Source organism: Bidens hawaiensis, unplaced genomic scaffold, assembly GCF_021521415.1.
Source record: "Bidens hawaiensis isolate Kalapana, Puna unplaced genomic scaffold, B.hawaiensis_p1.1 tig00021613_1, whole genome shotgun sequence".
NCBI lineage: Eukaryota > Viridiplantae > Streptophyta > Magnoliopsida > Asterales > Asteraceae > Bidens > Bidens hawaiensis.
The window spans coordinates 309,006-381,094 of NW_027493361.1; the positions used below are offsets into that span (position 1 = coordinate 309,006).

The window sequence follows — 72,089 nt, forward strand, 5'->3', positions numbered from 1 at the left end:
TTCTCAATCTTCTGCTAATAAGTGAATTTGAATAAATCACACAATAGTAATCTGATTAAAGAAATGGAGGGAATATGTAATATCCCAAAAAATTTCAATCCAAATTTGACAACTTATGAAAGTTGAAGGATCAAAAATATTTTTAAAATAAGTAATGGAGAATTTAGATAAAAGAAATAAAAACATTACATATTAAGAAAATTAAGGAAATAAATTTATAAATAAGGAAGTTCAATCCCGTATAAAGAAAATGGAGAAAAGAATTCATCCCACATGGAAATATGGAAGAAATTGGAAGCATTCGACATGGATATAAATAAGGAATATAAATCCCATCCCACATGGAAGTAAGAAAGAAATGGAAGCTATTTATAAGGAAGAGATTTTCCATAGTAATATTCTTTTATGCCAATAATGCACCTAGTGGTCCTAGAGGAGGGTGCGAAGCACCCGATGTGCACACGCACGCACGCTTTCGGGCTCGGGCGTGGACGATGACGATGGCGATGGCGAAGGGCGTTGGGCTCAATGTGGAGCACTTTTCACTTCGCACGCACGCATCTCCGCGAGCCGCTTGAGAGCCGCCTTAGTATTTTTGGACATTGCGAGTAGGACCCAGACATGACAAGTAATCAAAGTAAAGGGATTAAAAATGAAAATTCGGATATCTTAACCTATCGCGATACGCGATAGGCATAGCCAAGGAGCCATCGCGATGCGCGATGACAAGGATAATAACATGATGACGCATGTCCACCACGTGGCAACACGTGGCAAATGTGTCAGGCCACGTGGCGACACATGGCATTCTCTGATCTACATGCGTCATCGTGATACGCGATGACCAAAAGAAAGGGTCCATCGCGTATCGCGATGGGACCCAATTTCAGCCTATAAATAGAGGGGGCACACACTCTCCATTCTCACACCAAAATATCACACTTTCTCTCTCTACCTTGTTTAGCGGGCCGAGCATCGTTTGGCGTTCCAAACCTCGTAATCCATGCCAAATACCCGATATCTATATCCTCGTAAACCGTTTTGCCTCTAAGTATGTGCGACAACTCCCGGCGACCGGTGCACCTCGTTTTGTGTCCCAACCTCGAAGTTCTGTCGAATTAAACTCTAGTACACGATACAAGAGTAGAAGTGATGCTCGCTCAAGTTAGGTATATGAACTCCGAATACCCGCATAAGGTAGGAGTTCTTCCTAAGTTACTATTTTATTATTATTATGGCTAAGAACCTAGTCGGGGATATAGCCTAGACCTTGATCAAAAATTTATAAATACAAAGGTTAAGATAAAATAATGTTTCTTTGAATTAAATCAATATAATATACATGAGGCTTTGGTTAAAATATTATTTCTTCATGATTAATAAAAGATAAGCTTTAACTACAAACGGTATAGTCAAGAATAGTGTTTCTTCATAAATAAGAAACATAAGATTTTTTTATATAAAGGTTGTAGAAAAATGACGTTTCTTCTTGAAGAAGAAACATAGCACACGATTGGCAAATAAAGAAAAAGATTTCATATCAAAATATTTTATTCAAACAAAAGATCAATCAAGGTTTAAAGCTATCAAAACCATACTAAAGGTCTATAGCCGGATTAAGAGACGATCAGGGTGTTTATATACACCTATTTTATTATAGGTCAATCAATCAATCATTTATAAAGGTTTTCAAACGAGATCACTGCATCATTCAGAACAGACAACCCCAGGTGAATGCGTAAAACCTTTTTCAGTCAAGATAAACGGGTTGTTTATCATAAAAAAAGACAGACAAATTTTTATGAGATTACGTGATCTCTAACAAAAAGATTTAAGGGACTACGTGATCCTTAGTTTACATGATAGAAAATAAAAGCAACTCAGACCGAGTACACATGTGTCTGGATCTAAACATAATTAATCTAGTTTTTCAATCAAGGCTACATGGCCGTAGACTAGAGATCATAATAAAAGTTCTCCAATGGGCATCTGTTCCCGAAGAACCGTAATTGTGTGTGTATGAAAGTGGCACAATCCCAAAAATAAGAAACGTTTCCGCTGAGATTGTTCAAGAAAACTATCTTGTAAGCCAAAGAGAGATTTATTAAATGTTTTTAGAGTCAACGATTCACCAGCATATCGCTGACATATTATCCCCCATATTTCAGGGAAACATATTAGCACGGGTAGCAAGGAATTAGAGCCAGTCAAGAAGATAGATGCTCGCAAGGTAGAGATGGCTCATTTTTTAATTATTAAAATATTGCAACCAATATTTAAACAAGGTTTATAAAGTAAACACTCGGATATATATTACCCGAGAAGCTCTTCAAAATAAATTAATATTTTATTATAAATAAAGATTTCAAAATATATTAATATTTTATTATAAAACAAAGTCTTATGCTAAATAACCCGCAAACTCTTATATAATTACAAAACAGGTACAAACTATTGGTCACACGCCTAGGCCCTAAGTCGGGGTGTGACGGGTTGGTATCATAGCCATCGATCTTAGCGAATTAGGTATTTAAATCATACCTAGGATTTGATCAAAAATAATATTATAATAATCATTAGTATCCAAATGAGGATATCAAAGAAATAATCATTGAATGTTTAAAATTAATACGGAGAAGATATAAAACAAGTACTATTAAGATAGGAACACACTCCTATCATTAATATAACCTCGTACAAATGGCCGATCGTCAATCTAGCCAAGAATCAGTTCAACCTCGATCCGGTAAAGGGAAAGGCTATATAAGAACATCTTTTCTCCCGATTCCTATATCTAGTGATGAAAGTTCATACCAAATGACAATGGAGGAAGATTCAGATTTGTTTGATTCTGACATCCCACTAGCTCAGATTATTCCAAAAAAGAACACGTATGGAGCCGAATCAAGTAGATCCAAGACACCGATGATGTCAAAAGGAAAGGAATTAATGACCTATCTAGAAGAAAATCCTCAAGGACAGGAATATTATTCAACAATGCAAGATCTTTACTTTGCTCACACAGAAGGTGAACATCATAACATGGATTATATAGAAATGTATGACATTGAAGATGATTCAACTCATTATGAAATCAATGAAGCAATGCTCAAGGAAGAAATGGATGCAGAGGAAAGACGTAAAGAAAAGGTGAAAGGAGAAAACACTAATAAGGAAAACAAGATCAAGAAATTGATTATTCGAAAGAAGAAATAAGAATCTAAGTAGTTATAGACAATCTAATTGTAATAAATGTCGCGCAATCTTGTAACAACATAAATAAGAGATACATTTAAATTTACTCGAAATTAGTAATGTATCTTTTAAAGAATTATTTCAAGAAAAGATTTCACAAACTCTCAAGATAATTCTTTCAGTACATCTGGAAGTGAGAGAGTAATAGCTAGAAAATAAAGGAAATGTCCAGGTGAACAAAGTCTAAAAATATGACTAACCTCAAGTCAACGCTAACATGAAATAACTAGCAAGGATTAAATGAAACAGACCTAGAAAAAGAATTATAGAAATTCTCGTGGTCTATTTGTACACAAGGTATGTACTAACTAATTGAAGAATATACAACAAGAAAGTATTTATGCCTCTCAAGAACCTCATCGACTATCATCATTAAGATACTTGGAAAATGATATAAAATAATTATCGTTTCATACAATTATTTCAAAACATCAAATTCTCAAACAAAGAATAAACAAATTAGATTGTGTTATTACAAGACGAATAAAAGATTAGAAAAAAATATCCTCGAAATGCGACATACTTAATTAAACATTCTATAAACAAATCAATCTTTTGTGCTTGTATCAATTGTTCAGTTTCACAAATCTGTTACAAACATTCAGTCATTAGTATATATATAAGAATTTCGTTCATACTAAAATCTTTTCTGTTTACAGAATGTCGAACCCAAACAATCAAGAGAATAATGATGAAGCTTCAATTCAAAGAAGCAACAAGGATATGACAAAACCTGCACAGGAGATTCCAGATCAGCATCTAGTCAAAATCCAAGAAATGATTCATAATGCAATGACTCCTCTCATCGATGCAATGAAAGGGGAAGCACGTAAAAGTATATCTCAACATTCAATAAATACTGTTAGAACACATCCATACCAAAACCCTTCTCATCATGAAGAAAGTGTTCATAGCTCCAACGCTGAGAGCAAATTCAATCATAAATTTAAGAAACAATTAGTAATCTAAGACTGTAGTTTCAAGAACTTCAATGTCTATGGACCAAAAGAATTCTATGGTGTAAGGCCCCAAACCGGTAGCCCTACTTTAGCGTCGGATTTACTCATAAACACAGTTCTTGCAATCAGAGTTAATTAAAACTTTCGCGGAAACGTTTACTTGAGCATTCGTTACAAAACATTCAATCTCTTTTCTGATACTATAAAACAAATCATTATATTTAAAACATCTTTTCTTCCATCTTAAGATGCCAGCCGTTCAATCCATGCCATGTGCCATCCTCATGCTAGTTCTTTGGTCTGATCACCTGCGTGCATACTAAAAGTCAGCTACGCTGAGTGAGTTCTAGTTAATCAAGCAACTTATCATACAACCACTACATGCATCATATACGTATCCGCAGACACGTAGTCCACTATCTAACCTGCTTACCTTACCACTTAGCCTCTTATTTACACCTACCACCTTGCCACTTTGCCACTTTAATAACGTATAACGTTATGCCACTTTGCCACTTTAATAACGTATAACGTTATGCCACTTTGCCACTTTGCCGCTTTAATAACGTAGTCACGTATAGGCTTACCCTACCACGTACTATTGTCGTGCCACTAACACTCTTACTACACTCTTGCCACTTCTAACACGCTCTACCTCTACTTGTCTACAACATGCTTCATATCATTTACATAATAAGCAAGTCACATCATAGCATTCATACACACTAATAACCACTTGGCAATCACTATCCTTGGCGATGCGTGCAATATCCGAAGATCGTTCACGCACCAACAAGTATTATATAATAGATACCTCGTATAACATCTATAGCATACACTTACCACTTAAGGTAAGTGTATTCACACTTCACATCGAGTATGCACACAGCCCCGAAAACATAACAAGGAAATGGGGCTAGAAATTCACCTGAACACGGTTACGTTCACCGTTAATCGTAATCCCTTTCTTCAGTTGTGCACGGCTGACTGTATAACAAGTATACGTATCAATTAACTATCACTACTCATATTGTATTTCTATCTTTATATGACCCACAACGAACGGGGGTCCGGGGGCAGCGCCCCTGGCAGCGGGGTCTAGGGGCGGCAGCCCCTAGCAGGGTCCAAGGGGCAGAGCCCCTGGCTGGGGTCGGTATATTAATGCATTCAGTTTTCTTTATAAACAATGTGGTTGATATCAGAGGCGTCTGTTGCATTCCGTTTACGTTTCCGCTGCGGTTACGGGGTGTTACAGGGGTCGAGCTGCCAGGTCAGCTTGGAAAAATTTTATTTACATTAACTGTCTTAACACATTTTCCATTAGGTTTTTAATTTATTTTCTAATCGAACTTGACTTTTAGGCGAAGTTAAACCATAGGCGAACTTAGCTTTAGGCGAAGTTAAACCTTAGGCGAACTTAGCTTTAGGCGAAGTTAAACCTTAGGCGAACTTAGCTTTAGGCGAAGTTAAACCTTAGGCGAACTTAGCTTTAGGCGAAGTTGTCATCAGGCGAACTTAGCTTTGCAGGCGAAGTTCATCAGGCGAACTTAGCTTGCAGGCGAAGTTGTCGGCTGCAGCTACTGTTCGTCCTTAATCATCTTCGTTTCTTAACCAAATAACTCGATTTAGGTATCCACGGAATCGTCTGACCAGCGCCTACAAACCCCAACCATCAAATCGACCAAACATCGATGTTTAAAGGGTGTGATTTAGGCATATAGGTTACGGGTTCTTTTATCAATCGATTAACCCATCAAATCGTAACCATTTTCAGTAAGTTTAGCTTTGTTGGATTCGTTTTTACCATACAAACACATATCTATCATTTCTATACTAATCCAAACCTAAACGAACAAGTTCTCGATATAAACGTACCGTAAATGAGTCGAACTACGAACACGAGCTGGTCTTGTTGCATTGGTTCGTCACGACGATCTAGCACCAACGAGCTCGGGTCCTCGCCTTTGGATCTTGGTTCGGGTTGTGTGTTTTGGGGTGTGTAGAGATTAGGATGGATAAATGGATGGAATGGAAATGATTGGGGTTTAAGGGGGTATTTATACTCCCTTAAGCCCATGGACCGAAGGCCCATATTTCCTTTTGGTCCCTATCTAATCCCATCTAACTATCCTACTAAGTCTTCATATTTTGCTATTATTATTATCGTTCCACTAACTCGTTTATTTCACCCGACAAAATAATATATTAAATATTACTTTAGAAATTTCGGGATGTTACATATGGCGATAAAGGTGCCATATCAACTTTACGATTGCTTGAAGAAAACGACTCCATTGTTATCATCAATCAATGTACTGAGATTCAAAAGATTCAATGCTCCTCTCAATACTTCAAAGGTGAAGCTTTAGAATGGTGGAACACCCTAATCATGTTAAAGGGTAGAGAAACTATGTACCAATTAAAGTGGGAAGCATTCAAAAAACTTGTGCTACAAAATTTCTGTCCCATGCATGAAACCGATCTTATTCAAACTAAGTTTTTAAACCACAAGGTTGAAGGCACTAATCTCAAGGAATACAATACTAAGTTTCATGAGTATTATAGACTGGTACCACACTTGTTAATACCCGAATTCAATAAAGTAACCCGCTTTTGGGGTTTGCCTCGGGAAATTAAAGACATGGTGAGATCTCATTTACCTCAAACCGTTGATTCAGCCATGGAATTAGCCGGTTATCTTATGAATGGTCTTATCAGAAACCAAGAAGAAGATAAGAATGGCAAAGGCAAGAAAGAAGAAACCGAGGAAAAGAAAATGAAGAAAAAAAAAAGAAAATGAGGAATGGTCTTTTAAATTCACAAGACCAATCTGTCAGAGGTGTGGCAGAATACATCACGGAAAGTGTTTAAGACCAATCAAAAATATTCCATTAGTAACATGCACCTTTTGCAAGATACTTGGTCATTCGGAAGACAATTGCAAGAGGAAAACAGTAGTATGTTTTAGCTGTGGAGAAAACGGACACTTCAATTCGGAATGTACGAATAAGGCAAGCAATGCAAGTGGACGTGATGCTAAGAAAGGAAAATCTAAAATAAATATATTAAACGCACAAGGAGTGTCCGACAATCAAGAATAGAAGTAGACAAGAGTATGCCAAATGAATGTTCAAGATCCAAAGGCATTAGAAATAACTAATAGTTTAGTTAGCTCTTGTGACTTGTTTGTAATCTCGTTTTAAACGAGAAATTTTGTAATAGTATAAGGGTATTTAAATCCCTAATGTATATAAAGAAATATATTAGCATAAAGATCATGTCTTTACATAAAAATGTTGATACCTATGAAAAGATAGAATTAAATTTACACTGTATTATTCAAAATACTTCATCATCTATATAAACATGAGACGAATGAATTAAACTAAGACATAAGAACATGTCTACTCAAAGAAAAATCAATTATATGAATTTTGAAAGTTCAAGGGTATAATTGATGGAAATAAACAGAAAGAAATCCGTCAAAATCATGAAATAAAGAATATCATTAATCGGGTATGGATATCTTGAAAAGAATCAAGATGAGTAAATCAAAAGGATTCTATAAATTGAATCCAAGAAGCAATCTAGTTAACATCAGTAAATGTTAAGAATACAAAAGGTAAGGTAAATAGTTAAACACAACTGGACACTGCGTTTAGCAATTTACAATTACTTATGATATTCTGAACTATTAACTGTCACACCCTCAAAATCCACTAACGGAGTTTTACCGTCAGAGGGTGTGAACTGGCAGGATCGGAATCATCAGTTATAATCAAACCATAAAATAAAGTTTCAAAACCATGAAAAAGTTTACGAGTAATTTAAATGCGGAAGCGTAAAAACCTTTAATCAAAAGTTGCGTCACGCAGGACGACTTAAAACCAAAGATAATCATTAAAAATAAGTTTGCAGGACAAAAGCGTTTTCAATCAATGCATTCATATAACACTCTAGACTCCATAAACACCATCCATGCACATCAATTACCCATTACATACATGATTAGGGTTTTTGTTTGAACTCAAATCATAGACACAACAATCAACATGTAACAACATCAATACTAGTTATCAATCATCATTAATTCAACAACAATCATGTTAACACACACCATACAAGAAATCGGCAGCTTAGGGTTTGTTATTAACCCAACAAACATCAAAATCAAGTAACAAGGATGTATAGGATAATCAATTATACCTTCCTAGCACCTAGTTCTTCAATCAAAGGCTTGATTTCTTGGTGTTATGTGTGTGTGAAGGTGACGGCAGCCAAGAGGGATGGAGGGGGTGGCTGATCGGTTTTGGGAGAAAAAAAATAAGAGTTAGGGTTTATTATAACATAGTATTTATAGAATACTATGTTACACTTTAGCCCCTCCACTTCGAAGTATTACTTATCTAGCTTAACTAACTTGTTTACATCTTGAGTTAACGTTTATAACCATGTTATCACATAACACATAAGTCTAACACATAATTATCACATAATTACTGTTTTGACGTTTTTCGTTTATTCATCAATCGTTTGCGTCAACTCGTTTGCGTTTCGGTGCAATTCCCGAAAGACTACACCTGTAGTAAGTGTTAAGCGTCATTTAAACCCTAGTTTAAATGTAATGAAGTGTGCGTTATAGATTCAATGATCTTAAGTTTGAATTGACGGAGTTGAGTTAACGGAGTTAACCTGAAATTGATGATTGTCACATCATTCCCATGTTAAAGAATTTTCGTCCCGAAAATTTGAGTCAAGTCGTGATGAGTGTCAGAAAAAGTAAGAAAAATTTTCAGTTTGTCATATCATCCCCTAGTAGAAAGAAATTTCGTCCCGAAATTTAATTCATACCTCCGGTGATTTCTGACGGTTTGCCGGGTTTCGCGGTTTTCTGTGTTTGGTTAGCCCTTCAAAAAGGTGAGGATACTTTTTCATCATTTGATCCTCGCGTTCCCACGTGAACTCCGGTCCACGTCTCGAGTTCCAACGAACCTTAACGATTGGAATTTTGCTGTGCTTGAGCGTTTTGGTTTCCCAATCCAAAACCTCGACTGGTTCCTCAATGAAACGTAACTGTTCATCAACTTGTAGTTCCTCCAAAGGGACTACTTGGGTTTCATCAGACAGGCATTTCTTCAAATTTGACACGTGGAATACATTGTGTACGCCACTGAGTTCTGTTGGTAGGTCCAGTCGGTACGCCACCGGACCAATGCGCTCAGTTATCCGGTACGGACCAACATACCGTGGGTTGAGTTTGTTTCGCTTCCCAAAGCGAACCACACCTTTCCAATGTGAGACTTTGAGTAATACCCGATCATTCACTTGAAATTTGAGAGGTTTTCGGCGCTTGTCGGCGTAACTCTTTTGGCGGTCTCGTGCTGCTGCCATGCGATTTCGGATTTGAACAATCTTTTCCGAAGTTTCGAGTACCAGTTCTGGACCAGTGATTTGGCTGTCACCCACCTCTGCCCAGCAGAGTGGTGATCGACACTTCCGTCCGTACAGCGCTTCAAACGGCGCTGCCTTAATACTTGCGTGGTAGCTGTTATTGTACGAAAACTCTACCAAGGGTAAGTGGGGTTCCCAACTTTTTCCGAAATCCAAAACGCATGCACGCAACATATCCTCCAGGGTCTGAATAGTTCGTTCACTTTGCCCATCCGTCTGAGGATGGTATGCTGTACTCATATCGAGACGGGTGCCTAGTGCGCTTTGCAGCGACTTCCAAAAGTGCGAAGTGAAACGAGAATCTCGATCGGAAATGATCGAGACAGGCACTCCGTGTCTCGACACTACTTCCTTCATGTAAACACGAGTCAGTCTTTCCATTTTGTCCGTTTCTTTAATTGCTAGGAAGTGTGCCGATTTAGTCAACCGGTCAACGATCACCCAGATGGTATCGCATCCCGTCGGTGTCTTAGGTAAACCCGTAATAAAATCCATTGAGATGTGTTCCCATTTCCACATTGGGAGTTCCGGTTGTTGCAGTAGACCAGATGGTTTCTGGTATTCTATCTTGACTCTGGCACAAGTCAAGCATTTGCTCACGTAGGTGGCAATGTCGGCTTTCATGTTCGGCCACCAGTAAAGTGCCTTTAAACCATGATACATTTTATCTGAGCCAGGGTGGATAGAATATCGGGACTTGTGAGCTTCGTCCATCACTAGAGTTTTCAACTCTCCGTATCGTGGAACCCAAATCCGGTTCTCAAAATATCGGACCCCGTCCGATCTGGTTTCAAGTTGCTTGTTCATGCCCCGCATGAGTTCCGATGGAAGATTATCATCTTTCAAAGCTTCCAGTTGCGCATCGCGAATCTGATCGGGTAAGCTGGCATGAATCGTGAGTTGCAATGCTCTCACCCGTCTGGGTTTATCTGTTTCTTTTCTGCTGAGGGCGTCGGCCACCACATTGGCCTTGCCAGGGTGGTACTTGATGGCACAATCGTAATCTTTGAGCAACTCGACCCAACGACGCTGTCGCATGTTCAGCTCCTTCTGATCGTAGATATGTTGGAGACTCTTGTGGTCGGTGTAAATGGTAAACTTGGTACCGTACAAGTAATGCCTCCATATCTTAAGAGCAAACACCACAGCTCCAAGTTCCAAATCATGGGTCGTGTAGTTCTTCTCGTGAACCCGTAGTTGTCGAGAGGCATAGGCTATAACCTTCTCGATTTGCATCAGCACACAACCGAGTCCTTGTATAGATGCGTCACAGTGTACCTAAAAATTTTCCGTTCCCTCGGGGAGGGCTAAAATAGGGGCGCTACAAAGCTTGGTTTTCAACAGTTGAAAAGCGGATTCTTGCGCGTCACCCCAATTGTACTTAGTGCCTTTGTGAGTCAAAGCGGTGAGGGGTTGAGCAATCTTTGAAAATCCCTCGATGAAACGCCGGTAGTAGCCGGCCAGTCCTAGGAATTGCCGCACCTCAGTCGGAGTCTTAGGTGCTTCCCAGTTTTTGATGGCCCCTACCTTACCGGGATCGACATGGATACCATTCTCGTTGATCACATGTCCTAAAAAGTGAACTTCGCGAAGCCAAATTTCACATTTCGAGAGTTTAGCATACAGTTGTTCCTTCTTCAATAACTCCAGAATTACCCTTAAGTGTTCTTCATGGTCAGCTTCATTCTTGGAGTAGACGAGAATATCGTCAATGAACACAATCACAAGCTTGTCGAGGTACGCCTTGCATACTCGATTCATGAGATCCATAAATACGGCTGGTGCGTTGGTTAGGCCAAAAGGCATAACCGAAAACTCGTAGTGACCATACCGTGTTCTGAAAGCCGTCTTTGAGATATCTTCTTCGCGCACTCTCAGCTGGTGGTAACCAGATCGCAGATCGATCTTCGAGTAGTAACTCGATCCTTGAAGCTGGTCAAACAAATCATCAATTCGGGGTAAAGGATAACGGTTCTTGACCGTCACCTTGTTCAATTCCCGGTAGTCGATGCACATTCGGAAAGTCCCGTCTTTCTTTCGACAAACAAGACAGGGGTTCCCCACGGCGATGAGCTAGGTCGGATAAAACCCTTATCCAACAAATCTTGCAACTGAGTGGACAACTCCTGAAGTTTCCCCGGTGCGAGCCGATACGGGGCTCGTGCTATGGGTGCTGCACCGGGTGTCAACTCGATTTGAAATTCGACTTGACGAATAGGAGGGAGTCCGGGCAAATCCTCTGGGAAAACTTCCAGAAAATCTCGCACAACCGGAATATCTTCAATTCGTTTCTCCTATGCGGGTTTCTCAACAATCTGCGTCAAAATTGCCGGATGACTCTTTCGTAGATACTTCTGTGCCTTCATAAGGGTAATGACGCTGGTGGTCATGCCGCTTCTCTCACCTCGGACCGAAACGATCTCGCCGGAAGGGGTGGTAAAATGGACTATCTTATCGTGGCATATAATCTCCGCTCGGTTCTCGGATAACCAGTCCATGCCAACAACGACATCGAAACTACTAAGCGTAAAAGGAATAAGGTCGATATCAAAGATATGACCTTACAGTTTTAACTTACATCCCGCAAGTACATGAGTCGTTACTATGGTCTTACCGTCAGCTAATTCAACAGGAAACTTAGCATCTAACGGAATTGGAGTTAAGTCTAAGAGTTGACTAAAGGCTTTCGACACAAAACTCCTATCAGCTCCAGTGTTAAACAATACAGAAGCAAAACAATCGTTTACAGGGAACTTACCAGTCACCACGTGCGGATCATTGCGGGCTTGATCCGACCCAATCACAAAAGCTCTTCCCTTGCCATTGCTTCCACCATTACTGCCACTTCCATTACCCCCATTGTTGTCGTTCTGTTTCAGCTTGGGACAATCTTTCCTGAAATGACCTTCCTGCCCACATTCGTAACATCCCTTCGTCGTCATAGGTGGTTTAGGAGCACCCGTTGCCGCAAGGTCTCCTCTACACTCCTTCGCCTGGTGACCCATCTTTCCGCATCTCTGACACTTGACACGGTTACACGGGCCAACATGATGATAGTTGCACCTATTGCACTTCGGATATTTACCAGCATATCCGCTTGAACCCTGCCCGCTACCGTTGTTATTGTTGTTGTGACTTTGATTGTTAAAGCTCCGAGTGAATTCGGGCTTACGGTAGTGTTGTTGTGGTGGGAGGTTCGAGGATGAGGATCTGGTGTTGTCAAACTTCCTCTTTCCGCTGCTCGGGTTGCTATTGCTGTTGTTGTCATTACTCGGGTTGTCACGGGCCTTAGTGGTTGAACCCCTAGGTGGTAACGCACCTTGGGTCACAGCCTGATCCGTCAGTTTGTGAGCTAAACGGATCGCTTGTTGAATCGTGGCTGGTCTGGAAGACGTCACCATGCCCTGAATCTGCGGTGCTAACCCATCAATGTACATTTCAATCCTCTTACTCGGCGGATCCACCATCCGCGGACACATCACAGCCAACTCGTGAGAACGAGTAGTGTAGGCTTCAATTTCCGAGCCCACCATCTTCAGTGACCAGAACTCTGATTCCAACTTCGAAATCTCTTCTCTCGGACAGTACTCCTCTCGCATCATGTTTTTGAACTCCTCCCAGTTCATCGCGTTAGCCAGTTCCAATCCAAGAATTTGCACATCTGCACATCGTCTGGGGACACCTCTGAGTGTGCCTCTGGCTCAGCCGGTTCTTCCTCCGGTTCTCCTTCGGGTTCCTCCTCGGGATCTTCCTCGGGATCCTCCTCAGGCTCCTCTTCGGGATCTTCTTCAGGTTCCTCTTCAGGCTCTGCCTCAGGTTCGGCTGCGTTCTGAGCAAGTTGCATTTGTAAGACATCGCAACCTCTCGAGCTATCTCGGTTCGGGTCCTTGCTACTTGGAGTTGCTCTTGCAAGTCTATCATCTCGGCTTGCATCTTCCTCATAATCTTCATCTGTTGATCACTAGCCTCTTGCATTTCCTTCATTGCCGCTGCCATGCGGGCAATCTCCTCCTTAGTCTCGGTTCCGTCTTTTAACAGTCCGGAACGTTCGCTCTCGTATAGCGCATGTAGCCCACATCACGCTCCAAACATGAAACAACAGCTGCGAGAACTCGCTCTACATGTTCGGTTATGGGTGGTAGGGTGTTGGGATAAGCAGGGTGGTTCGGGTGAGGTAACGGGGGAACTTGTTCGCGATAGACCATACGTCTGATCATGTTAGGGTACCAATCCCAGCTAAAGTCGTTTTCGTATATGCCTCCGGATAGGCGGTACCTCTTCGGTGCGGGAGTTTCGAGTTCCGGCACTACTCAGGGTGGCGATGCGGTGGGTAACTGCGGTTCCTTCCCGTGAGCATGCGTCATCGAATCGGATGATGATGAGGGTGGCGTCGACATTCCTACAGGTAAGCCGTGTATGCGCGCGCGTATGAGTGAAAGAGGTAAAGAGATAAGATTACAAGACTACACAAATCTATGTAGTGCGTATCATTATAACTAATGGGTCGTCGCGGTTATAGTCTAGTATGCATGCAGCTTCTAGTTCGCTATAACCAATGGCTTTGATACCAATCTGTCACACCCTCAAAATCCACTAACGGAGTTTTACCGTCAGAGGGTGTGAACTGGCAGGATCGGAATCATCAGTTATAATCAAACCATAAAATAAAGTTTCAAAACCATGAAAACGTTTACGAGTAATTTAAATGCGGAAGCGTAAAAACCTTTAATCAAAAGTTGCGTCACGCAGGACGACTTAAAACCAAAGATAATCGTTAAAAATAAGTTTGCAGGACAAAAGCGTTTTCAATCAATGCATTCATATAACACTCTAGTCTCCATAAACACCATCCATGCACATCAATTACCCATTACATACATGATTAGGGTTTTTGTTTGAACTCAAATCATAGACACAACAATCAACATGTAACAACATCAATACTAGTTATCAATCATCATTAATTCAACAACAATCATGTTAACACACACCATACAAGAAATCGGCAGCTTAGGGTTTGTTATTAACCCAACAAACATCAAAATCAAGTAACAAGGATGTATAGGATAATCAATTATACCTTCCTAGCACCTAGTTCTTCAATCAAAGGCTTGATTTCTTGGTGTTATGTGTGTGTGAAGGTGACGGCAGCCAAGAGGGATGGAGGGGGTGGCTGATCGGTTTTGGGAGAAAAAAAATAAGAGTTAGGGTTTATTATAACATAGTATTTATAGAATACTATGTTACACTTTAGCCCCTCCACTTCGAAGTATTACTTATCTAGCTTAACTAACTTGTTTACATCTTGAGTTAACGTTTATAACCTTGTTATCACATAACACATAAGTCTAACACATAATTATCACATAATTACTGTTTTGACGTTTTTCGTTTATTCATCAATCGTTTGCGTCAACTCGTTTGCGTTTCGGTGCAATTCCCGAAAGACTACACCTGTAGTAAGTGTTAAGCGTCATTTAAACCCTAGTTTAAATGTAATGAAGTGTGCATTATAGATTCAATGATCTTAAGTTTGAATTGACGGAGTTGAGTTAACGGAGTTAACCTGAAATTGACGATTGTCACATTAACTGAATACATCATCCAAAGATGTGAGTTAACATTAAATCATGAAATGCAATCATTCCAACAATTTGAGTTAAGCTCAAAGAAACATATTAGATAGAATCAAATCGGAAAACGATAAGCAAGAAATCGCTATAACGAATCGCGAGGACGAGATTCATTCCAAGGTGGGGAGGATGTAATATCCCCAAAAATTTTAATCCAAATTTGACAACTTAGGAAAGTTGAAGGATCAAAAATATTCTTAAAATAAGTAATGGAGAATTTAGATAAAAGAAATAAAAAGCATTTCATGTTAAGAAAATTAAGGAAATAAATATATAAATAAGGAAGTTCAATCTCTTATTAAGAAAATGGAAAAAAAATCCATCCCACATGGAAATATGCAAAAAAATGGAAGCATTCCACATGGGTATAAATAAGGAATATAAATCCTATCCCACATGGAAAGTAAGAAAGAAATTGAAGTTCTTTATAAGGAAGAGATTTTACATCGTAATATTCTTTCATTCCAAACATGCACCTAATGGTCCTAGCGGAGGGTGCGAAGCAACCGACGCGCACGCGCAAGGGCCACGGCTCGGGCGAGGACGACGGTGACGGTGTCGGGCACAATGTGGCGCACTTTGGACGCTCGCATCGGCGCGAGCCGCTTGAGAGCCGCCTTAGTATTTTTGGACATAGCGAGTAGGACCCGGACATGACAAGTTATCAAAGTAAAGGGATTAAAAATGAAAACTGAGATATCTTAACCTATCGCGATATGCAATGGGCATAGCCTAGGAGCCATCGCGATACGCGATGACAAAGATAATAACATGATGACGCGTGTCCACCATGTGGCAACACGTGGCAGATGTGTCAGGCCATGTGGCGACACGTGGCACTCTCTAATCTACGTGAGTCATCGCGATACGCGATGACCATAAGAAAGGGTCCATCGCGTATCGCGATGGGACCCAATTTCAGCCTATAAATAGAGGGGTCATGACACTCTCAACTCTCGAACCAAAATATCACACTTTCTCTCTCTAGAATCACTTTCTCTCTCTACCTCGTTTTTCGGTCCGAGCATCGTTTGGTGTGCCGAACCTCATATTCCGTGCCAAATACACGATATCTATATCTTCGTAAACGGTCTTGCCTCTAAGTATGTGCGACAAGTCCCAATGACCGGTGCACCTAATTTTGTGTGCCAACCTTGAAGTCGTGACAAGCCGTGAAGTTCTGTCGAATTATACTCTAGTACACGATATAAGAGTAGAAGTGCTGCTCGTTCAAGTTAGGTATATAAACTCTGATTACCCGCGTAAGGTAGGAGTTCTGCCTAAGTTACTATTTTATTATTATTATGGCTAAGACCCTAGTCGGGGGTATAGCCTAGACCTTGATCAAAAATTTATAAGTACAAAGGTTAAGATAAAATAATGTTTCTTTAAGTTAAGAATTATAATATACATGAGTATTTAGTTAAATATTATTTCTTCATGATTAAGAAAATATAAGAGTTTATCTACAATGGGTATATTCAAGAAAAGTGTTTCTTCATAAATAAGAAACATAAGATTTTTTATATCAAGGTTATAGACAAATGATGTTTCTTCTTGAAGAAGAAACATAGCACATGATTGGCAGATATAGAGAAAGATTTCATATCAAAATATTTTATTCAAACAAAAGATCAATCAAAGTTTAAAACTTTCAGTACCCGACTAAAGGTCTATAGCTGCATTAAGAAACGATCCAGGTGTTTATATAAACCTATTTTATTATAGGTCAATCAATCAATCATTCATAAAGGTTTTCAAACGAGATCACCACATCATTCAGAACAGACAATCACAGGTGAATACGTTAAACATTTTTCTAACAAGATAAACGAGTTGTTTAACTTAAACAAAGATAGTCAAATTTTTATGAGATTACGTGATCTCTAACAAAAAGATTTAATAAAAGCAACTCGGACCAAATACACATGTGTCTGGATCCAAACATAATTAATCTAGTCTTTCAATCAAGGCTACGTGGCCGCAGACTAGAGATTATAATAGACGTTCTCCAATGGGTGTCAGTTTTCGGAGAACCGTAATTGTGTGTGTATGGCAGTGGCACAATCTCATAAATAAGAGACGTTTCTGCTGAGATTGTTAAAGAAAAGTATCTTTTCAGTCAAAGAAAGATTTATTAAATCTTTTTAGAGTCAACGATTCACCAGTATATCGCTGACGTATTTTCCCCCATATTTTAGGGAAATATATTAGTACAGGTAGCAAGGAATTAGAGTCATTCAAGAAGATAGATGCTCGCAAGGTAGAGATGGCTCAGTTTTTAATTATTAAAATATTGCAACCAATATTTAAACAATGTTTATAAAGTAAAAACTCGGATATTTATTATCCGAGAAGCTTTCCAAAATAAAATAATATTTTATTATAAATAAAGATTTCAAAATATATTAATATTTTATTATAAAATAAAATCTTCCGCTAAATAACCTACAAACTCTGATATATTTACAAAATAGGTACCAACTATTGGTCATACTCTTAGGCCCTAAGTCGAGGTGTGACAAAATAAAACACAAAAATATATTCTGAAGAAAAATGAGAAAATACTTAAAGAGAAAGTAGATACCAAACATAAGGACATACGTCAACTTCAAAAAAAATTTAGTGTAAAATGTTGTCACCACTTTGATGCTAAGAAGCGTATTGCTTAATTAACTACCGAACTATATGCATCTAAGAAAGAACTTGAAAATTAACTACTAAATTTGAAAATGACGATTTCAGTTTTAAGAAATTTGATGTATCTGGTGAGGTGGTTGAGAACATGATTAAGCGTCAACTAAAGTATAAAACTCAGACAGTTCGGGGGTTAGGGTATGAAAAGGTGTCGCCTCCTTATAATCATAACTATACTAGTATGCCTGTAATTGAAGAGGAAGATGCCAGGGAGGGAAACATGATATATGGTAAGCAAGTTCAATCTGAAATTGTTGGATCAGGATCCCTAGAGGTAATTAAACCTGTTTTTAAATGTGTGAACAATTTTGATACTTCTACTTCATGTGCAGATACAGTAAATGTTGTTGCTTCAGATAATGAAGGGGTTCAAGCTAGTGAAAAGGAATCTTATTCTAACGTGTCATCAAACTTACATGACACCACAACACAAAATAGTACTAATAATCACAGAGTTGTGGCAACAAAGGGAGGGCACATAAGAAATCAACACAACAAGGACAGTCTCGTCTTCATAGGTCCTCCGGATCTCCCTGTGTTGATAAATCATTGGGTGCTATTTATATAAGAGGCAAACATGTTACCACTGTGGCACACCGGGACATATAGCCAAAAATTGTGTTCATCGTCTATATGTTCCCTATTACAAGCAACATCAGAAGGCTACACCAAGGGGCAAGAAGAATGGAAAAACCTTTCCTAAGAAGAAATTTGAATCAATCTTAACTTCACGTCCTTCCCAACATGAGGCAAGTACTTTTGTTGACCTTAGAAGAAGGATGAAGGCGTGTTTTGTCTGTGGGAATGATGGGAATTTGGCAAAGGAGTGTCACTACCGTCCTATTAAAAGACATGCTCCTCAGGTGAAAGGTAATAAGTTTCAACCGAATCCAGTGGTTAAACAAAATGCCTCTTTTACAAAACCACGAGTATCTGTACAACGGGTCACATATACTTAAGGATTCAAATTTAATATGACAGGTTTACACTCAAATGATTTAGTGACTGTTAAAAGAAAATTAAATTTCCAGAAATCAAAGAGTGTTGAAAGTTATAAGAATTTGAATTTAAAATGTTCAACTCCAAAGTATGTTCTTTCCAATTTCACTAAATCAAAACAGACTTGGAAACTTAAAACTCAACAAACAGAACCTGTAATAATAAATGTTTCTGTTAAATATGGGAAAGATATGAGCTGGCAAGAGGTCACATATGTTGATGCTCAAGGGAACCCCAAGACATTTATGACTTCGGTTCCTATGTCCAACTTATCCCGCTATGCGTGTAGGAACAACCACAAATTCAATGTTTGTTAAACCATAAAATGGATTATTTGTTTCATGGACGGGATTTTAGGGTGATAGAGCGTTTTTAATCTTCTCTCTAAGTGTGTAGGAACAAAATTAGGGAATTCATTGAATATTAAAAACTTGTTCAGACATTCAACTCGCAAGGATGAGGAATCTCAAAAACCAAGCTTATTCTTAGGGGGGGAGATTCACACAAATGGGAAAATGTTGTCTTGAAGATAAAAGGTAACTGTATCACTTTGGTATGAAAGATTGATCAGTCAAAAAGATGTTAAAATTATAAACTTTTATATAAATTTGTACATAAACTTATCTTGTTTTAATTTCTTTCAATTTCTGCTCAACTTTAGGGTGAGAAACTAAAATTTTAATAATCATAAATTTTAAAAATACAAAAATATGTTCACGTATAGTTTTTAAAGTATAGTTTGTTTTGCTTTTCAAAACGTGAAAATGACTTGAACGTACATGAGAAATGATAGTACATCAGTTGGCTGACTATCATACTTCTTCATATATTATTGTTAAATGCTACATTTCGACGATTGAGTCTTTTTAAGGTTAAATTTGTACATAAATATTTTCATTTTCCTTAAAATCTTTGATGCATAAATTTAGGAGGAGAAAATTAAAAAATTTAAAAAGAATGTGTGTGTGTTTATTAAAAAATATTAAATTATATTTTTACACTTTTGCTTAAAATTACGTCGTTTACTCAAGCTTGAAGGACATATACTTGTATATGTTTGGTCATGTCATCTACTTGTAGACATACAGGATAGTCATTCACCTAAAGACTGAAAGCAACTGGGACGATTGTGGCGTGTTTTTGGTTTTAATTCTTTTGCTTAAAATTATGTCGGTTACTCTAAACTTGAGGGACATGTATCTATATATGTGTTTGGTCATGTTGTCTATATACAGACACACGGGATAGCCATTTACCTGAGAGCTATAAGTGACTAGAGCGACTGAGTTTAAAATTGTCTTATGTAACTCAATTGGGAAGTGATATGATCATTCGATTAAAAGCTTTACAGAAGCTCAAAATATTTTCAAATGGAAATTTGATCCAACCTTTGGAAAATGATAGATAAATTGTTTATGCGTGCCTAACATGTGAAGTTACTAAGCTAAAAAGGCTTTTGAACAGTCACTGATTTATATGGTAGCTTTCCATGATACGTAAAAGTTGAAGTGACATATACTAAATCTGCTAAACTTACTGTGGAGAGTCATTTTGAAGATGTGTGCATGTCTCCAGATACATCTCTCCAACTGATAGACAGAAAAGCAATTACCCAGTCATACACGAGCCCGTTAGTGACTTGATCACCAAAAATATTATGGTTTTAAGTTATATAAAAAAGCTATTGTTATATTATTATATAGTATTGTGTTATTAAAAAAAATTCGTATTTCCAAAGCTTAAAGGGTCAAGCTAGAATTACAATGGTGGGGAATTAAAATAAGTCCTAAACACCCTGAATGTAAGGCATTTAAGTCTGGATGACTTGTAAATCCAATGTTCAACCTTAAAGCTTAAAATTTTTGTTGTATAGAGAAAATCTTTAGATCAAGTACTAGGGGGTTGGAGTCAAAGTATGATCTGGGGAAAGCTAAATACGCTTTGAGAAGAGATAGGAGGTGTAAGGCCCCAAATCCTGGTGTCCTACTTTAGCGTCGGATTTACTCATAAACACAGTTCTTACAAATTATAGTTAATTAAAAACTTTACGCGGAATATAAACACCAATCATTCGTTACAAAATATTAAATCTTTTCTTTGATACCATAACCCAAAACATTATATTTAAAACATCTTTTCTTCTATCTTCAGGTGCCAGCCGTTCAATCCATGCCATGTGTCATCCTCATGCTAGTTCTTTGGTCTGATCACCTGCGTGCATACTAAAAGTCAGCTACGCTGAGTGAGTTCTAGTTAATCAAGCAACTTGTCATACAACCACTACATACAACATATACGTATCCGAAGACACGTAGTCCACTATCTAACCTGCACACCTTACCACTTATCCTCTTATTTACACCTACCACTTTGCCACTTTAATAACGTATAACGTTATGCCACTTTGCCACTTTAATAACGTAGTCACGTATAGGCTTACCCTACCATGTACTATCGTCATGCCACTAACACTCTTACTAGACTCTTGTCACTTCTAACACACTCTACCTCTACTTGTCTACAACACGCTTCATATCATTTACATAATAAGAAAGTCACATCATAGCATTCATACACACTAAAAACCACTTGGCACTCACTATCCTTGGCGATACGTGCAATATCCGAAGATCGTTCACGTACCGACAAACATTATATAATAGCTACCTCGTATAACATCTATAGCATACACTTACCACTTAAGGTAAGTGTATTCACACTTCACATCGAGTATGCACACAGCCCCGAAAACATAACAAGGAAATGGGGCTAGAAACTCACCTGAACTAGGTTAACAGTTACTCCTTCCTTAGCTGAGCGTGATTAACTGTATAACAATTACACATATCAATTAACTATTACTATCCATATAACGTTTCTAATCTATTTACAACCCTCAATGAACGGGGTTTCGGGGGCAGTGCCCCTGACAGCGGGGTTCTAGGGGCGGCAGCCCCTAGCAGGGTCTAAGGGGCAGAGCCCCTGGCTGGGGTCGAGCTGCTAGGTCAGCTTGGAAAAATTTTATTTCTATTAACTGTCTTAACACATTTTCCACTTGGATTTGAAATTATTATTTTATTCACCATCTCATTCTTTATACGAATTAAGCGTAATTCGTTAACCAATTGGTTGTCTTAAGTGATCTGGTTTGTTAACTAATTTGTCCTCTAATCAGCATCTGATTCGTTATCTGAACAACATGCAATTCGTTATTCTAATTCGTTAGCTGGTTCGTTATCTTCCATAACGAGTTGGACCTTTATGACGAACTGGTACCTTAACGAACTAAACCCTTAACGAACTGAACCCTTAACGAACTGGGGCTCATTCATTAGTTCTTTCTTAACGAACTACTTAACGAATTGTGTCTGCTTCGTTATCTCCCCTTGGCGAATCACATAACGAATTACCTTCTAGTTCGTTAAGTATCCGTTAGCGAACTAGGTTTAGGTCAGGGAATGTCAGAATGTTCTCTGACATTCTCTTAACCTCGTACAACATTTCCGGCGCCGTCATCGACGGAAATCCGGGATCTCGCAGGAAAAACGAGATCTCAGCCGTTTCACCACCGTTTTCACCGTTTTTCGTCCCGTTCAATCCAGATCTGAGCTAGGGTGATCCCTAAGCTCATCTTAGGTTCGGTTTATACCCGATTCCACCCGGATCTCGTGACTTCAACGGTTTAACGGTGTCGGCTCATCGTTTCGTGACTAAATCTAACGGGGTTGAGTTCATACAACATAATACTATCATTACCTTGGGTCGTAAACTGATTCTCCTTCTTCTTCTTCTAGGTTTCGGCTTAGAGAGAGAGAGAGAGAGTAGGATGAGAGAGAGCTAGTGTGTGTTTTGGTGGTGTATGGAATATGAGAAATGAAGGATAAATGGTGATTTAAGGTTTATATAATTATGGATCATGGGCTTAAGCCCATGGTCTCATCCTTCTTTCCTTCATGACCCAGGTCTATAACCTATATCCATTAACCAACAGTAGCCCGACCCATACCAACTCCTACTCTATTTAATTATTTCCCGATAACCTGAGTAAACTTTCCCTCTATTATTAAATAATATAATTAATATTATTTTGGAAATTTCGGGATGTTACAGGAGGCATCACTGGTCCATAAGTGATGTCCATCTTAGCTTTTTGCCTAATTGAACCTATCTCGTATCACTGATGCAATGAAAATCATGCTAAGTGTCTCGGTACATGCTATCAACATGTCTCTCTATGTCATAATAATGCTGAAAATGAATCATTGTGAAAGCATCTTAATCAATATGATTCCATGTTCGGATCTTTTCGTAAAAGTTTGCTCGCTTATCGAAACTAAAATTTGATCCCGAATATGTTATTTTGTTTTGATTTATTTTTGTCTTTATTCTATTATTTTTTTATGCTTATTATATTTTATTTATTCGTTTTACATCATGATTACTCTTGTCGAAACAAATGCGTTAAGAAATCATTTTAAACTTGGATCAGGCTTTGGTTCTCAGCCCATGAAATATGATATCGGTTATGAGTGTTATAGTTGGTTTAGCTGGTATGATCTCATTTCAAGTCTTTTCATGAAAATAAGAAAAATAAGAAAAATTACAAAAATATGCCTGTCTTATTTTGTTTTATATAATTGTTTTCAAAATATTTTGGTTGATCTTTCTATCAAAGTTGATTGTTCTTTCAAGATTGATTTCTTACAATGGAAGCATACGAAGTATCTAAGATTCAAATTGGATGATACTGTCAATAAGGGGGTGATGGTAGAGTATTGGATGCAGATGCTCAAGTTGCTGATCATGTTCAAGTAAAGATTCTGAAGGTTTTGAAAGCATCAGTCTAAGGGAGAGATTGTTGGGTCATAAATTGGTTACACTGACGCATATCAAAAAGGCCACGACGTGATCAAGATTAAAGTGAAATAAACGAAAACGAGTTGAAGAATTGCATTATAGTTGTGATGGTGTAATACCGAAATCCCTATGGATTTTGGTTAGGCTTAGTTGGGCTTGGCCTTTGGGCCTCTTGTATGGTAACCCTATATATAGTTAATGTTTAGTCATTAGTTAGGGTAAGCTGTTATGGAGCACTTTGATAGCCACTATAAACTCTAGAGAGCAAAGTAGATCTGTAAAGAACCTATGTACCCGACGTTTGGTGATAATAAACGTGTGTATTGAAGTTCATCTTGTTCTTATTATTCATTTATATTGTTCTTGAATCACCATGGTATTTGGATTCCGTACAGACATCATGTTACTTGATACCATATTGTGTAGATCCGGATTCGGTACTAACATTTATAATCAATGAAATGTTGGATGTCTATGTTTTAATCATGTTATTGGTCATTGATATTAACGTTATAACACATTTACTATACTAACATATCGCAAGTTATGATGATTCGAAAATTGTTACCTCACATCGTTACTTATATTGTGTTACGTATCTAAAGCGTTTGGAAACTCGTATAACCTAACTCGATATTTGCGGTCCCTAATAATGTATGTCTATGTATTTTTCCTGTACATAATAAGTTATAACTCATAAGTGTGTTTCCTTCATTTTATAACACAATAAATTGTTACATGGACCTTTAAACATTTAACTAGCCTAAGTACTATATCTAATTAATTATTGTAGCACATGTTTCTTCCCATATACTAAAAATACAATATAATACAGCACAAAAGACCCTTAAACTGTTCACCCTACACCTTTTCCCTTTCTCCAAGTTTTACAACTTTTTACAAAAAGAAACTTTCCTAAGTTAGCCCTTCCAAATCTTGTTATTTATATGAGACTATCGTCCCTTCTTTTTCTTATGTACATTATTATTCTTCTTTGAAATTCAAAGAAGAATTTATCTTCTCTTCTCTACCTCTCTTATCTCCATCTTCTTCATTTTTTTATTGTTACTATTTTGTCAAAAAATTAAGGTAATTAAGTTGTTGTGTAAATCTAGTTGTACTATCTTTAAGATTTCTTTTATTCTTGTCATCTTCTTTATTTACATGGTTGAAAATTAGACATCATATATTCATGTCAAGGATCCCACATAATCTATACACCATGGTGTGTGTTGTAGAGGAGACAAAGAACTAAAGTTTGGAAGATGATCTTCAATGGTCATACCTTAACAAAGTTCTTACATTCCTTGTAACTTTATGTTTTATTTAGATTTTCTTTTATACAATAACCATAAGGGTTTGATAATACATATTATTTATATGATATATTAATCACCCCCATCAATGGCTTATAATTTATTTCCATCGAAAACCATTTCAAAATGTAAAGGACATTAATAATTATAATGATTCAGAATTGACATACTTCTTGGCCAACAAAGGTTGAGCCTATGACTAAACACATTGAGTATTGGTTCTAATAACGTTTTATTTGAATTTTAATTCATTTTTATGACTTCATAGTTGTCAAATTAAAATTAGTACACAGATCTCTACCCTTTTAGAAGAATGGATGTTTTAGCCAATCTCGGATTCGAATCTGACCAAACTTTCTAAATGAAAGTTGTTCCTATACTGTGACAGCAAGCTGTCCAAATTCTGTTTCCTGGAGTTTGTTTATATATTTTGGGGATTATATCATATTTTCTAATAATTTATCTTAACTGTAACAACAAGCTTTCCAAAGTTTGTTTTCATCCTTCTTTTCCCTTTTTCAAGTACAAGTTATCATATCATCTTACCATATTATAATCCTTAGTTAATTATTCGTCAAACACAAACTAAAACTAGCTTTATTACTTTTATTTAGGGCTTACACATTAGGACATTCACACGCTTAACCAAGATCTTAATCTTTCAACCTACCAAATTCAATGTGAGTATACATGCCCCTTTTTCCATCTTTGAAAACTATATCTTTGATAAAACCCCGACCCATTTTGATGTTCAGGAGATTTTACGCAATTATCGAGAAAATTAACTATTATTATATTATTATTAACTATATATTATAAAATATAGCTTTCTTATCTTGGCAAAATCAACCTCAACTAATCTATTAACCCCTTATGTACCCACCCTTAAACACCAGGGGCTAAAAGGAAAAAAATCCATGTTATAACCCATTTGCAAATCTAGTTAATCCAGTACCTAGGACCCAAACCCGAATCCATATTCGTTTATATACCCGATTTCCAAATTTTTTAAGCCTTGGACCACAATTTACGCAACAATCTTGGTAATTGAATCTTTTAGTATGTTAAACATCCAATCTTCGGCCTAACTAATAACTTAATTAAGTTATTTCAATCAATTTATGATTCGTATTTCCTAATATCCCAAGTCGAAACCCTAATTTAGGATTTCTATATAAACAAGCATGTTATATACAATTGATGCATCCACAAGCACCCCTCAGCCGTCGCCAACCTTTACCCCACAATTAATTTGATTAACTTGATCTTTAAACTACTAGTTCCCAACCTATTACGCCGACCCTAACTCAAACTCGTTATACATATAAACGTTCATATAAATTCGATTAAACCCGCAGTTAGCATCCTCGTCACATAGCTAATCTTTCCCCTAACATTAATCGTATTGCCGGATTCATTTAATTGTTGTTCTTGACCTCTTCATTGCCGACCCTGTTCTACAATCAATTAACCCTCTCCAGTTCGTCGTTTTAGGTAATTGTTTATAGCATTGTGATCGCGATACAGTACTAAACAAAAGCCCTAAGGCTAATTTGATTTTCATTGACAGATTTGGCTCAATTGATATGTTAGGGTTTGTTCTTCAAACTGGTTGTTTTCTGTTTGTGTATATAACTAGATGAAACTGGATTTTAACGTAAGTCGCTGGTAGCCCAGCTGGATAACCACATTTGTCACAGGGGCAGGTGGCGGGTTCGATCCCTTGCACCCCTGATTTTAGTTAATTTAGGATACTTTTTTTTAAATACTAAATAACTATATAATATTAATAATAATAATAATAATAATAATAATAATTACTTACAACCATTTTTTTTAATAAAAAAACGACTTTTTAATACTCGTTTAACTCACGTTTTTGTTCGTGTATATACATATAAGCATATATGTGTGTGTATATAAATATAATAACTTAAAAACGAATATTTGGATATATATTAAAACCAAGTAAACTATTTATATTTATATTTATATTTATAAAACTTAAAAGTAATATTTTCCAAGATATATTTTATTAATTTAACTAATTATTTTATAAATCTTTGTGTATAATATTATATTATTATAATATTATTAACGGTTATCGAGCTGTCGTAATCAATATTGTACTTTACTTAGCGTATTCGTTTTTTCTTTGTTCCTCATTAGGCTTAACGTTCTCGTATAATTTCCCGCATTCTTAATATCTCGAATCATCTTTGTTTGTTTATCGAGGTGAGTACCACATTCCCCTATTTTACTTGTTTTTCTCCCGTTTTGGGGACATATGCGTAAATATATTTCTCACATATACTTATACACAAAACTGCAACTTTGTCTTATGTGTTAACAACTTATACCTTACTTGCTTATGTGCTTATTTGCTTTGTATGCTTTTACATTCGGAGAGGTCCAACATAATCTCAGTCTAGTATGATCATACGCCAGTCGTTAGCCTTTGTGCTTCTCGACATCTCAGTTATACTTGCTCATTTAGTTAATTTGTTATTCTCATATGACTTGTTGCAGCTACGTGTTTTGTTATATATACTATATGTACAACTAAACTGGTGTGTTGCTCACTCAACATGTGTTGTTGACAAAATTCTATTTTAAACACCTATGCAGGTTATCGTAGAAATTTAATGCTGGTTAGTGAAGAGTTGGTGAAGAATATAAGTTAGAAATGATACGATCAATAATTTAATTTGTAATTGTTGTTTGTTTAATTAGTTGTATTTTGTACTTGAATTATTTGAAATTATTAAACAGATATTGAAACTTATATTGTGCATGAAAGTAACCTTGAGAGCTGTGACAATCAGTTTGCACCCCGGCATTTCCGTCGTAGGTTGGGGTGTGACAGATCCTCTAACATCCGGCCCCTCGCACCACCAATATTATCCGCTCTACCCACGAAGAGCTCACGGATTTGTTTTTGGTTGCCCATATGGAGACTTCCCAGGAGGTCATAGTACTACTTCCACCTAAGCACGCTTAACCGTGGAGTTTTCATGTGCTCCACAGCCAACTAAGCCCAAAACGCATTGGTGATTGAAGAGGCAGGATATTTACTTATGAATCAATGATCTCTCTTGTCCACGGCCGATGTGTGATTTTCCTAAGAGTGCAACAATGTTGTGTTTTTCAATGGTGTTACAATTGACATTATTCAAGATCGAAGAAATTAGTTTTACCTTAGGATATTTTTCAAGATAAAAAAAACATGATGTATTTTCTTTTTATTATTGGATTTGTGTACTTATTTTATGTGTGAAATTAAATAATTATTGTCGCTTTAATTAGTGTCTTTTGAGCTACTGTCCAATCAATACGTTACGCCACGGCATGTTTCGCCACCTTTGGTCGGGGTGTGACACTCTAGTTAGTTATATTATTTTCAAATTTAATGATAGTTAAACTGCTCATAATATTGATCATTTAACGAATAATATTTTAAATTAAAATTCTACTTAAATCGTATCCATCGTAAGCCTTATAATTATTTCGTTATAATTAATTTATATTATCGTTAACAATTAGGAACTTTCGCCGACGTATCCCGAGGACTCTATCTTAACTTCTTACCGCCGTATAATCATTTATTTTCACTCATTAAGGTGAGTTTACATATCCTCCTTTTTCATCTTTTATATTTTTGGGGGAGGCATTTATACCTTATTCACTTTTACTCATGTTTTATTACCACTTCTATTCAAAACACAATTCAATATATGTTTATGTGTGATTATTGCATGCTCTATGATTATGCTCTATGTGCTTAAATGTTATTTTATGTTTGGTGGTTGATATCTCATTCTCATCTATTCTCATATAGTATGATCATATATTTACCCAAGTACATTGATTTTGTATCAATATGAACGGATCCACATCTACTTAGTTGTTTGCATTTTCATATGATTTGTAATGCTCGCCATTTACATATGAATTGTGATTTACCTATATATATATAAAAAACTAAAACATATGTGTCCTCACCAATATTCGTGTTGACAAACTCTATTTTTATGCATGCTACATGTACAAATAATTGATATTGTTCAAGATCGAAGATATTAGTTTTACCTTTGGATATTTATTCAAAATACAAATGTATGATGTATTAATTTGGTTTATTGAACTTGTGTACTTGTTAATACCAACTAAATTAATTAATTATTGTCGCTTGTGTCTTTTGAGCTACTATCCAATCAATATGTTACGCCCCGGCATGTTCCGCCGCATTTGGTCGGGGTGTGATAGATTGGTATCAGAACCGAAGGCTATAAGATTTGTGGTTAGATTTATGACCTAGTAGCATGCTTAAGGTCCCTATACGTGATATGTCTTTGCGTGTTTGCACCCTGAATTATATTATTAATTGAAGTAGCTTAAATATTATTTAAAGATTTGATATTATTCTTGTACACAAAAGCACACAAATCCGAGGCTATGCCTCACTCTCAAAATCATTTTCAAAACCCTAGATGTTATATTAAATTGAGAAATTCCTTAAATATTCCCAACATTTCTACTCCCCTTTCCTTGAGGATGATTCGTGTGACGGATATGTAGTAACTATAAGGGAGACACACTTGTTCTCTGAATCCTTGACACTAAGGCTTGCGAGCCTAAGGAAATGCAATGCGTATAAATATCAATCAACCGTGAGACTCTGTTTCTTTCTTGGAGGGTTCAGAGAGGGTGTGAAACTTATTAAGCCAAAGCATATCACAACAAACGTCCACGAATCTACTTACCTCATTGTATCAAACGTGGCCATGTAACGACCACACCCTTAAATCATAACCGAATTCACGGTGATACGTAGCTAAACTCGATCTTTTTTATGTTGTTTTAGTTGAAAGAATAAGTGAGAAAAGTAATGGTGATACATGGATACCCCAAACATTCACCTCAACGCCCTCTTCTCGATTTTAATCATTTTTAAATCTATTGTTGGAAAATTAAGCCATGATGATATATGGATATTTTAACAATAAAATTTTTGTTTAAATTTTTTATTTTGTTAATTATGATTGGATTTAGACTACAGATATACAACTGTTACCCAAGTTGTACTATCATGTGACACAAGTAGTTTTTTTATGTCTTACATGGTTTGTTTGTTGCCTTTATATGGTATTTACGTGTCTAATAGTCGAGTGGCCAGGGGCTGATCTACAGGAGGGTCAGAGGGGCCAGCTGACCCTCCGGCTGGCCAAACTTTTAATATACTGGAGTACTCAGCCTAAAGTATTAAGAGCTCATTTTGTGTATTTGAACATCTAGACTGTATTCTGTAAGCAGTAAAGTTAAATAAGAAAAAGGAAGCTCTAAGTTTTTCTGGCCGGGATGAGTTCCGGGACTGTAAGTGAGAGAACAATGAAGAAGAAAAGTCAAAATTTAAATATTTATATTTAATATATTACTATTATTGAGTTGAATAATGAGGTTTGGTGTGGGATTGTGGGCTCACTGGGCTATTAGAGAAAATAAGCTTGGCTCAACATAACTCAATTGACTAATGTAATTTCTCAACGAAAGTATTCTCCAAGACCAAACTTTGTAACTATACATACGATCACCATAGTTTTCTTTTCATTTCTTGGTTTTAGGTTTCAGTTTTAGTTTTGTTTTATTAGTTAGTTATATTTTGTAATTAGCAATTATGAACAGAACAAAGTTTAACTAGTTAGTTATATTTTGTAATTAACAATTATGAACAGAACTATGTTCGAATGTTTATTTTTCATTGTTAATATGTTTAATTCAACTATCTCACATTATTAATGTAATGTAATAGCTAAATCTTTTTTTTTTATGTAATTTATCTTAGGTTATTTATTTAGATTAACAAATATTTACTTAACCGAGTCCAACAGGTTATCCAAAATGTCATGATTTCAATATCAATCAATGTAGTTTATAAAAAACTTGGTTTTGCCATATAAAATTTGCCTTCTATTTTGATGTAAATAATGACAAAATTGTAATGCATTATATACCTTTTAGATTTTATTTGATTTGAGATCTATTGCTTTCTTTACTACATTCCAAAGCTACGGTTCCAATTCGGATGGAAAAAAAATTACACTACGACCCCTCAGTTGTTGAATATCTAATAAATAACACATATAAAAATTATTGAAATCACCACTATGATATTTATATAAAGTTTAGACTAGAGAAAAGATGTTACACTTTATTGGTCACAATTGTCTAAAGCAAGCAGGGGCAGTAAAAGATGTATCATATTTTCATGTCCACTACCTAATTGTAGTAGTGGGTTGTTACCTTCTTTTTCTAGTCCTGTTTCTTCGCTTTTGTAAGTGGTAGCCTGGTAGGACTAAACGATTTCTAGCCTAAATATGGTGGGGTGGTATGTGGAGAGGGGTAGTTAGCATTATATTGTGTATATATGTATATTTCAGTTTCAATCTTCATGTTGCTTTTGTTTGTATTATTTAAGGCTAAGTGATGGATATATTTTCTTTTTATTAAGATATTTTAAAAGGTTTTGTTAAGTTCTTGTTTGTTAGTAATAAAGTGCACATCCAGGATCAACACTGATAACAAGAGACAGATGCCTTATGTAAAAGGTAGGATTAATACCTGATTATTAGATGAGAGATATGATTACGTGTTGGGGTGTCATTGAGTGGTGGGCTAATCATCAAGTTGTAAACTTGCTAAGGTCATGTATAGTGGAGAGGCTACAAAATGATATGTTTTGGGTCATGTGACGACCAGTCAGCAAAGAGTAGTTTTTATTTTTTGGGTTTAATGGTGTTGTAGACCTATATATATATAGGGGATAGTTCAAGAGATAAATGATATTATTACAAGAAATGTGATAAATGAATATGAACCACTAGTTTTGTTTTAAGTTTTAAATGCTTAAAGCTAAATAAAGAAAATATTAATTATTTTCTTTCTTTAATTAATATAACTAATAAACCATAATTCTTATCTATTTAATTAATATAATTAATTAAATTATTATAATTAGAAAATATTAAGAACTCATTTATTTTTATAACTTACTTTTTGCTTCTTAAATTTTTATCCTACACAAGTATAATTTATTCATATATAAAAATTCCTTTCTATCCAAAACTAATTTCTTCCAACTCAATATATTAATATCCATCAACACATACTTACATTACGATGAATAATACCAAAAAACTATTTTACATGTATTTGCATTAAATATCAACAAAAAACATACAACCTACACAAAAACGTATAATCTACTCTTGTTCTAAAAATAAGACAACATATAACCTACACACGAAAAACATTTAACCTACATACAAAATTCATCATCAATAAAATACACACGCACACGAAAACATTTAATCTACACACGAAAAACATATAACCTACACACGAAAATTTTATCTTACACAAATACAATTTATTCATACATTAATTTCTTTTTATTCAAAACCAATTTCTTCAAACTCAACATATCAATATCCATCAACACGTAGTTACATTGTGATTAATAATACAAAAAAAAACTATCTTACATATGTTTGAATTAAATGTCAATGAAAAATATACAAACTACACAAAAACATATAACTTACACTTGTTCTAAATATAAAAAAACATATAACCTACTTACGAAAAACATATAACCTACGCATGTGTAGGATATGTGTATTTTTGTGTAGTTTATATAATTGTTGATGTCGAATTCCATATGTAAGTTGTATGCTTTTTGTATGATGTACGTTTTTATCGCTCAAAACAAGTGTATGTTATATAACTTTGTGTATGTTGTATATTTATTGTTAACATTTAATGGACACATTTGTATGATATTTTTTATTATTATTTATGACAATATTTTTATAGGCATACCAATTGAAAAAAAATATATATTATGTTTTGATATTTAGTGTTAAAAAACATGCTAATAAATTGAGTGAAAATTATTTTTTTAATATAAAGAATAGTATTATATGAATAAATTGTATTTGTGTTAAATAAAATGAAGAATGTGTAAATAAAAAATAAAACTAAAGTAGTGTTTTTATCTTTTTAATTATTATAGTTAAATTAGTTAAATATATTAATTAGAGAGAGATTCATTATGCTTATATTAGTTGTATTAATTGAAGAGAGTGTGTGCATATATTGTTGCATTTACATCTTTTTTATTTATTTTTAAATATTTAAATCTTAAAATAAAACTAGTGACTCATATTCATTTCTCTCAAATCTTGCAATAATTTGATTTCTTTCTTGAACTTAAACCTATATATATATATATATGTATATATATATAATATAAACGAAAAGCCAAAAAATCCTAGGTGTCGCGATGTGGTCGCTCCCCCTTTTTTTGGAGTCACCAGATTTGCTTGATTTTTAAATGGAGGCTTCTCATGCATTTGACCCGAATTCACGGGTATGAGTCTTATTAAACCCATATATTCATTAAACGGGTTATAACATCTCATTAAATTAAAAACTAATCTCACTAAATTATTGATGTGAAAATCCTATAAAATAGGATATACTAAAAATTAATATATGATTTATTAAAAAAAGATATATATAATTTATAATTAAAAACCGATTTATAGTAAAAAAAATAAACGGGTTTTGGGTCTCATCATACCCATGTAGCTTTTAAACCGGGTTATAACATCTCATTTATTTGTGAAACAAATTATCATCAAACCGTAAGTATATTATTTAACTTTCATACAATAAAAAAAATAAAAATTTAAAAAATAAAAACAAATAATATAATATAACCCCCGTAATACGGGGGATAAAAACTAGTATATATATATATATATATATATCCTCTCTCACAAACACAATATAATAATAACAAAACAACACAACACCGGCGACAAAGGTTTGGCGCCCCCCCCCCCATTTCGCCGGGCGGGAGGAGGGGGGGTGTTCTCGCCCGTCTCGCCCTCTTTTCGCCTGGAAAGTTTGCCCACAACTGGTGGCCTAAGTGAGTTGGTTAAAATCTTGTATTTTCTTGTTTTAAATTTTAGATTTAAAATACACGACAAATTTATTTGTTACATAAAATATATTCAAAAAGACAAATAGGTTAAATGGATCAACCAGCAAACCAGTCGGGTTTTACCTGAACACAACCTGTTCACGACCCGTACGTTTAGCTAACAGGTTCACGGGTTCGATCAGAAACTGACTTGGGCTGTTAATGCCAAACCCAAACCCAAACCCGTGAATTTCGTTTTAAGTTTGTGTCGTCATTTCAAGTGGTGTCATCAGTATTAACATTGTTATAATAAAGCAAGTGTTGTTACACCAAGTTATTGCCTCATTAAGTCATTTTTCATGTACTCACAAGCATCTTTTAATGCCAAACTTTGTTGCTCCCTCTTTGTCATATAGTCTGTATACATATCAAAACGAAACTACAAAACATTATCCATACTCTTAAAACAAATTCTAAGTGCTCTGGGTAGGCACAAAGTTCATACAAATCGGAGGATTAATCCGAGCTAACGACAGAATCGATGATGGAAGAATCCACAATCCGTCTCCACATATCAAACCCGAAGCAACAGCAGGAACCATAAGATTAGCTTTCTGCTTATTAACCTTGTGCCATATGAACACAATTAGGCTTCCCACACACATGTCAATAGCAAAATAAGCACCAACCAGAAAAGGTACAGCCATAGCCATTGGCAGAGGAATCAGTTTCCTTATTTTCTCGGGACCAACGTCTCTCACAAAGTTTCCCAGCAAGGCAAATCCGAAGAACAGGTAGCAAAGCTGTAAACAATGATTAGGCAATGCATAGACACCTTGAACACCTAAAATGGCCATGTTTCGGTACACAATAGCATACGGGGCTTTATATTCACCATCAGGATTTCCGATATCAAATGCTTTGTAGAACAGACAGAAAGTAAGAGGTGCCACCACACATCCAATGGTGGTTCCAATTGCTTGACTAACAAGCATTGACCGTGGTGAAGCCAAAGTCAAATGGCCCGTCTTGAAATCATGCATCAAGTCAGATGATATTGAGACTATGGACTTTATTAGACCGCATCCCACGAGCCCAGCAATGACACCATTATGTTTTCGGACATTGCAGACAGCACAAAGAGAGCGACTTTACCATAATTGTATGCCATGTTCATGTCGGTTAGACCAGCACCGTACGCGTTACAGAAGGCGAGAGATGGTGCAATAATATAAGCAACAACAACAGAGTACCATTTCAGCTCTGGGAACATGAGTGGGATGACAACAATGGAAACAATGGAGAATGCAACGTAACCGGTAGCTGCTAGCCAGAAGGGAATGCTTTCCCTTATGAACACCTCGTTTAGTACAGAATCGTCATGGGGTTGATCAATATCTTCTGGATCTGTATTAGAAAATTTTAAAAGAATGTTAAAGCGTGCCATGGAAATAATTTGAGGGTTGTTTGGGATTGGGTTTTGAAAGTGATTATTTGTTCTCAGGAAATTTAATAATCCATGTTTTAGGGTCATTTTTACATCTAAAGAAACTTTTTATCTGTTACTATTATACTTTTCTTCAATTTTCTGTTATTGCTTACTGATACTAATTTGTTTTTTGTAGTTTAGATTCTATAAGAAATTAACTATATGTTTCCAATAAACACTTTCATGTCCAGATATGGTTTTACCTACATCCCATCCTCCACGGACCTAACTCGTACCTTTGCTATTAGTAAGATAATTTTCCAATGTATGGTTATTGTTGTTATATCCAAACTCTTACATCAAATTATGTAATTTTGATTATTCCATATAGCAATCACTTTTAAGGGTGGAATCATGTACGCTAGTATAATTTTGAAAAGGTTGCTAATATATCTAGCTACTAATGTCAGCACTTGAGAAATTCTTACTAGTTTTAGGCATCTTCCGAGAAGTCTGATATATTGTTCTTGCAGTAAACACTGCAATCTTCAGAAAATTATACAGCCCATCTCCTAGGATAAGCGCGATCGATATGAAAACCTACAAATGTTTCAAATTACCATATGAGTATTTACAGAGACTCATTAGTTTTAACCTTAAAAGTGATATCAAACCTTATAACCGTTTAAACTCTTCATGCTGCTTTCAGGTAAACTTGAAGGAAACCAACTCCCTTTTCGGTCTTCAATAAGAGGCCACATAACTCCATAGGAGAGCACGGCTCCTGCAAGCAATGATAAGTTCACAAGATGTGAACATATCATTCCGGCTCCTATGTAAGTCATACTAAAATCAAAATAAAACCTGCACATAACACCAAAAACAAATAACCAGTTTTGCATTAATGTGCCATATATTAGAGCATTTATAATGATAAAACTAGCAACAAACACGTACGAGTGCTTGAACGCTTTCAACCCGAAAGTAGGAAAAGAGGTGAATCCACATGTTCCTGAACCAGAATAAAACCATTGAAAACAGGCCCACATAAAACTCGCCGACAAGAACTTGGTGAAGCCAACAACTTGCTTTCTGCAACAAATTAAATTTTGTATAGTAAATAAGTGAGCGTTCATACATAATTATTTATGATTATGCGAAAATGGATGCATACTTGGCCATCTTGTCTCCCTTTGGAGTGTGAAATCCATTGATGAGAACTGCTGTCGCAGTTCCACTAGGATATGTTAACTTGTAGTCTATGATCATTATCTGCCAAGCATCACATGGCTGGCCATGCAAATGATAAACTTAATTTGAAAGATAGTACAAGTGGCTAAAGCATAAGGTACAAACCTTACTTAGAGGGACCAAAGCCAGCAACCCAACAAAACTAGTAACAAACAGAAACCAGTCATCCAACCAATTCCAGGTTCTTTATAACTCCCTGGGGAGTTACCTTCAACATCAACACCTGCTTGCTGGTATGTTTTCTTGTTTAGTCCCAATAAATATGATCCGAATCCACCTACGTAAACCATCCATCGTTAATCACTGATGATTAATCAAATCTTGGAAAGTAAGCTTGTAAACAAACCAAACGAACAATTTTATATTCTTGTTTTTAACTTAGCTGAAGAGATTCATTCATATATCTTGGATTACAAGCATGAAGCAAAATAATTAGTAAACAAACCTCCAACAGCAATGCTGTAACAAGCAACAGCACACGTCTGAATGATGGTATTCTCCTGTTTCGTAAACGGCGTCGTCACAAACCCGGATTTATGAACCACTTCGGTCCATGTTTTAATAAACACGAAAGCCAAAAGAGCTGCAGAAACATTTAGATTTGGTACGAGACCAGTAGTCAGATTCAGCTTCGTTACTATCACACTATAAACCACACCAATCACAATACTCGCAACAAGTCCGCGGCATGTTATGTTCGCAGTCCACGGTGGCAACCTTTTAAGTTTAACAACAACGCTGTCTTCTCCATCTCCATCTTCCTGATAATAAAGTTCACACGTAGAATAACAACAAATGTTTATTTTGGTGCAATGATTGTGGACAAGGTACGTGGTGTTTGAAAGATTTGAATTTATAAAGGTGAATTAGCAACCAAACTCAATTAACGAGGTGTTTGTTGATAGTGGTGGAATTTAGACCATTGATGGTGTAATTTAACTATTTTTGTACTGCCAACTAAGAGTGTAGTACACATGAAATGAGACACGATATGCATCTATACAACCCAAATCTAGGTTTAAACATGTTTTTTGTACTAAGATTTTATTAATTTGGTAGGTGGACGGTGAATGTCGTCATTTTTGGTTCATAACCGAACCTATCTTTCTTACTTATAACGTTGTTTAGGACTCTCTAATGCTTACGTAAATTTTAGTTGAAGATTTTCTCCCGGGTATAACTACTACGGGTCTGATGATAATGATGATGCTTGTGATGTTTCAATCAATCAATCAATCATGCCCAGTAAAATCCCACCGACAGCAAAGCTATAAGTAGGGTCTGGGAAGGATGGGATGTAGGCACACCGTACCTCTATCCAAAGGAATAGAGAGGTGGCTTCCAGAGAGACCCTCGGCTCTAAGTACATGTGAATGAAGCAAAATAAAGGAAATCAAAGTTTAACAGTTATATAAAAACTACTACTAATTATAATAATATTAATAATAAGATCACAGTTTAACAGCTATATAAAAGCTAATAATAATTATAATAATAATAATAATATATGTAAGGGAAATACCATTATGGTATGTGACCTAAATAAGTTAAGTCTAAGCCCTAAGGTATTCAATTCTCTCTAAAAATCCTTAACTTTAATTCTACTTCTCCACGAATTCCTATCCTCAACCATGTCCTCGGAGAGGTTTAGGTCTATCAAATCATGCTTAATCCTCTCATCCCAAGTCAATTTCGGTCGTCCTATACCCCTCCTCCCCTCTATAGTAATGTTTTCTACGGATCTAACAGGATTCGTCGTCTGTCTTCTCTTTACATGTCCAAACCATCTCAATCTCCACTCTCTTATCTTGTCTGCTATGTTCGCCACCCCTAATCTCTCGCGAAACACACCGTTTCTTATTCGGTCTAGCCTTGTGTGCCCACACATCCAACGTAGCATTCTCATTTCTGCTACCTCCATCTTCCGCACTTGTGCCTTCTTGATGGCCCAACAATCTGTTCCATATAGCATTGCAGGTCTAACTGCCACCCTATAGAATTTTCCCTTTAGTTTAGTCGGGAAACTCTTGTCGCACAATATACCTGTGGCTGCTTTCCATCTACACCATCCTACCTGAACTCGGTGGGTCACATCACTGTCTAATTCCCCATCGCTCTGTACAAATGATTCTAAATACTTGAACTTCGTTACCTGCGGGACCACCTGCCCTTCAATTGTGATCTGTGCGTCTTCATTGTCGTTTATCCCACCAAAATCACAGTGGAGGTACTCCGTCTTAGATCGGCTAATCTTTAAACCTTTTGTCTCTAAGGTTGTTCGCCACTCCTCAAGCCTCATGTTTAGATCTTGTTTTTTCTCAGCCAGTAACACAATATCGTCTACGAACATCATGCACCACGGGAGAGTCCCCTGAATCAACTTTGACAACTCATCCAAGACTACTGCAAAAAGAAACGGGCTCAACGCTGACCCCTGGTGAAGACCTACCTCTACAGGAAAGAAATCAGTATCCCCCACTGGCGCACGGACACTTGTTTCACTCATGGTATACATATCCATAATTATCTCTATGTATTTCCTGGGCACTCTTCTACCCTCCAAGCACTCCCAGAGCACCTGTCGTGGCACACTGTCGTAGGCCTTTTCTAGGTCAATAAACACCATATGTAGATCACGCTTTTTCTCCCTATACTTTTCCATTAATCTTCTTATAAGGTGTATTGCCTCTGTGGTGGAACGCCCCGGCATGAAGCCAAATTGGTTGACCGTAACCTGAGTTTCTCGTCTAAGTTTAACCTCAATCACTCTTTCCCATAGCTTCATAGTATGACTTAGTAGTTTGATTTCTCGGTAGTTACCACAACATTGGGCGTCTCCTTTGTTCTTATAGATAGGAACTACAACGCTGCTCCTCCACTGGTCTGGCATCTTACCTGATTTGAGAATACTATTGAACAGAGTAGTTAACCACATGACTCCTTCCTCCCCCAGACACTTCCACACCTCGATGGGTATGTTGTCTGGGCCAACCACCTTAGACCTTCCCATCCTCCTAAGTGCATCCTTCACCTCTTCTCGTGTGATCCGTCGGCAGTAGCAGTTATTCGATTGTTGTCGTTGAAAGTTTGTGTTGTCATGTTCTTCTTGGTAAGCTCTCCCATTGTTAAAAAGATTGTGGAAGTAGGTTTGCCATCTTAGCTTGATGTCCTGCTCCTTGACCAGTACATGCCCATCTGTATCCTTTATGAACTTCACCGGTCCTAGATCTTGCCTTCTACGCTCCCTGGCTTTGGCAATCTTAAACATAGCATGTTCCCCCTCTTTTGTTTCTAGACTTTCATACATCCGTTTAAAGGCCGCCTTCTTTGCTTCCGCCACTGCCTTCTTCGCCTCTATCTTGGCCGTTTTGTAGTTGTCTCTCAATTTCACTCGCTCCTCCTCATTCGTGCACCTCATTAGCTCCCTAAAACATCCTTGTTTGTCCCTTATCTTGTCTTGCACTGCGTCATTCCACCACCAAGACTCCTTATGCCCACTTGTCTTTCCTGTTGTGACCCCGAGAGTCTCCTTTGCTACTTGGATGATCTTTGTCTCCATAGCTTCCCATATATGCGTTGAGTCCCCATTTAGTCGAGCCCGCGTATGCAGTAAGAGTTTATCCTTAAACAGTAGGAGATTTTCGTCCTTCAAATTTCCCCATCGAATTCTCGGTGTACCTTTCTTCTCTCGAACAGTCAGCTTATTTCTGAAGGCTATATCTGTCACTAGTAGTCGATGTTGAGTCACAACTGCCTCCCCAGGTATGACTTTGCAGTCCTTCCACCAACGTCGGTCTCCTTGCCTCATCAAAAGGTAGTCAATTTGCGTGTGGCGTCCGCCACTGCTAAAAGTGATTAAATGAGAATCTTGTTTCCTAAAATAAGAATTTATAATACCTAGGTCATGTGCCACCGCAAACTCTAGAAGATCTGTTCCGGTCTCATCCCTATCACCAAAACCGAAACCCCCATGTACGGCTTGAAAACCATCGTTAGGCTTACCAATGTGTCCATTAAAATCACCTCCTATGCAAATCCTCTCCCCCTAGGTATGCCCCCTACCACTGCGTCTAGGCAATCCCAAAATTCTCTCTTTTCCTGATCCCCTAGGCCTACATGAGGCGCGTAGGCGGAGACTACTGCCACTACTTCCTCTCCTAGTACTAATTTCAACACCATAATCCTGTCATTATGTCTTATCACCTCCACCACACTAGTGTGTATTTCCTTAGCCACTAGAAACCCCACTCCATTCCTAGCTCCATCAGACCCCGAGTACCACAACTTATACCCATTACAGTCAGCCCCTCTATGTCCTTTCCACTTAGTCTCCTGGAGGCATGCTATCTGAACCCTACGTCTTTTAAGCACATCTACCAATTCTAGCAACTTACCATTTAATGTTCCTACATTCCAAGAAGCCAAACGCAATATACGCTCCCTATCTTTACTCTTTCCTACACCCCTCGTTTCAGGATATGGTCTCAAGTAATAGTCATGGTTCCTACGCTCTATGGTTGCAACTAATCACACAAACACAAGCAATAGAACACCAAATCAATAATAATAATAATAATAATAATAGTAACAAAAACTAATAATAATAATAATAATAGTGTGTAGCAATAACAATAATAGTCAAGAGATCTTAAAATGAAAATAACTCCAAAGATCCGGATCACGTATGTTCTAATGATAATAATAATAATAATACTAATAATAATAATAATAGTGAGAAAGGAACGAGTATACCGTGAAGATGATGCAGCCAGGTTACAAGAAGCTCACTCTTTTGCTTCAGCGTCGTGGCGGCAGCTTGTGTTAATGCGGAATAAGAAGAGCAGCCAGCAGCTTGCGAAAGGCCGGCAGCGTGAGAACGGTGTGTTGAATATGCAGAGCAGCCAGCAGCGTCGTGTGGTAAAAATAGAAGATGATGCAGCGGTGGACGTAAGTGCAGCAGATACCTACGGTGGTTGGCGGCGGAACTCCGGCGCAAATCACCTCGGTAACGAGTATTAGCCTTATGAATCGAAGATCTCAAGAGAGTATTAGCCTTAAGTATGAATCTTTGATTTGTTTTCTTGTTTATTTGAACAAAAGAGATTGACACGAGACAAGAATTAAAAGTTTCGTTTGTCTCCGTTATAACTTAGGGTGATAATAATAATAATAATAATAATAATAATAATAATAAATTCTTAAATGTTAACGTGAAATTAGTAAATGTATCAATATTAACCCTATATTAACCCTTTTATACATAAGTTTAAAAAAATCATTAAATACTCAAGAATTTTTGTTTATTTATTTTTTTATGTAATTCTATAAACTTGTTTATTGAAACTTTTATCAGTCTAACTGTAATCATTTGGGAAGAAACTAGTCATTTTGATTATGATAAAAAAAATTGTTTTTCTCTTACTAGTTAACTTTGACTTATATATTGATTTTGCACTTTAAAGATTTCTTTGTGCTCGTTGAGCGAAGAAATCAGCTAGTTAAACTTAAACGTTATAAAACTTAAACGTTATAACGACAAGTAAACATTGATTCCATCAGTATCGTTTACATTTATTGTGTCACTTGTCATCTTTATTTATCAATCATTTCGAGAAGTTCAAGCCTTTTAAATGGTATTAATAGCATTGTAATATTGCTACACTAATTAAAATCATCATTTATTCTATATAAAAAATATTAATTATTAATGGCAATATATATATATATATATATATAATATATTAAACGAAAACATAAAAATCCTAGGTGTCGCGATGTAGTCGCTTCCCCTTTTTTTGGAGTATTCAGATTTGCTTGATTTTTAAATGGAACATTCTCATGCACTTGACTCGAATTCACGGGTATGGGTCTTACCAAACCCAGATATCTTTAAACGGGTTATAACATCTCATTAAATTAAAAATTATTCTCACCAAATTATTGATGTGAAAATCCTATAAAATAGGATATACTCAAAATTATTATATAGCGACCACATCGCGACACCTAGGATTTTTATGTTTTCGTTTATATATATATATATATATATGATTGATTTCTTTTGAGAACCATTTTGAATTTTAAGAACTCGAAAGAACTCAACGTAACAATTTTTTTTTTCGAATTTTTTTTACACATGTGTAATACGTAAGTGTAAGTAATGTACAAAAAATTACTGTATTTTTTTACACATGTGTAACTAACGTTTAAACTTGTGTAATTATCAAAAAACTTATTCTCTCTCCTGCTTCATTTTTTAATTAGATTTAATCTCAGCCACATATTTCATATCATTTAATTAAATGTGTGGTTCAAAATTGAGTTCTTAAAGTTCTTAAAACCCATCATGGTTCTCAAAATAACCCTCCCATATATATATATATATATATATATATATATATGAGAGGGTTATTTTGAGAACTTGATGAGTTATAAGAACTTTAAGAACTCAATTATGGACCACACATTTAATTAAATGAGTTTGAATATGTGGCTGTGATTAATTTGATTAAAAAATGAATCAGGAGAGAGAATAAGTATTTTTGTTGATTACACAAGTTTAAACTTTAGTTACACATGTGTAAAAAGTCGATTCGGTGTGTAAAAAATTACGGTAAATTTTTGTACATTACTTACACTTACGTATTACACATGTGTAAAAAAAATTAAAAAAAAAATTGTTACGTTGAGTTCTTTCGAGTTCTTAAAGTTCAAAGGGATTCTCAAAAGAAATCAATCCTATATATATATATATATAAATGATAGTTATTTCGCAATAAACATTATTTATGAAATAGTATAAGAAGTTGATGTATTATTTGTTCACATAGGTGGCTAGGTGCAAGGCTTTTTTTAATTTTCAACTGTAATTAACTAATTTTTAAGTTAGATGACTCTCCATAACAAATATTTTATTTTCAAGGTTAATTTCATTTATTTTCAAGTTTTATCTTAATATCCTTTTAATTTCTATAATTACTTTTTTTACACAACTATGATATGTGTTAATTAGGGCTATGCACGAATCGGTTTGGTTCGGCTTTTAAGCAAAAACGAAACCAAAGTCATCGGTTTTTGAATATACAAACTGTTTGGCTTCGGTTTTTCGGTTATTTTCGAGTTTAGTTCGGTTATAGTCGGTTTATTTCAATTATGTGTAGACATTGCAACAAAAAATTAAAAAATGAAAATAATAATTTTAAGCTTGTAAGAGTGTATCAGAGTACAACAAATATATTGAACACAAAAAACAAAATTAGACGCATGATATGTGGAACAATACGTATACAAAGTTTCTAGAGTAATATTGTTTAAAATTCAATAAAGTTCTTAACCAAAAAACACTAAAAAGTTTAGTTCTAATATTCATTCATCATCTTGTACATCTTCAAAGTTTAATCCCAGTCTTCAAAATCTTCAATACCGTTAATCGGTTTTTCGGTTCTTTAAAAATGGAAAACATAACCGAAACCGAAAATTCGGTTTTTCAAAAAAACAAAAAATTAACCGTCGGTTAATGCTTCAGTTCGGTATTTTCGGTTAATTCGGTTTCGGTTCGGTTAATTCGGTTTTCTGCCCACCCCTAGTGCTAATTATATATAAATATTATAAATATTTTATACACCTTTAAGTAGCTCTGGGGTATTTTTGTTTTTATTTAATAATTCGCCTAATTGGTTCATGATTTGATTTTATTGGTTTCATAAGATATCAAGCTAAAATTAAGTATTTTTCTAATCTTGAGACCAACAAATAAATATTCAAATACATTTTGGCTAATGTTATTATTATGATTACTTATTCCACTTTTGCTTAATAATAATATAAATATAAAACAAATATCCTTTAGAACAAGAAAAAAATGAACACGTACATATGCGCGCGCGCGGGCACACACACATATATATATAGAGAGAGAGAGAGGATAGTAAATGATATTACTGTGAAAAATTTATATGAACCACTAGTTTTATTTTAGGTTTTAAAAGCTTAAAGATAAATTAAGAAAGTATAAATGTATTATCTCTCTTCAATTAATATAACTAATAAACCATAATAGTTATCTATTAAATTAATATAATTAATCAAATTATTTTAATTGAAAAATATTAAGAATTCATTTACCTTTATAACTTATTTTTTGTCTCTTGAATTTTTATCCTACAAGTACAATTTATTCATACATTAAAATTTCTTTCTATCCAAAACCAATTTCTTCCAACACAATATATTAATATCCATCAACACGTAGTTACATTGTGATAAATAATACAAAAAAACTATTTTATACGTGTTTGCGTTAAATATCAACAAAAAAAGATACAATCTACACAAAAACATATAGCCTACACTTGTTCTAAGAATAAGAAAATATATAACATACACATAAAATTAATCATCAATAAAATACACACACACACACACGAAAACATATAACCTACACAAGAAAATTTTATCATACAAGAATACAATTTATTCATACATTAAGATTTCTTTCTATATACAACCAATTTCTTCCATCTCAAATTATCAATAATCATCAACACGTAGTTATATTGTGATGAATAATAAAAAAATATTATCTTACACATGTTAGTATTAAATGTTAAATATACAACCTACACAAAAACATATAGCCCACACTTGTTCTAAGAATAAGAAAACATATAACCTACACACGTGTTGGATATGCGTATCTTTGTGTAGTTTATATAATTATTGATGTCGAATTAAATATGTAAGTTGTATGCTTTATTTGTATGTTGTGCGTTTTTATTGCTCAAAACAAGTGTAGGTTATATATTTTTGTGTAGCTTGTATATTTATTTTTTATATTTAATGGACACATTTTTATGACATTTTTTTTTTATTATTTATGACAATAGTTTTTCTAGATATATCAATTGAAAAAAAATATATTATGTTTTGATATTTATTGTTAAAAATTACGCGTTGATATTTGCTATTAAATTGAGTGGAAAAATATGTTTTTTTAATATAAAGAACTAGTATTATATGAGTAAATTATATTTTTGTTGGATAAAATGAGGAGGATGTAAATAAATTATAAAACTAAATTAGTTTTTATATCTTTTTAATTATTATAGTTAAATTAGGTAAATATATTAATTAGAGACAGATTTGTTATGGTTATAGTAGTTGTATTAATTGAAGAAAGAGAATGCATTTATTGTTGTATTTACATCTTTTTCATTTATCGTTACGTTTTTAAAAACTAAAAAAAACTAGTGGCTTATGTTCATTTCTCGCATTTCTCGCAGTAATATCATTTCTCTCCTAACTTAAACATATATATATATGGGATAGTTCAAGAAATAAATGATATTACTGCAAGAAATGCGAGAAATGAACATGGACCACTAGTTTTGTTTTAAGTTTTAAATGCTTAAAGTTATTTAAAGAAAGTATTAATCATTCTCTTTCTTCAATTACTATAACTAATAAACCATAATACTTATCTACTTAATTAATATAACTAATTAAATTATTATAATTGGAAAATTGTAATATCCCGTTTTCTCGTTTCGATTAATAAAATAAAATATGATTTATTATGAGTCGGGCTTTAGGTTAATTAATATGGGTAATGGGCTTGGGTTAATAAGGAAGGGAGAAAGACCATGGGCTTAAGCCCATGACCCATGATATAAACACCTTAACTATCCATTAAATCCATTCATTTCATCCATTCCATACACCACTCAAAACACACACTTAAGCTCTCTCTCTCTCTCTCTTATTCTTTCTCTCTCTCTCTCTCTCTCTCTCTCTCTTATTCTCTCTTTCTCTTGCCGAAACCAAGGAGAAGAACCGATCCCGACCCGAGGTAATGATAATATGATATTGTATAGATCTAAACCCGCTAGATCTAGTCGCGAAACGACGAGCCTAAACCGTTAAAGTCACAAGATCCGGATAGAATCGGGTATGAACCGGTCAAAAGATGAGCTTAGGGATCACCCTAGCTAAGATCTGGATCAAACGGGATGAAAAACGGTGCGAAAATACGCTTTTTCGGCCACCGCCCGTTTTTCCGGCACAGCGACGCAGGAAAGACGGCGCCGGAAAGGCGGCGTACGAGAATATGGGAATGTAACCCTAGTTCGTTAGCGGAAACATAACGAATTAACAAGCAATTCGTTATGCTCATTCGTTAAGAAGATATAAGGAATTTTAGGCAGTTCGTTAAGCCAGTCGTTAAGTAATTCGTTAAGGAATATATAACGAATGAACCCTCATTCGTTAGAAGGTTCATTCGTTACAGAGGGGTCATCCGTTATACAGGCCAATTCGTTATAAGGGTCAGTTCGTTATAAAGACCTGTTCATTATAAATCCCCATTCGTTAAAGAACTGTATAATGAATTAGAATTTGAGAACTGGATAACAAATTAGACTATGAAAGAATGAGAGAAAGGTCCCTGGACTTGTGATATAATGGATCAATTACAAAGAAGACCTCGAACTTTATGAGTTAGCAAATAAAATAATAAATTAGAATTCTAATGAAAAATGTGTTAAGACAGTTAATGGAAATAAAATTTTTCCAAGCTAATATGGCAGCTCGAACCCATCCAGGGGCTCTACCCCTTGGACCCTACTAGGGGATGCCACTCCTAGAACCTCGCTGCCAGGGGCGCTGCCACCGGATCCCCGTTCGTTAAGGGTTATAACTAAACTAGAAATACGATATGGGTAGTGATAGTTAATAGATACATGTAATTGTTATACAGTTAGTCGTGCACAGCTAAAGAAAGGGATAACCATTAACGGTGAACGTAACCGAGTTCAGGTGAGTTTCTAGCCCCATTCCTTGTTATGTTTTCGGGGCTGTTTGCATACTCGATTTGGTTAGTTAATACACTTACCTTAAGTGGTAAGTGTATGCTTTATATGTTTTATGTATGAATGAATGCTTGTCGGTGTGTGAATGATCTTCGGATGTTGCATGTACTGCCAGGCAATGGTTTGATGATATGATTGTTGTATATGATGAATGAATGATGTATGTACGTATGTGTGACACTCGTCAATTTCAGGTTAACTCCGTTAACTCAAACTCCGTCAATTTAAACTTAAGATCATTGGATCTATAACGCACATCTCATTACATTTAAACTAGGGTTTAAATGACGCTTGACAACTACTACATGTGTAGTCTTTCGGGAATTGCACCGAAACGCAAACGAGTTGACGCAAACAATTGGTGAATAAACGAAAAACGTCAAAACAATAATTATGTGATAATTATGTGTTAACATATGTGTTACTTGATTATATTATGTGTGATGCTAGACAAGAAACAAGAACTAGTTAAAATAAGCTAGAAAAGTACAAACTAGAAATTGAGGGACTAAAGTGTAACATGTTATTATAAATAATAATATTAACCTAAAACCCTAACACTCTCTCTCTCCCTCTACACCGATCGGCCCCCCCTCCCCCTTGTTCTTGGCTGCCGTCAACCACACACACACATACACACAAGATCTTTCAAGTTTAATCGAAGATTAAGGTGCTAGGAAGGTATAAACAACTATCCTATGTATTTTACATGCTTAATTTTGAGTTTGAATGGGTTAATTATAAACCCTAGAATCCGAAAATTATATATATGGTGTTCATATGGCTTGTTTTGATTAGATGATGGTTAATTATGTATTGATTGTTGATTTGATAACTAGAATTGATGTTATTGCATGTTAATTGCTTGTTTCTTTGATTTTGAGTTCAAGTAAAACCCTAATCATGTATGTGGTGTGTATTTGATGTGCATGGATAGTGATTATGGTGTCTAGAATGTCATATGAACGGATTATGGTCTATACATGGTTAATATGTTGATTTTGGATGTAAACAGTTTCTGGACAGATTGTGTTGTTGATGTTCAATTGACTGTAACGGGGTGTGAATTTGAGAATTGGTCGAGATTATTAATACTACAGTGTACTAGGTTGAGTCTAGTTTCTAAGGAATATAAATTTGTAATTTTTGGACGAGTAAAAGTTAATCTTTATGATTTTACAAAAACGTTGTGCAAATCTGAATTGTGAGACCTGCTGTTAGGTTGTTTGTAAATATTATATCTCATGAACTACAAGACCAAATGGGTTGGTTCCACTTCTGGAAGTTAACTTGTTGAGTTAAGAACCTAACCCAATTGGTCTTGCATTTGTTGAATTTTTCATTTAACGGGAATTACAAATAACATTCTGTTGCGCATGAATTTGACTGTTGTGAGTTTGCTGTAATGTTTTGATCATTGTGAGAAGTTTATGTGGAATAAAAATACAATAAAATATGTTCTGGAAACCTAACACATGTGTGCTCTTGTGATGATTTTTGATGAATTAATTGATGAGTTATGATCTGTGAATAGAGTAATCTTTACTAGTAGTAATCTGTCTCGGTAAAGTTAGCTGCTGAACTTTGTGAAAATACATGAAAAGTGCTAGTTGCTAGTTAATTGTTATGTTTTGACCAAATTGCCCTTGCGGGGAAAAATTGCTAGATACGTACGCTATTAACACTTGACACGTAAGTAGTTACTCACACGTGTAACGTATCACAAATATGCTTGTTAATTCACACACGATTCACAAACGAACACGAAACGTATTTTTGTGCTTAGGAATTATGTGTCGGGTCTAGAGACTCGATAATAGTTCCGATACTTAGAAAAATCTCATTTTTGTGTCTTAGAACGCGAGTGAGGATTTTTCTGTGACGCACATCTCTCGGACTTTGGTTTTTAGTAATCTTCGCAAACAGTGAGTTTCACTTACCCCTTTTTAAACTCTTTAAACGCTTTTCATTTGTGGGAGATAACATACTCCGAAAACGTTTTTAGATTTTGTTAGTAAATTATATATCACTTGTAAAGGCTAAGTGGCAAACGAAACAATTGAATTCCTACACATCGAACCGTTTAGTATTGGAAAATAGCGAGTCACTGTTGAGTAGTACTACTGGGTCTGACAAACCCCACCCAACGCTAAACTCGACTGGAGGTCGAGTGGGTGTAATTTTTGCTAACACATTACCATGGTTGGGATAGACCTGGTGGCAAGGCACATGATAAACAGTCAGCTTCGGTGTCGAACACTTAGTAATACCTGTTGTATAGGCTAGCTACCTATCGATATATAATTGATTTAACACTATCTGGTAAACGCTAAACGATAAACGCTGAACGCAGAACGCTGAACGCAAAATGCTAAACGCTTTATTTTATATAAACTTGTGAACTCACCAACCTCGTGTTGACACTTTTAGTATGTTATTCTCAGGTAGCCGAGGCGGGCGCGCGGTTTAGGATCATGCATTGCTTGAAAACGCTTTTGTTTATGCAAACTATTTTAAACTGTTATCATTGGGTTTTAAGTCGTCCTGCGTGACGCAACATTTGTTTTATGGTTTTTTTTACGCTTCCGCATTAATTACTTGTAAACGTTTTGTGGTTTGAAAACTTTGTTTTATGGTTTGATTATAACTAATGAATCCGATCCTGTTAGTTCACACCCTCTGACGGTAAAACTCCGTTAGTGGATTTTGAGGGTGTGACAGTATGAAACTTATAAATATATATAAAGAAAAGTATGTCATGGTAATAGGTAGGAAAGGGAGACCAGGCCCTAATAATAACCGAGGATGGAGGGTACCGGGCCCTAATAATATCCGAGGATGGAGGGTACCGGACCCTAATAATATTCGAGGAAGAAGGGAGACCGGACCCTAATAATATCCGAGGATATAGGGCACCGGACCCTAATAATATCCGAGGTATGTAGGGCGTAATGCTCTTTACAATGTAAGGTTAGTTATGAATGTATATGGAAGAATGATGAATAGGTTAAGTATGTAATGCGTACCTTCGGGCACGTATATGTGTATGAAAAGTAAGTTACTTGATTAACTAAAACTCACTCAGCGTAGCTGACTTTTAGTATGCACCCAAGTGAATAGGATGAGGCAGCTCGCTTGATGATGACACATGGCATGGAATTGAAGATAATGGCATCTCAAGGAAATGTTGTGATGTTTAAAGACTATGTTTTGTTTTTAAATGGCTACGAATGTTTGCTAAGACAATATTTGAAAGTTATATAATATGTTATGGTTGAAGTTTTATATTCCGCGTAAAGTTTTGATTAACTCTGACATTTAGAACTGTGTTTATGAGTAAATCCAACTTCCACTGTAGGGCACCGGCAACGGGGCCTTACAAAAATATTAAGAACTCATTTATTTTTATCACTTATTTTTTGTGTCTTGAATTTTTATCCTGCACAAGTATAATTTATTCATACATTAAAATTTCTTTCTTTCCAGAACTAATTTATTCCAACTCAATATATTAATATCCATCAACACATACTTACATTATAATGAATAATACCAAAAAACTATTTTACATGTGTTTGCATTAGATATCAACAAAAAACATACAACCTACACAAAAACGTATAATCTACACTTGTTCTAAGAATAAGACAACATATAACCTGCACACGAAAAACATATAACCTACACACAAAATTCATCATCAATAAAATACACACGCACACGATAACATATAACCTACACACGGAAATTTTATCTTACACAAATACAATTTATTCATACATTAATTTCTTTTTATTCAAAACCAATTTCTTCAAACTCAACATATCAATATTCGTCAACACGTAGTTACATTGTGATGAATAATACGAAAAGCTATCTTACACATGTTTGCATTAAATGTCAATAAAAAAATATACAACCTACACAAAAACATATAACTTAAACTTATTCTAAGAATAAGAAAACATATAACCTACATACGAAAAACATATAACTTACGCATCTGTAGGATATGTGTATCTTTGTGTAGTTTATATAACTGTTGATGTCAAATTACATATGTAAGTTGTATACTTTTTGTATGTTGTACGTTTTATTATTCAAAATAAGTGTATGTTATATAACTTTGTGTAGGTTGTATATTTATTATTTACATTTAATGGACACATTTGTATGATTTTTTTTTATTATTTATGACAATAATTTTTATTGGCATACTAATTGAAAAATATATATATATATATATTGTGTTTTGATATTAAGTGTTTAAAACACATTGATATATGCTAATAAATTGAGTGGAAATTACTTTTTTAATATAAAGAAATAGTATTATATGAATAAGTTGTATTTATGTTGAATAAAATGAAGAATGCGTAAATGAAGAATAAAAATAAAGTTGTGTTTTTATCTTTTTAATTATTATAGCTAAATTAGTTAAATATATTAACTAGAGAGAGATTTATTATGGTTATATTAGTTGTATTAATTGGAGAGAGAAATAGTGCATTTATTGTTGCATTTACATATTTTTTATTTATTTTTAAATATATAAAATCTAAAATAAAACTAGTGGCTCATATGCATTTTTCGCACAAATATCATTTCTCTCTTGAACTTAAACATATATATATATATATATATATATATATCTTAATTATTTAAATATCAAGCATAATTAATAATAACAATAATATAATAACTAGATTAATAACTTCCTAACTACAATTTTACTCAAATCTCATCGAAACCCAAATCCATTATAAGTTTTTATGTCGTTTATAATTAATCCCTATTATCGTTAATAACTATGAATCTTTGTCGATGAATCTCAATGAGCTTGACCATTTTATATTCTTTTATCATCATCTTGTCATTTATCCACTTGATAAGGTGAGAAGCCATTTCCCTTATTTTACCTATTTTCAATGTTTTGTGGATTTATGCGTACTTACAACTATTTATATATTATATTGTATACTCATTAGCGAACTGTGAACATTGTGTGTGTATCAATTAAATGACTAATTGCTATTTGTTTATTTGTTTTATTTTATCGCATTCGGAGAGGTCCATCATAATCACATTATAGTATAATCATACGACCGTCGTAGTAGCCAAAGCCCGTTTCGCTAGGCAAGGTTAACTGACACCCTTTTATTGCACATGGTTTGATTTTTTATACTCACAATAACAGTTTTTCATTTTTATATATTTATTGTATTAAAAACTGGTGACTTTCTCACTCAACCCCATGTTGACAAATATATGTTATTATGTAACATGATTAGGACCTCATCACCTCATGCATGCTTACTTAATTACCTTATGTGTTCTATTTATGTGTTTACAGCTTACCTATTTAATGAATAAAATATCTATATTATCATGCACACACAAACACTGAGGCTACGCCTCACTATAAAAAAAAATTAAAGATAATAGATTGTTTTTATATTGGGAAATTTTTTAAGAATTCCCTTGTTTTGTTTTAACTCCCGCACCTTAAAGCATGAGAGTATGACAAGTTCATGTAGTAACTGGAAGAGGGAGAGTACTGTGAGTTGGGCCTTGGCAAAACGATTCCAAGAACCCAAGGTAAGTCGCAATTTCTTACCTGGAGGATAACCCGGCCACAGTACTCAAGCTTATAGGCCAAAGCGGAACAATTTTCATACAACTGGAACTTTAAGTGGTCAACGTAGCCAGTTGTAACAACGTGAAAATTTCGAGTTCAAAGTATCAACTTTTCAAAGTCTAGGGACTAAAATTGCGAAATTCCAAAGTGAGGGTTTAATTTGAAAATTCTGATTTCCTGACCCATCGCACTACGCGATGAGTCAGAGGAGAGCCCCATCGCGATGGGGTACCTGACACAACGTGACACGTGTGCCACGTGGCACACGGTGGCAATGGTTATCGCCACGTGTTACCGCGTGGCAACACTGCTGCCACGTGTTGCCATGTGTAGCGGTGACTGCCACGGGTCAACACGTGGCAGGTCTACGCTGTGAGTCAGCAGACCTATATCGCGATACGCTATAGGTCTGCTGAGGAACCTATCGCGTATCGCGATAGGGACCGATTTCAAGTCTATAAATAGCAAGTCCGGGATTTCATTTTCTCACATCCAAATTCAGTATTCCAGTCTCTCTCTAACATCTCTCTAAGTCCCGACAATCATATAAACGATTTGCCTCGATAAGCGTGCCCCGATCTCTTGTTTGTGTACACCGTTTCCTCGAAGTTTGTGCCACCCTCCACCCTCAATCATCAAGAAGGCGTTGTTATGGCAATAAGTCCCGAAAGACGTGCCGACGTGTGTTGAAGTTGGCATATCAAAGTTGATCGAGAAAAGTAAAGCGGAGTCGGAGTATTGCTCAATTCTCTAGGGTTTCTATACGCCATTTAAGGTTAGGCGTATTATCGAATTCAATGTAATTTAATATTATATTCAAGGCTTAAGCCTTAAGTCGAGGATATACTCGATACCTCGATAAAAGAAAAGAAAAGAAGACATAACAAAGAAATGATTAAAAGATTGATTATGAATATTTTTGAATACGTATATATGTGTGTAAGTATATATGTAAATATTCTTTGTTATGAAAAATTATCTAATGAATAAAGAGGATTCTTAAATAATAAAAGAAAAAGAATACGTTTCTTGGAGAAGAAGAAATGTCGGGTTTCTGTATAAACTAAAGGTTTATAATTTACTGTTAAACTAGAGGTTTTTAAGTAAACAAAGAATTGAACTAAAGGTTCAATCGAGGATTGAGATATAAGACTAAAGGTCTTAAGCCGAATCGTGTATCCGACTAACAAATATTTATACTCGTACTATAGGTGCGAGATAAAGAAAGGGAAAGACCCTTGGACGGTGAGCGAAGCCGATCCTAAAGAGACAAGGTGAATACGCCCCCAAACTTTTATTATTTAAAATGAGTCAAACTTGTTATTCGAAATTGTTTACAAGGAACTATGTGTTCCTAAAACCGTTATGAATAAGGGTATAAACCTAGCCCTCAGGCTATGGTATACGTATGTCTGGATCCTTACATAGGTGGTACTATGCGATGTATGGGCATGATCGCACCACCCTTGGTCGTAGGACGCTCTCCTGCAGGGAGTACGACCTTATGTGTATATTTACGGGTACTTAACTAAGTCAAACGCTGCGGTGTTTGCTGAGGTGACCTAGCGTAGAGGCTCAAATTTATAATGTGTTATTTGACTTTGTTATTCCTAAGCCACGTTGGGCTGAGGCAGGCGTAGTCTTGAGGGGTAATAAAGTAAAAGAGTTATTTTTGCGTCAGCGTGTTCACCAGCATTCGTTGCTGACGTATTTTATTACGTTTTGCAGGTGAACAAAGTTAGAGCTTGGAAATGATGAAGTACTAATATCCGATGGCTCGGATTCTTTTTGGTATAAGTTTAATATGGTGGTTTGTAATTATAAAACAAATAATCTTTTGTTAACAACTCTAAACGGGTATTTTATAATTCCCGCCTTTTGAATGTATATATAAATGTTACATTTTCGATCCTTAAAGTTGTATGAGACTTCCGCAAACTAACGCAACTCTGATTTATTTACAAACACGATACCAAGTTATGGGTCGCACTCCTCGGTCCTGGAAGGGGGTGTGACACGCTTGGTATCAGAGCCATCGATCTTAGCGAATTTGTTATCATAAAACAATACCCAAGCTTCGATCCTAGTATAGGAAACTATTTGATTATTTGTTTTAAGGATAAGATAGGTTGGTAACCTTTCTATCCCTCTCTACATTCTAAACCACCTATAAATTTAGATGTCGTTTAAAGCTCACATTGAGAACTACATACGCAAGGCCAAGGAAGCCGGTATAGCCGAACCCTACCCTGAAGATAATATGAGCGATGGATATTACGAAGCGTTCTTTGATCAAGACGTGGAACGAGACTTGTCCAAACCCCTATACTATCCCGGAAGTAGGCACTACCCGATCAACGTCCCCGATAGTCCACCGAAGCCAAGTGTTAAGGCACCGAGGCATTCAAGCTATCATCCACCGACTATGCCAATGTATCAACCGTCAGAAGTACCAATATACCACCCAACGGAGGTTCCAACTTATCATCCCACGGAGGTACCACAACATTTCCCAACTGGTTATGTACCGCCAAATCCACATCCATCCTACGCCTTCCTTTCGAACCGACCCATAAAGGAAGAACCACGAAGCCCATCCTCTGACTGGATGCAATGTCATTCCGACCCAAGCCGATGGTTTACCGGAAGTTCTACCTTTAATGAAGTCAGTTCAAAACCCAACAATGGAGAAGGGCCATCCCGAAAGCCCAAGATGAGGATCATGATGCCTTTCAAAAGTTTCAATATGCCCTCCATGAACATAGAAACTCCACAACCTATGGAGGAAGACGAACCTGAAGAGGAAGAGGAACCCATGGAGGAGGAAGAACCAATAGACGAGGAGAATTCCGATCCCGAGGAAGAGGAAGATGTTGAGGACCCGGTGGAAGAGTCAGAGGAAGAGATGGAAGAAGAGCATCCAGAGAACCTGAACGAAATATCAAGCCCGATGAATGGATCACTCACTTCCAATAATGCAAGTTATGGTTCTGTGGACCCGTATGTCCAGTACTTGGAGAAACTAAGGATCCAAACTTCGTCAAGCTTCCCACCCTTTCAAGGAGAAATTCCTTCGATTCAAGAACAAGCCGACGAGATCCGTGAACAAAACCAAGTTGCCAAGACCTACCTCTATCTTTCATCAGACATGGACTATGTTCCGTATCCGGAGCCACGGAACCATTACGAGATGGTAACACTGGGTTATCGCGACCCACCTCCGCAGTACGGATATCCCAACATAGTCCCGCAGTCGTACGAAGAACATCTGGATCGTGCATTGCATGAGACCGACGACTGGAGGAAGAAGGTAGATGAGAAAGAGAAGGAAAAGAAGAAAGTTGGAAAATCAATCCTTCGTAAATGCAACAAACTAACGAAGGTTTTGAAGAAGTTCTTGAAGGACTGAAGACGTGGAGTTTGATGTGAAGACTTTTTATGTGTAAAACTAGTGTTGTGTGATATGTGTATGAATAAAAGAACATTTGAAACGTTCTTGTGTAATGATAGGACTAGCTATATATATCGTGGAAACGATATATATATATATATATATATATATATATATATATATATATATATATGTATTGTAAAATATATATATCCTTTGGATATATATATATATATAATGTGTAATAAATAAAATATGTGTTTGAAAGAAACGTTGTTAAATTTTTCAGACTAATTGAAAAGAGATAAAAAGAAAATGTCTGAACAAAGCAATAATAACGAGAATGCTCGTAGAGAGAGAGAGATAAAAGCCAAGGGGAAAGGCCCCGAAAATGAGAGAGAGGAAGATATTCCCGAGAAATACATGAACAAAATCCAAAAGATGATAAAAGATGCCGTGAGGGAAGAATCTATGAATAGATCTCATTCTAGGCAATCTCGAAATTCTCAATCTGTTAACCCTTCTAAACCCGTTAAATCCCTTCCTAATCCCTCTCAAGTTGAAGAGAGTGTGCATGAGTCTAACTCCGACGGCGGAGTTAGACGTGAGTTCAAGAAACTCAAGATAAGCGGTTGTTCATTTAAGGATTTCAAGTACTATGGACCGAAAGAGTTCCATGGTGATAAGGGAGCCATTTCAACCGTGAGGTGGCTCGAGGAAATGGAAACTATTGTTATCACGAGTAAGTGTTCTGAGATCGAGAAAATTCAGTATTCAGCCCTTATGTTCAAGGGTGAAGTGTTGGAATGGTGGAATGCTCTGTTGATGAGCAAAGGAAGAGATGTAATGTATGGTATGAGTTGGGAAGATTTTAAAGCCTTGTTGATGGCTAAGTTCTGTCCTATGCATGAGACCGATCAGATTCAAACGAAATTTTTGAATCTCAAGGTCGTTGGGACAAACCTCCGCGAATACAATACTAAATTCCATGAGTATTGTCGCCTTGTTCCCCAGCTGGTTCACCCTGAATCCAGTAAAGTCACGCGATATATTTGGGGACTTCCGCGGGAAATCCGCGACATGGTAAGGTCTCACCTACCACAAACCGCCGACTCTGCAATGGAATTAGCCGGTTATCTACTGGGCGGCTTGATTCGTAACAAAGAAGAAGACAAGAAGGTTACGACATCAACAACCCAAGGAAGGACGAGTGGAGGAAACAATGAATTCAAGGGTAAGGGCATGAACCAAAGTCGATTTAATTCAAACGCCCCACAATGCAAGACTTGTAGGAAGTATCACAAAGGACGTTGCAACTTTGCCCCGCCTCCTAAGGTGTGTGAATCTTGCAATCGCACTGGTCATGATGCTGCGGATTGCTGGAAGAAGAGAATGACTTGTTTTAACTGCAAGGAAATGGGCCATTTAAGTTTCGAGTGCCCAAAGAACAAGCCTGCTGCTGGTGGTGCAGGTGGAAGTGGCAAGGACAAAAAGGGAAATGCTCGAGTCTTTGTACTCGACACAAAAAGGGCCGCTGATGTGCCAGAGACCATCACTTGTAGGTTTCTAGTCAACGACACCTATGCTAGAGTTTTATTTGATTCTGGTGCCAACTTGAGTTTTATAGATTATAATTTTTGTAGTCTATTAAACAAACCATTAACTAAATTAGATAAAACTCTAAGCGTCGAGACTGCTAGCGGTGAAATCATTAAAATCTCTGAAGCTCTTGAAATCGGAAAAATCTTTCTAGCTGGTTATTCGTTACATATTTGTTTGTTACCCATGAGTCTGTCCGGTTTTGATATTGTACTTGGTATGGATTGGTTATCCGATAACCATGCCCGTATTATCTGCAATAGCAAAACTGTTGAACTTCAAGCCCCCGATAAACAAACGATTCGAATTGAAGGGGAAAACGATGCTGGCCAAGTTAGCATAATCTCTATGATTAGGGCCAACAAATGTTAAATCAAGGATGCCTTGAATTCATGGCCTATGTCACTAAAGAGTCTAAGCCAAAAGAAATCAAAGACGTTCCTATCGTTTCCGAATTTTCTGACGTCTTTCCTGATGAACTCCCTGGTATTCCTCCCGATCGTGAAGTAGAGTTTAGGATCGATCTAATTCCCGGTACTGCTCCGATCGCGAAATCTCCGTATCGCTTAGAGCCAACCGAGATGAAGAAGTTAAAGAAACAACTCGATGAACTCCTTGAACAAGGTTTCATTCGACCGAGTTCGTCGCCTTGGGGAGCACCAATTCTATTCGTCAAGAAGAAAGATGGTTCCATGAGGATGTGTATTGACTATCGTACGTTAAACAAAGTCACAATCAAAAATCGATATCCACACCCTCGTATTGACGATCTTTTCGACCAACTTCAAGGTGTTAGCTTCTTTTCAAAAATCGATCTCCGTTCCGGCTATCACCAACTTAAAGTCCAATCCGAAGATATCCCAAAGACTGCTTTCCGAACAAGGTATGGACATTATGAGTTCACGGTTATGCCGTTTGGACCTACTAATGCTCCGGCCGCATTCATGGATATGATGAACCGTATTTGCAAGCCTTACTTGGATAAATTCGATATCGTATTCATCGACGACATACTTATTTATTCTAAGTCAAAGGCCAATCATGAAATCCACCTTCGTACTTTGCTTGAAATTCTTAGAAACGAGAAGTTGTACGCCAAGTTCTCGAAATGCGAGTTCTGGTTGCACGAGGTGCAATTTCTTGGTCACATTATCAATGTTAACGGTATTCAAGTGGACCCCACTAAGATTGAAGCTATCTCTAAGTGGGAGTTCCCAAAGTCGCCAACTGAGATCCGAAGTATCTTAGGATTGGCCGGCTACTACCGTAGGTTCATCGAAAATTTCTCAAGAATCGTCATTCCCTTAACCTCGTTAACTCGTAAATACATCAAGTATGAATGGGGAACGAAGCAACAAGAGGTGTTCGACATACTCAAGCAAAAACATACCTAAGCACCGATACTGGCTCTGCCAGAAGATACTGAAGATTTTGTAGTCTTTAGTGACGCGTCCCACTCCGGTTTGGGATGCGTACTAATGCAACGCAAGAAGGTAATTGCTTACGCCTCTCGTCAATTGAAAGTACACGAAAAGAATTACACGACTCACGATCTATAGTTAGGCGCCATAATCTTTGCACTTAAGATTTGGAGGCACTATCTCTATGGAGTACAATTTACTGTGTACACTGATCATAAGAGTTTGAAACACATCTTTGTTCAAAAAGAGCTCAACATGCGCCAACGGCGATGGTGGAGACTCTTAACGACTATGATTGTGAGATTATGTATCATGAAGGCAAGGCCAACGTCGTGGCCGATGCCTTAAGTCGCAAAGAGCATGAAAAACCCAAAAGGGTTCGAGCTTTGCACCTAGAACTTCAAATTGATCTCTTTGAGCAAATCAAGTCCGCGCAAATGCAAGCAATCAATGAAAATCAGATCTCTGATGAAAAACGCAATGGCACCATTAACTCGCTAGTCAAGGGTGACGATGGTATCCTAAGACTCGGTAATAGGATCTGGGTACCAATCGTTGGAGGTGTGCGTGAGAAATCTTGAATGAAGCTCACAAGTCGAAGTACACGATGCATCCCGAAAGTGATAAGATGTACCACAACCTAAAAGCGAACTATTGGTGGAACGGGATGAAAAGAGATGTCGCTTCGCATGTTGCGAAATGTTTGACTTGTTTGAAAGTCAAGGCCAAACATCAAAGGCCTTCGGGATTGCTACAGCAACTCGAACTACCCGTATGGAAGTGGGAGTTAATTACTATGGACTTTATTACAAAACTCCCGAAGACGACTCGACAACATAATGCTATATGGGTAATCGTGGATCGTTTAACGAAATCTGCACACTTTATACCCATCAATGAGTCATACTCTATGGATAGATTAGCGCGTATCTATGTAAACACCATTGTTGCTTTGCATGGAGTACCGTTGTCTATACTTTCTGATCGAGACAGTCATTTTACGTCTCATTTCTGGAAAATCTTCCAACAAGCTCTCGGTACAAAGTTGAACCTTAGCACTGCCTATCATCCTCAAACTGATGGGCAAAGCGAAAGGACGATTCAAACGTTGGAAGATATGTTTTGCGCTTGCGTGATTGATTTAGGTGGAAGTTGGGATGGCCACTTACCCCTAATGGAATTCTCATATGATAATAGTTATCACGCAAGTATTCAAACCGCACCGTTCGAGGCGTTATATGGTCGAAAGTGTAGAACGCCCGTGTGTTGGTCTGAAACCGGAGATTATAAATTGTCTGGACCCGAGATAGTCCAAGAAAATACCGACAAAGTTATTCAAATCCGAGAACGACTTAAGACGGTACGTGATCGTCAAAAAAGTTACGCCGATATCCGTCGTAAACCTTTAGAATTCAATGTCGGTGACAAAGTGTTATTAAAAGTCTCGCCTTGGAAAGGCATCCTTCGCTTCGAAAAGAAAGGAAAATTAAGTCCTCGATTCGTTGGACCTTTTGAGGTACTCGAACGAATCGGCACTGTTGCATACCGATTGCGACTGCCTAAGGAAATGCAAGGGATACATGATGTATTCCATGTTTCGAATCTGCGTAAGGTTTGACCGATGAATCGTTGGCTATGCCATTAAAAGACGTTGAAATAAATGAGAACTTAAAATTCGTAGAACGTCCAATACAAATTGAAGATTCGAAAACAAAGAAGTTAAAAAAAAGAACATTGAAAATTGTAAAGGTAAAATGGGACTCGTGTAGAGGGCCCGAATATACTTGGGAACTCGAATCGAAAATGATAAAGAAATACCCCCACTTGTTCGAGTAAAGCAATCTCGAGGACGAGATTTGTTTCAAGGTGGGGAGGATGTAACAACAGGAAACTTTCGAGTTCAAAGTAACAACTTTCCAAAGTCTAGGGACTAAAATTGCCAAATTCCAAAGTTGAGGGTTTAATTTGAAAATTCTTATTTCCTGACCCATCGCGCTACGCGATGAGTCAGAGGAGAGCCCAATCGCGTATCGCGATGGGGTACCTGACACAACGTGACACGTGGCACATGGTGGCACTGGTTATATCCACGTGTTACCACGTGGCAACACTGATGCCACGTGTAGCCGTGCCTGCCACGTGTCAACACTTGGCAGGTCTATGCTGTGAGTCAGCAGAACTATATCGCGATACGCGATAGGTCTGCTGAGGATCCTATCGCGTATCGCGATAGGGACCGATTTCAAGCCTATAAATAGCAAGTCCGGGATTTCATTTTCTCACATCCAAATTCAGTATTCCACTCTCTCTCTAACATCTCTCTAAGTCCCGACAATCATATAAACGATTTGCCTCGATAAGCGTGCCCCGATCTCTTGTTTGTGTACACCGTTTCCTTGAAGTTTGTGCCACCCTCCACCCTCAATCATCAAGAAGGCGTTTTTATGGCAATAAGTCCCGAAAGACGTGCCGACGTGTGTTGAAGTTTGCATATCAAAAGTTGATCGAGAAAAGTAAAGAGGCATCGGAGTGCTGCTCAATTCTCTATGGTTTCTATACGCCACTTAAGGCTAGGCGTAATATCGAATTCAATGTAATTTAATATTATATTCAAGGCTTAAGCCTTAAGTCGAGGATATACTCGATACCTCGATAAAAGAAAAGAAAAGAAGACATAACAAAGAAATGATTAAAAGATTGATTATGAATATTACTAAATACGTATATATGTGTGTAAGTATATATGTAAATATTCTTTGTTATGAAAAATTATCTAATGAATAAAGAGGATTCTTCAATAATAAAAGAAAAAGAATACGTTTCTTGGAGAAGAAGAAATGTCGGGTTTCTGTATAAACTAAAGGTTTATAATTTATTGTTAAACTAGAGGTTTTTAAGTAAACAAAGAATTGAACTAAAGGTTCAATCGAGGATTGAGATATAAGACTAAAGGTCTTAAGCCAAATCGTGTATCCGACTAACAAATATTTATACTCGTACTATAGGTGCGAGATAAAGAAAGGGAAAGACCCTTGGACGGTGAGCGAAGCCGATCCTAAAGAGACAAGGTGAATACGCCCCCCAAACTTTTATTATTTAAAATGAGTCAAACTTGTTATTTGAAATTGTTTACAAGGAACTATGTGTTCCTAAAACCGTTATGAATAAGGGTATAAACCTAGCCCTCAGGCTATGGTATACGTATGTCTGGATCCTTACATAGGTGGTACTATGCGATGTATGGGCATGATCGCACCACCCTTGGTCGTAGGACGCTCTCCTGCAGGGAGTACGACCTTATGTGTATATTTACGGGTACTTAACTAAGTCAAACGCTGCGGTGTTTGCTGAGGTGACCTAGCGTAGAGGCTCAAATTTATAATGTGTTATTTGACTTTGTTATTCCTAAGCCACGTTGGGCCGAGGCAGGCGTAGTATCGAGGGGTAATAAAGTAAAAGAGTTATTTTTGCGTCAGCGTGTTCACCAGCATTCGTTGCTGACGTATTTTATTACATTTTGCAGGTGAACAAAGTTAGAGCTTGGAAATGATGAAGTACTAATATCCGATGGCTAGGATTCTTTTTGGTATAAGTTTAATATGGTGGTTTGTAATTATAAAACAAATAATCTTTTGTTAACAACTCTAAACGGGTATTTTATAATTCCCGCCTTTTGAATGTATATATAAATGTTACATTTTCGATCCTTAAAGTTGTATGAGACTTCCGCAAACTAACGCAACTCTGATTTATTTACAAACACGATACCAAGTTATGGGTCGCACTCCTAGGCCCTGGAAGGTGGTGTGACACCAGTTAAACCATTACATTCTTAATATAAAACCCGAATTAACGGTGGTTCGTGGCTAAATTCGGAAAAATTCTAAATGTTTATATTTTATTTTATTTTTATATATATTGTTGGAACATTATCATTCGTAGTGGTTCACGAGATTCTCCAACTATCCATACTTTTGTCTCGTTAATTCGTTATTTAGTTGGGAAAGTTAAAATGTCATGGAACGCTCATGGGCCGTCCAACTATTTCGCTTTGATAATTCGTTATTTAGTTGGTATAGTTAAAATGTCATGGAACGCTCATGGGTCGTCCAACTCAATCGCTTTTATGATTCGTTAATTAGTTGGGCCATTTAAACTGCTATGGAAAGCTCATGGGAGGCCAACACACAAAATATGTTTCGTTAGTTGATTGTAAACCTCATCTCCTCATCTAGTTATCTCATATTGATTACATTATTTGCGTCAACTCATAAACATTTACATAACTTACCCATTATCTTAAAAAATATTTGTCTTTGTTCCTCGTAGAATGTGTTCTCTAAGAAACCATCATCGTCATCAACGTCGTTTTGGTTCTCATGACCACCAATTGGCTGCTAGGATCACCAAAGAATTTGTTGCTGCTATGCCTACTATCATGACTCAGATCCAAAGCCTCAACTCGAATGGTTCTGCTACATCCGCTGCTCTAAACAACATTTAATTCAAGAACTTCTTGAGTGCTAAACCTACTTAGTTCTATGGTGAGGAGAATGCCACTACACTCCTTCAATGGTTCGAGAAAATAGAGAACTTATTCATCCATTGTGACTGCCCGGACACCAAACAGACTAAGTTGTCCTCGAGTGTCTTCGAAGATCGAACTCTCACTTGGTGGAATTCTCTTAAAGCTAACCAAGGAACTGAGTTGGATATGGCCATGCCTTGGGAAGAACTCGAAAAGGCCATGATGAAAGAATGTTGCCCCGAACATTAATTTCAAAGGCTTGAGACTGAATTTTGGGAACTCAAGCAAATTGGCGGTGATAACTCTACCTACTCCAATCGTTTTCTGGAACTCAGCCGGATCGTACCTCACCTTGTAACCCCCATCTCCTGCGGCATTCGGAAATACATTCGCCACTTACCAACGATCTTCCGTTATGCGGTGGTTAGTCGTGACCCTCTCTCCATCGGTGAGGCTATGGACCTAGCTACTTCCCTCATCGATGATCATGTTAGGGATGAAACCTTGTCCTGAAAGGACTCTAAGCCTACCATTGACAAGACCTAAACCGAATCTTTAATTGATGCTAAAGGCGAACCTAAACCCGCTCAAAACAACAATACCGCTCACTGCTACAACAAAAACAACAACAATAGCAACACACATAAAGCCAACCATCAAAATTATGTCGTCAACCAATCCAATCAACAACCTCATCAAAACCTAAATGCCTCAAACAAGAGACCCTACACCGGACCTCACCCATTGTGCTCCAAAGGTAACTGCCATCATCATGCCCAATCCCCATGCCGTCTTTGCACCCAATGCAATCGTTACTGTCACCTTGCTAGCAATTGTCGTATGCCGCCGGGCGCGCAAACCGTCCCACAATGGTCTACGCCGTATGATCCTAGACCCGCTACCACACCATATGCTCAAACCGATATACCTACCACTCGTGCTTGCTACAACTGTGGGGACCCTAACTATCTCCGCAATATGTGACCTAAGCTTGCCCATGCTCATCAAGCCCAAGTTGTGCCTACACCCTACGTCAACCCATGCTCACCAAGTCCAAGTTATACCCGCGCCTTACTACACTACCGAAGCTTATCAAGTTCAAACCTATTGATTCATGATGCATGTAGCTTGTAAAATATAAGAGGATTGGATATTTAGCTTTTGCACAAGATCGTGTTTTAAATTTATAAAAGTGATTTCTACTAAGACTAAACACACACAAAATAAGCAAGTGTACCTATCGTATATGTAGAATAGTATTGGTAAGAATCAAGTATCTATCCGTGGACACAAATGTTTCTAACAATGAATCGTCGTTTTACTTTAATCGGAGGTTTTAATCATATTAGGGTTGATTTTTGAACTTTTCATAAAATATAAATACTTATATATAATATATACGTGACCAAGACGAGAAGTTCTAAGCAAGTAGTTCAGTTATATGAAGGTTACCATCTAAGATCAAGTATCCACTCCATTATTCCTTGATGATTATTAAATAAACACGTGATAAACTTGCCGTAATAACATATGATAAAATAGCCCCTCATTTCTAAGTGAGCATATCCTATGACATAAAAGAAAGTAGCATGCGCATTTTAAAGTCAACCCTTTCATAATGTCATGCTACCACGAGAATGTCAATTTGAGTTAGCAAGTAGTTTAGTAAAGTAGAAAGATTAGGATCGACTTCGATTTCTCAAATACCAATTCTAACAAATCTGGGTGATTATAGTTTAGTCACATAACCTCCCCTTGGTTGATTTAAGTAGGTTATAATTACACATTCCTTTAACATATGATTTCTTTAACTAACATGATAACCTAAGCAATCGTGTTAACGATGTTATTTCAGAATTACCAAAACTAGAGAAATAGATCATAACTTATATCTCATCATTTATAAGTACAATATAAGGATCCATGTTTTGATAATTTATCAAAGTATTTCTATCTTTCAAGAACATGAATCGATCATGAATGATTGTCAATATAATTGTCAATCACCAACTTTGAATTGTTGAATTAAGATGGTGAAACATTTCTCATCAAAAGATAATTGCAAGATAACCATGAACTTTACTAAACTAAATCACATGTTTAATATAATCATCAAGTAAATAAAATCTTCTTCATAGATTTTAGATGGTAAATGGAGTTTAGCTCATAATGAACATCGTTATGAATATTAAAAGAGATGATAATAACAAACACATGATTAAACTAAAACAATCTAACCAAATTTGGATGAACCTCCCTTCTTAATGATGGTGATGGATTATGATGATGTTGATGATGATGGATGATGATGGTAACCTCCAAGCCTTCAAACTCCTCACAAGATCTTCAATATGAGTGTTAGTGTGTGTTTTTATAAGTGAAAAACCATATAGAACTCTCTTCAAGGCACACTCGATCAATGCAACATGAGCCACTATTTATAGGCAGTATGGAGGATGAAGCACGGCCCCGTACTTAGGTAGGCACGCCCCCGTGCTTTTATTGACATGTGCTATAATTTTTTTGTCTTTTTGTTAAGGGTTACCACAACCGCATGGTCAAGAGGCACGGCCCCGTGCTTCTGTTCTCAGTATTTGTCTTTTCTTGTAGATTTTTGTCTTTTCTTGTGTCTAAAAGCATGGGGGCGTCTTTCTTGAGGCATGGGGCTTTCTTGCTTTTCTTGTGTTTTTTTCCGTTTTTCTTCGTGTTTTCACTTGTTTCTTCGTTTAGGGCTTGGTTTTACCTGAAATTGAATTTTTTTATGATAAGTAGCCTTCTGTGCTATGTTATTTGATACAAGTTGCAGTTTTTAGAGATTATTTGATGCTAAAAAGATGTATAAATTTATGTACATCACCTATCAACCCCAAGTTCCTCAAGGTTTTTCACCTCAAGCCTATGTTCCCCAAGTTCCTCAACTTATGTATGCTCCAGCTCCACCAATCTAGTGTCCTGCTATCCAATCCCCTCCATTAAATCAAGTTGTCAAGCACCTCAAGATTCTAATGGACGTGCTCTTATGATGAATGTTAAGCAAGATCAAAGCTCCAACGACGTTGTGAATGGTATGTTCCTTATTAATAATCATTTTGCTTCGGTGTTACTTGATATGGGTGCCGATAAGAGTTTTATTTCATTGGATTTTGCATATATTATTGCTAAGCCTTGGGATAAGTTATCTAAGTGTTTCTCCATTGAAGTAGCCAATGGTAACTCTATTGTTATTGATTTGGTAATTCGGGATTGTATCATAACTCTTAATTAATTCAAGTTACGTATTGATCTTATTCATATGCAAATGGGTAGTTTCAACATTATTGTTGGAATGGATTGGCTCACTCTAAATCATGCTGAAGTCGTATGCTTCAAGAAAGTTCTTCGAATACCTATAAAAAATGGTCGCATCCTTAATGTTTTCAGTAAAACATCTACTTCAAAGCTTAATCTCATGTCGTGTTTTCAAGCTCAACGTTATTTGTGTAAGAAGTATGTTGCGTTCATAGCTCTCGTGATGGAGAAAGAGCATAAAGAAAAGAAGATATATGATATCCCGGTTGTGCGTGGTTTTCCCGACGTCTTTCCTGGTGACATTTCCGGACTTCCTCTTAATCTCCAAGTCGAATTTCGTATTGATCTTGTACATGGAGCTAATCCCATAGCTAAAGCACTTTACCGTCTTACATCATCCGAAATGCAAGAGCTTTTGAGCCAACTACAAGAACTCTCGAACAAGGGTTTTTTGGCCCAAGTACGCCCCCCTCGGGGCACACCTGTTTTGTTTGTGAATAAGAAATATGGTTCTCTCCACATGTGCATTGATTATCGAGAACTCAACATACTTACCGTCAAGAACCGTTATCTTCTTCCTCACATCGATGATCTTTTCGATCAACTACAAGGAGTCGCATGCTTCTCGAAGATCGATCTCCGTTCGGGCTATCATCAACTTTGAGTTATTGAAGATGACATCCCTAAGACCTCATTTCCTACTCGTTACAGGCATTACGAATTTCGTGTTATGCCTTTTGAGCTAACCAATGCACCTGTGATTTTCATGGATCTTATGAACCACGTGTGTAATTGTTTTCATCGATAATATTTTGATTTACTCAAAATCCGAAAATGATCAGAAAGAGCACCTTCATGCCATTCTTGACCTCCTTCAGAAGGAACAGTTGTACGTCATGTTTTCTAAGTGCGAGTTTTGGCTTAAAGAAGTTAAATTCTTGGTATATATTGTCAACGACAAAGGTATCCATCTCGATCCCGCAAAGATTGAAGCCGTTAAATATTGGAAAACACCGACTTCACCCACTGAAGTCCGATCTTTCTCGGGTTGGTGGAATATTACCGTAGTTTTATTCGGAACTTTTCAAAAATTGCATTGCCCCTCACCGCTTTAACACACAAGGGTAAACTCTATATGTGAGGGGTCAAAGCAAGAAGAAGCCTTGCAAAATTTAGAGGACATGCTTTGCAATTATCCTATTCTTTCTCTTCCTGAAGGAAATGAAAACTTCATTGTCTTATGTGATGCTTCAAACCATGGCCTCGGTTGTGTCCTCATGCAATGAGACAAGGTTATCGTATATGCTTCGAGACAACTCAAGCTTCACGAAAGAATTATACGACACACGATCTTGAACTTGGTGCCGTTGCATTTGCCATAAAGATTTGGAGGCACTATCTCTATGGTACCAAATGCGTAGTGTTTACTGACCATAAGAGTCTCCAACACATCTTTGTTAAAAAAAATCAACATGAGACAACGCCTATGGGCCGAGTTTCTTAGCGACTATGAATGCAAAATTCATTACCATCCCAATAAAGCGAATGTCGTGGCCGACGCTCTCAGACGAAAGAAACAAGTCAAATCCATTCTTCTTACTTGTGTTCTTGTTCAAACCTCGAAAAGCGTATTCTTGACGCCCAATATGAACTTGTCACCGAAGGAAATATGTACGAAGAGATTTCGTGTGGTGCGGAGACTCAATTAGAATCTAAGACTAATGGTTTACTCTACTTCCTTAATCGTTTGGGGATTCCCGATCGAGACAATCTTCGACATTCATTATGGACGAATCTCATAAGTCACGATATTATATTCATCTTTGTGCGGATAAAATGTATACTGATCTTCGTTCCATCTATTGGTGGCCCGAAATGAAGAAAGACATCGCTCTTTATGTCTCGGAATGTCTCAACTGCTCTAAAATAAAAGTCGAGCATCATCGACCCTTTTGTTTACTCGAGCAACCTCCGGTTCCCGAGTGGAAGTGGGAAGATATTGCTATCGACTTATTACTAAGCTCTTTTCGACTGGTAAGAAACATGATAGTATTTGGGTGATCATCAATCATTTGACTAAATCTTCTCATTTCATACCCATCAAAAAAACGTATTATGTTGATTAGTTAGGGCGAATTTATGCGGAGAAGATTGTTTGCAATCATGGAAGTACGTTAACTATTATTTTTGACTGAGATGGTCGATTTACTTATTTCTTTTGGAAATCTCTCCAATCAGCTTTGGGAACTCATTTGGATCTTAGTACTGCCTATCATCCATAATCCGATGGTCAATCCGAGCGTACGATTCAAACTCTAGAAGAAATTCTTTGCTTTTGTGTCCTCGACTTTGGGGGCAATTGGGATACTCACTTACTGCTCATCGAATTCTCGTATAACAATAGTTTTCATTCAAGCATTGGTATTGCACCTTTTCAAGCCCTTTATGGTCGTAAATGTCATTCTCCGAGTTGTTGGAACGAAGCGGAGAATCTCAAATCACTGGTCTAGAATTAGTTCAAGAAACAACCGACCATATTGCTCAAATTGGTCAAAATCTTCTTGCCGCCTCATTGTCGCCAAAAGATTTATGCGAATAAGATAAGGAAACCTTTTGAATTCAATATTGGTGAATGAGTTCTACTCAAAGTGTCCTCGTGGAAGGGAGTGATTAGATTTGGAAAGAAAGGAAACCTAGCTCCGCGATTTTTTGGTCCTTTTGAAATTCTCGATAGACTCAAACTCCCTCTCGAACTCTCAAATATTCATCCGATGTTTCATGTGTCGAACCTTAAGAAGTGTCTTACCGAGGGTAATCTCCACATACCCCTCGATGAAGTTTGTATCGATAAGACCATGCATTTGGTTGAAAAACCCATTAAAATCATGGACCATAAGGACAAAGTCACCAAACGAAGCTGCATACCCTTGGTTAAAGTTCGTTGGGAATCTAAACAAGCCGCAGAGTTTACTTGGGAGCATGAAGATCAAATGAAACTGAAGTATCCTTATCTTTTCTCTATGATTAATTCTCTAAATTCGGGACGAAATTCCTAAAAGTAGGGGATACTGAAACATTTCGGCCTTTTCGTTTTCTTATATTTTTAGCCGTTACCCGACTCGTTCCGTATTCGGGTAATTCAATCAATAAAGTCTCTCATTATTTAAGATTAATTTTCTTTTATTTATTTAATTATTGTTATAACTATGTAAAATGTGCAAAACAACCCAGCTTAGTTAACTTTAAACCAGTTGCGTATCCAACTCAAATACCAGGGACCAATTAGCAAAAAAAGGAAAATATTATATCATCCTCTTAAACCCTCTACCCATCTCCATCTACCCCCCCCCCCCCTCCCACCCCCACAATTTATTGTTCCAAAATTCTCGTAAAAAATTGCAAAATTGATCTTGCCAAATCATTTACTTACCTTAATCGCATCCTACCGACGTCCTAATTGTAGAAAACATTAACGAATTGACAGCTATATCAACTAATTTAGAACCACGATTAAGCAAGGTATTGATTCACTATAAATAAACAATCAAACACAATTAAACTTACCCACATTATCCTCACACCAGCGCCACTCTAAACCCTATTCCAATTGCACCCTAGCCGCAGCGTAAGATCAAGTATAGTTAGTGTTTTGAAGCCGTGAGCCCTAGAACCCGTGCACGTTCAATTCGTTACTGATTCTGGTAATTGAAACATGAATTCTGGTCATTTTTATTCTATCAATAATAACCCTAAACTAATTTTAATTAACAACAATCAAAGGTGCTGATTTCCAATCCTAGGATCATGTTTAGAGGTTTAGAGAACATGAACTGGGTATTGTTAAATATTTTCATTTTTACCATTTTCACAGGTTAGGCACTTGCCCTAGTGGCAGGTGCATTTGTTATAACTCCTTGAACTGGCATGGGCCGGGTTCGAGTCCCCCTGGCCTGTTTTTTATCTTTTATTTTTTTAATATGTTTTGTCAACTTTAATAACTAATAACTGGTTATAATCATTGAATAAACGTTGGTTTTAAGAAACCAAAACATCCAGCTTGTTGTTTTCTTGTCGTTGGACATTTTCTACATTTTAATATGTGTATATATTTATCTATATTATCTATAAAACATATAATATGGATATAATGGTAACTGACACTTTTCCGGTTAGACGCCGGATATTAAATGCATTCTAAGTTTCCGGCAATGTCTAACCTTCACTCCGTTCAAGTCTCCGGTCAAATTGAATGCGACATCCGTTACAGCTTATTTCATCTTTTCTAACGCTGATTGAATGCTTTAATGGACACTTCAATTGAATGCTAAACCGCTTAAGTGCCTCTTCATGATCTTAAAATTGGGATATTTTGTGAACCCAAAGCAAATCCTAAATTCTCAAATTCAGACGGTGAGGCGTAAAGCGGCCCTTGTAGTCTCCGTAACATCTGTGGTTGAATTTAAAGTTTTAAACTGAGTTCTGGTCTTCTGATATCAATTCTAAGCTATGGCTTCTTCGATTACAGG

At 36.5% G+C, this 72,089-nt stretch overlaps 1 protein-coding gene and 1 pseudogene across 2 annotated transcripts in view; one reads left to right on the top strand and one right to left on the bottom strand.

Annotated features, from left to right (window-relative positions):
• Positions 1–34,626: 34,626 nt before the first annotated feature.
• LOC143563908 (metal-nicotianamine transporter YSL3-like) lies at positions 34,627–55,372 on the bottom strand (annotated as a pseudogene). The gene is made up of 8 exons (XR_013140747.1): positions 55,310–55,372; positions 37,279–37,594; positions 36,939–37,110; positions 36,757–36,854; positions 36,540–36,674; positions 36,257–36,446; positions 36,071–36,182; positions 34,627–35,560 (listed from the first exon to the last, which is right to left on the bottom strand). The product of XR_013140747.1 is annotated as a metal-nicotianamine transporter YSL3-like (transcript).
• Positions 55,373–67,573: 12,201 nt separating this feature from the next.
• Positions 67,574–72,089, top strand: part of LOC143563910 (uncharacterized) — a 5,572-nt gene continuing 1,056 nt past the window's right edge. Inside the window, exon 1 of the mRNA XM_077051338.1 lies at positions 67,574–68,085. Within this exon, the coding sequence (XP_076907453.1) occupies positions 67,574–68,085 (512 nt within the window). The remainder of the gene's footprint in view (positions 68,086–72,089) is intronic.